We start from the raw sequence: 72,089 nt of genomic DNA on the forward strand, positions 1-72,089 counted from the left end.
TCGAATGAAGGCCACTCGTGTACCTTTTTCACAATAGAAGAAATAAAACACTCTGAAACGAGCTGCAAAATCTTTCGTTTACTCGACGCAGATGCGCCGTTACTGATTCCACTGTAAGCCGATTCCTATAGACAACGTAAAGAAATTTCCTGAATGTATCCGAGCACTTTTGAAATCACAAAGGTCTTTCAAAAGCCACAATGTAATTGCCATGAATAAACTCATATATCTCGATCTTAAGTAGCCGAAATTTTGCTGTATTTCGCCTAACAACACTGAAACTATACTCTGGTGCTATTCGTGATTTACTTCAGCTTCATTCTTTCTCGTCACTTTCGTAAAACACAAGTTTTCTATTCGTAAGAGGATGCTGGTATGCTTGAATAACAACAAGGTGAAAGTGCAGCTACAAAGCAGCAAGAACGATAAAATAATGTTCAAGGAGCCAATTTTTTAAGCTGCAAAATCATCATATGTAAGAATGGCAGTGTAAAGTATTCCGCAAAACAACCCTAGCTCTATGTACAGCAATTTTAGATCCCAGTATTCTTCACGAGACACATGTGCATGACTTCATAGCCGAATTTCACGTTGGTCTAGTTTTGTTGCTTAAAACAACCGCACCTTATTAACTACAAGCTTATTCAAGACCACATTCCTATGTAGATTTCAACTTTTCGCGAGGTCCACTACAGCACATACTAATATAGAATCTGGTCATCAAACAGCGTCTTCGTGCCGTTCATCAATGTTGGCAAGCTGAGGTTGAATTCTGTTCCTAACCGTCCTTACACATTGGTTTCGAATGGCTTAATATTTTAAGGCATATATGATTTAGATCAATACCGCATCACTTTAGTCAAGGAGATGTAAAAGAACAATTGTGATTTCGGGTCAACAATGGAAATTTTTTTGACATAAATGCATTTATGCGCTAGTTTTATGAAAATAAAAAAAGAACCGATTTGATCGATCAAGTTTCACCGTGAGAGTACAGTGCGGCATTCTTCTGACTTAGCTTGCGGATCAAGCTGTCCTTTTATTTCTTGTTCGCCAGTGCCATTATACTATACAGTTCGAAATATAGTAAGTTTCTAGCACAGACAGACCTCTTGCAGAGGCATCACCGCTTCATCGATTGCGGGTAGGCTTAAATCAAGTCCACATGCCTAAAGCAAAATGAGAGCGCAGCTTCGCCGCGTAGCTAGGTTGTCTAACTAGGCAAGATGGTGGAACTATGCGCTACTCTGTTCCCGTAGCGAGCATATAGAGCGACTCTACTTTGTTTTACTCGAAGGCTTTGGTGAAACTAACGCCTTTCAGATGTACTTTTTTCCATGAGGCAATGTTGAAGTAGAATTTTCTAACTAAATTTAGCCTTCTTTCTGTAAATTAGAGCGTCAATGTGTTGCGGTAGCGTCGTTTATCTTTCCATTTTTTTGTTTCCATTTCTTTATTATCATTTTCATCCTTCCATTTCTATTTGATTTGTTGTGTTATAGTGTGTTTTGTTTCTGGTTTCCTAATAGATTTGCATTTTATTTCAAGTGCTTATGTTTATATTTTTTGTCTTGTAGCTGTATTGGTCTGCAACATTTATTAAATTCATAATTAACGAAAATATTGCAAAAAAAGATATTCGCGTTACCATAGAGTTACAAGGTAGGATTAAAATAAACGTGTTAATGTGCACTAAACACTACTTGTGGGTCTACCGCACGGAAATAACACGCTTGTAGACACAAACACAATGCGAACATGTTCCTCGAATCCGGCCTGTGCCGTATTTTTCGTGCTATATTAACTTGTCTTTTATGCGGCTTGTTTTTTTTTTCTGTCCGTGCCTTACCCTCAAACCGGACTTATGGAAATGATAAGCAGCAGTCTTCGTTGGTCGCTGAGATATTTTTTAAGAATGACGCAGAAAGTTAGAAAACATGCTATTTGACGGTTGTTCTAAATAGTCACTGGTTCATTACATACGACGACCTGGAACAAAAGAACTAAAGCTGGCCTTTGGTTTAACAGTGTTTCATAATGATGGACGAATTTCACCACTTGACCTTAAGAGCTCGCTCTTGTTAGGTATGCTGGCGATGACGCTGTTCATTTGACTTGGGTTCTGAATATATGGCTTACGTGCATTCAGAACTTGGATCTGTGAAACAACGAAAAAACAGAATGACTACGCACGTCAGAGCTGAAGGGCTCCGCATGGTGTCCCGTAATCGAACTGGTATTCAATGTTGCTGAGCAATTCTTGCAGTGAGATGTGTCCTATTGCAGAATTTGAAAAGTCCAGATATTTCTCGTCGTGAGGAGTAGCCCAGGCAGAAAAGAATTGCCTTTACAGAAGTTTTCATTCAGACAGTAAACCTATCAAAAGCCTGCTTTGCTGGATTCTCTGAATACCCGAACTGTATTCATTTCGAAGCCCCCTCTGTCACCTAAGCGGGCTTCAATTTATCACAGTTATATTGTATTTAAATGAAGTTCATACACTTAAAAGATGACTACACATAGTGACAATTATCAGAGTTCACGTAATCTTCAATAATGACTGCATCGCGAGTGCCCACACTCCGAAGGCTCATTGTGAACGACTTTAGTTTATTGTAGCTGGTTCGCAATGGTTTCTTTTGTCAGCCGCATAGTGTTTTCGATTTATTACTCCCTAGAGTGCACCCATATTTGGGTGCGTGTGAAACCACAATAAATCCCAAAATATGAGCAAGGTCCAGAGGCCACAAATCAACTGCCAATTCTAGTAACAGTGATTTTATCTCTCAAATTAAATTAAATACTTCATTCGGTGTGTTCAGCCTGGATGGTGACACAGCCAAACCAAGAAAAAGCATCCGGATCTTTAGCGTGGTGCTCTATGAGGAACTGTTTTCACCCACCCTTTTCCTGGTTCAAGAATAGCGCGCTTTTGTCCGCCGTAATGATCATCCCTCAAGGGCGGAAGTGAGCAGGGTAACACTAACAGGGTATTTTTCGGCCTTTGCGAGTGCTCTAGAAAAGGTAGGTCGTGCAGAAATAAAACCAAAAAACGAACAAACGAAAAATTTAAATCAACAGTTTTACGCAGGCGCTTGCACATTGTCGTGCTTTTTTTACACAGCACGCCTGCAGTGTCCCCGTAGAATAATGAATCGCGCTCGAGCGCTTTGCTAAGCCTTCTAACACTGTGCAGCACGAAAATTGATTTCAAGCTTTAGAAGAGGGGAGCTGTAGCCTCTTGTGGCAGCTCGGATCGATCTAACCACCGGCGCTTTTTTTGCGAACGTTTTCTTCAGCTTGTGCTGTTGGAGCATGCGAACGTTCCTGCTTGCCTAGGCACGTGCTGTAGATCGCTGATGACGCTTGGATTGCGCTTCCTTCTAATAGTCGCCTCGTCATCGATGACTTAGATTTTTTTTCCCGAGAGCTGTTTGTCGCATAACGTCTACTTGGCACGAAGAAAAAGACCACGAAGTTGAACTAGGTGAGTCAAAAGTGCCGTTAAAGTGAACAGACGTGACTACGGCCCCACTTCCATCGATCGCCAAATGCTTCCGTCTTATCGACACCGGCTAGGGACAAAATTTTTGTCGCGTTGCCAATGGTGTTCGTGGGTCATTTTGTGTGACGAACGACTTGGCGACACGACAAGAGCGGGCCTTCTTAGTAATGACAAAGTATACACAAAGACATACTTATAAACACACACACGAAAACACAAGATATAAAAAATAAAGCATCACGAGTGATTTATGAACACAAGGAATCGCCGAAGTGAAAAAGGAATGTATTCTGACAACTTTTCGTTGAAATATTGCAATCGAAGGGGTGGTTCAAATCAGTGCGCGTCTGCTGCAGTGCACGATACATTTTGTGTCATTGTTTTTTTAAAATCTTCTTATATGATTTTTGGATACAGTTTTTTCAAGCTGTGCTTTCTTCAACGGCTGAACCACTAATGCGCTGATGCTTTTCTCGGTGTTTTAAGCATCGCAACCCAAATGTTTGAGAATTTTAAGAGTTACCCACATGATGTACTTCACGCCTTTGGTCTTAGAACACTTTCATAATGGTCTTTCAGTCTATTGCTTTCACCATTGTCAAGAAGTTGACCTGGACTGTCTTTCAGAGTAATCGGCAAGGCAATTTTACCTTCGAAAAGTGTCTAATGGTGAATACTTTTCCTCATGGGTGCACTCACGGGCTACCTAAGGGGACATGCTTCTGCTTGACTTTCTCTTCTACCCTCCCTTTCCTTCTCCGCCTCCTTCAACACGGCTGCATTAGGAATGGTAGGTTTCGATCAATAATATGTTTTCAGTAGCTTGTCTCAAATAAATTCTAGCAATAGTTGGCAGTAAACCACAAAAAAAAACGCAAGGCTTCATTCGTTTGCAAAGACACCGGGACCCTCCAAAAGAACGATCTCTGTCCGTTTCTATGTCGCAATAAAAATGAACTGATGACCACTAAATGTACAAAAACGATCTGCATGGCGTACGATAACATTCTTTTTCTAACGAACGAATAATGAGAATTGAGCGCGAATCTTATTAAACTGTAGATGGCGCAATATTTTAGTGAATCATTCAGCTGGGCGTCAAACTTGGGCCTGCTTCCTACTCCAAAAATAATGCTAATTTAAGTAAAAACAGATATATGCCTGTAGATATCCCACTACTATTGTATGCAGACATTAAGGAAATGAAAATGTGCAGGTTCTATAGACAGCAAGTTCTCGCATATTGCGCGTATACATCTATGTAGAACGTACCGAACATAAACAGATAATGAAGCAACAGAACGTTGAACACGTTAGTTGAGTCGGCTTGAGTTCAATACATTGATTATGATATAGGTGTAAAAAAACAGATAACTGATGATAAGGTTACTTGACGCCGGCTGTTATCTAACGGGTAATCTTCTTATATCACGCCCGATGCTCTACCAACTTAGTTGTCGTGGTCGTCCCTTTCTTGGCTTCACTAAAGATGTATCAGTAAAAAAACCTGGGAGTGTAAGTGTTTCTCGTAGCCCTGTGGTGTGTTTGGAAAGCTATTTCATTTGACATCCGGTTTCCCATTAGACGTGGTTACTTTCCTATGTGGAAAGATCATCGATAAGTCGTTGCACACTACATGATAACATCAAGCTAGCCGTAACTGTAGGCCATTCCCGCCGACGCATGTTTCTGCGCAACTAGGTCACTCAAAGTGTCACGTTAAAATGTGTTTAGTGCTTTCAAAGCGAGATTGCCGTTATCCCAAAAGACAGCGGTGATTACAAATATATGGGTTCATAAATACCACTTGCAGCAACGTTGGTCGCGCAAGTCAACAATCATCAATGCGTACAAAATGGCACTATGCACCGCACCTAGCTACTTGCTTCGAAAGGCAACCACTTTTTTTCCTTTCTTTAGGGCTGTGAATGTTAGCGTTCCTCTTCGAGTGCATTGTTTGGGGCGAAAACGTTTATGTGCTCACGCATCATCAGACTACAGGAGGTGCATAGAAAGATCCGACGTTTGTTCAGTAATTGTTTGCAATAAAAAGATTACAAAGTCATGAAATAATTATTCACAGGGGAAACAGCGCTAAAGGCCAAGAAATCAAATGCACGCATTCATCCAAACGTGAAACTTACGAGCAACTGCAGTTAATTGTGGCGAAGAACGTTAACTACTACAAAAATGTATGAGACATCCTCAAAGTAATCGAGAACAGATAGAGGAAGACTTTTAAAAAAAGACATCAAATGTTCAATAATGCAAAAGTCTTAGAGAGCTTCTCAGCAATGGCTAATAATATATTGCCACGCTGTGTTGGGGGCAGAAGACGAGAGCGAAGAAGTGAATGGCAGCTGTGGCTGAGTAAACAGTCCTCCACTTCGAGTTCCTGCCTATCGTTTCCTCTCGCGACAGACTGGTGGACGTGCGGGGTACTGTACTGCAACGTCTTATGCCTGCTGGTCCTGAACCAGAAGCAACCACCGCCAGTGCACCAGGATCTGCTGATATCTATCGAAGCAGCCGCCGCCTTCAAGGACTACCACCGCAGTACGGCCCCTTGGCAAGTTCCGTGAGGACAATGTTTGCCACATCCGCAACCCAAACCGAGCATGACCCACTCGCTAGCGTATCCTGTGTCATTAACACGCCTCGCACACCCAACCCATTCCACGGGGATGCCGGTGAGGATGTCGAAGACTGGCTTGACCATTTCGACCGGGTCGCTGCCATCAACGACTGGGACAATCGCCGTAAGTTGAAGAACGTGTATATCTCCCTCTTAGACGCAGCAAGAGTGTGGTATGAGAACCACGAAACCTCATTCACAAGTTGGCAGGAGTTCCATCGGCAGCTTCGCGAGGCGTTCAGTAACCCCGAACGGAAAGAGAGAGCGGAGCAGGCACTCTCTTCGCGATTTCAAAAGCCGAACGAGAGCGTCGCCATGTTTGTCGAAGAAATGTCGCGATTGTTTCGACGGGCTCACCCCCACATGTCAGAAGACAAGAAAGTGCGCCTGCTAATGCGAGGCATAAAGGAGCAACTTTTTGCGGGCCTTGTGCGCAACCCTCCTACGACCGTGTCCGAGGCCATACGTGAGGCCACAATTATGGAGCGCATGCTTCGGCAGCGGGTGTCGCAGTATGAGCGTCAGACGGCCATGTCCGCTGCGTGCTCGCTTATACCAGGAGGTGATAACAGGGAGGTCCTCACAGAACTCGTACGGCAAGTTGTACGAGAAGAACTTCGGAAATTTTATGCAGCGTCCCCTCCCAGTAGCGCTGCTCTTACGGACGTCGTTCGGAACGAAATCAGGCAGTTCGTTCACTCCGCACCACCATCCCAAGTCGAACCTCCCACGCTTTCCTACGCGGATGCCCTACGCGTCTCTACGCCACCGACGGCACATTTGGTTCATGCACCTACCGGGACCCCCAGACGCTTTCAAAGTCAAGCCCGTCGCCTGCCTTCTCAGACCGATTTTCGTCCTGGCCCGCGGAAGTCCACCGTCTGGCGTGCACCCGACAATCGTCCTTTGTGCTACCATTGTGGCGAAGTTGGACACATGTACCGCGACTGTTACTACCGACGAATAGGCCTACGACGATTCGACCCAGATGCTCGTTGTCCACGTTATGGTGAGCGCCCACAGGAAATCGCGGATTACTTGGAGGGTAATCATCACACCCCTGTCCCGCCGCGACGACAGTCACGGTCACCATCACCCCGTCCGTCCACATCAACGCACCGCGCCCGACCCGCCTTTGGGTCCCCTGGTGTCAGTGGCGCAAGCCCACGCCGGCGAAACTGAAAACGGCGACCTCCGGAGGTGAGGCCGCTGTCACGCGAACCGACAAATACCCTCCGCCGCTGCCTTCGACGTGCCGTTAAAGCCTGTTTGTGAAACCGCCAACAGAACGTCCGCTGCCATTACTGTTTCCGTCGACTGTTATCCGGTGACTGCGCTTGTCGACACGGGAGCTGATTACTCGGTGATGAGTGCTTCATTGGCCACCCGTCTACACAAGGTGCTGACAACGTGGGACGGCCCTCAACTAATCACCGCTGGAGGACACCTCGTATCCCCAATAGGAAGGTGCACCGCCAGGCTTGAGATTTGTGCGTCGGCTTTTGTAGCATCATTCCTTGTACTGCCCAATTGTTCTCGGCCGGTCATTTTGGGAATGGATTTTCTACAAGAGTATGCAGCGATAATTATTCTGCGTGATTTGTTCGTCAGTTTTGTTAACTGTGTTTCTCCAGATTCCGACATCGAGAATGAACATCGTGGCGTGGCCTTACGCGTAGTCGATGATTGCGTCACGTTGCCACCTCAAAGTAGTATCTTCGTGCTTGTGGAGTGTCCACGGAAGCAGTCAATTACGGGCATTGCCAAAAGTAACCTGACGTTATTGCTTGATAGGGAAGTGGCAATTGCTCGAAGCCTCATTCAACTGCAAAATGGCCAGACTATGGTTTTAGTTACGAACTTCAGTGGAGAACACGGGCATTTTGCGAAACGCACAACCAGAGCTTACTTGGAGGCATTAAATGATTTGGACGCCTTCCCTTTGATTACGACGATCTCGACTGAGAACAGCTGCGATACTGACGTGACTAGTCGCCTCAACGTCAATCGCCAGTTGGAAGAACCTAAGAGGGCAAGGCTCCTCAGTCTCCTCTCATCCTTTAGTGACTGTTTTGCCACTACTTCGAAAGTCTGGCAGACTCCTTTAATCAAGCACAGAATTATCACTGAGCCCAACGTGCAACCCGTGCGCCAACATGCTTAGCGCGTGTCGCAGAAGGAGCAAGATGCTATACGTCATCAAGTAAAACAAATGCTCGACGATGACGTAATTCAACCATCGACTAGTCCTTGGGCGTCACCAGTTGTTCTGGTTAAAAAGAAAGATGGTTCATTACGATTCTGCGTCGACTACCGCAAACTGAACAAGATAACGAAAAAAGACGTATATCTTCTTCCTCGTATTGATGACTCCTTGGATCGCCTGCGACACGCCCGTTACTTCTCTTCCATGGATCTCTGTAGCGGATATTGGCAGACTGAAGTAGATGAACGGGACCGAGAAAAAACAGCGTTTATTACACCGGACGGTCTCTATGAATTTAAAGTACTCTCTTTTGGCCTGTGCTCCGCTCCAGCTACGTTCCAACGAATGATGGACACAGTTTTATGTGGCTTGAAGTGGTAATCTTGTTTAGTGTATTTAGACGACGTAGTCGTTTTTTCTACAACTTTTGAACAGCACATTGAGCGGCTTGAGGCGGTTCTTCTGGCTATTCGCACTGCCGGCCTCTCTCTGAAACCGGAAAAATGTTGTTTTGGATATGAGGAACTGAAATTCCTTGGCCACATTGTCAGCAGCAGTGGTGTTCGCCCCGATCTTGACAAGGCTATGGCAGTTGCTTTGTTCCCGATACCGAAAACAAAGCATGATGTACGCCGCTTTCTGGGACTTTGTGCTTATTACCGCCGCTTCGTGCCGAACTTTTCGAAAATCGCCGACCCTCTACAACAACTCGTCAATGACGACGTCGCCTTCGTCTGGGGCCTCAAACAATCCGGCGCTTTCCGCGACCTTCAACAACGCCTACAAACGCCACCGAACCTAGGTCACTTCGACACCGAAGCAGACACAGAAGTCCGCACTGACGCGAGCAATCTCGGCCTCGGAGCTATTCTCGTGCAATATCAAGATGGCGTGGAACGCGTCATCGCCTACACTAGCTGCACGTTGTCATCTGCGGAAAAGAACTACTCGACGACTGAAAAAGAATGTCTGGCGGTTGTATGGGCCATAACAAAATTCAGGCCCTACTTGTACGGACGCCCCTTCCGAATCGTCAGTGACCACCACTCTCTCTGCTGGCTAGCGAATCTGGAAGATCCTTCGGGCCGTCTCGCAAGATAGAGCCTTCGGTTACAAGAATTCGATATAATGATGGTTTATAAGTCTGGTCAGAAACACACCGACGCTGACTGTTTTTCCCGTGCACCCGTCGAGGTCACTGAAGAAGACAATGATGAAGACTTCAGCAGCCTTGCTGTTCTCGCAACATTAAACGTGGCTGAGCAGCAACGCGAAGACTTAGAATTACAACCACTGATCGAATACCTTGAAGGACGTCTCCCGCAACCCCCACGTCAGTTCGTGCGTGATTTGTCATCTTTCTGTCTACGCCAAGGCATCCTCTACAAGCGTAACTTTCATTCAACGAAAACAGTTTACCTCTTTGTCGTTCCTTCTGCTCTCCGCGACGATATTTTGCGTGCTTGTCACGACGAGCCATCGTCTGGGCAACTTGGCTTCGCGCGTACTCTGGCGCAGATCAAAGACAAATACCACTGGCGGAAACTTATGAAAACCGTCCGGCAGTACGTCAAGACATGCACAGCCTGTCAGCGCCGCAAAACTCCAATGACGAAACCAGCCGGTCTTCTTCGGCATTTGCGACCCCCTCATGCACCTTTTGAAAAGGTCGGGATGGATCTACTCGGCCCATTTCCGAAGTCTACGGCTGGTAACCGCTGGATTGTGGTTGCCACCGACTACTTGACCAGATACTGCGAAACACAAGCCGCCCAGCGAGCAACAGCTTCCGAGGTGGCTGACTTTTTCATCAAGAACATCGTTCTCCGCCACGGTGCTCCCGCTGTCGTCATCACAGATCGTGGTACTGCTTTTACGGCACAGTTGCTGCGAAAGATCTTGTTGCTGAGTGGCACGACGCACCGAAGAGCAACTGCGTACCACCCGCAGACTAACGGGTTAACCGAACGCCTTAACAAAACGATTGCAGATATGCTTTCGATGTATGTCGCCAAGGATCAGAAGAATAGGGATGAAATCCTCCCGTATATAACATTTGCCTACAATACGGCTTTGCAGGAAACCACCGGCTTTGCTCCTTTTCGTCTGGTTTACGGCCGCGACGTAACCACAATGCTTGACACCATGCTGCAACCAACTCTGCCGGACACGATTACCCCGGACGCAGATGTATTTGTTCAGCGTGCCGAAGACGCCCGACAGCTGGCGCGCTTTCGCATTTTATCGCGGCAAGATCAAGATGCTCGCCGGTACAACACCCACCACAGAGCAGTAATTTACGAACCCGGTGACCTAGTCTGGGTTTGGACTCCTATACGTCAACGGCGACGCTCAGAAAAATTGTTATGTCGGTACTTCGGACCCTACCGAGTTCTTCATCGCCTCGGCGAAGTGAACTACGAAGTTATCCTCGTCGACACGTCACACCGTTCTCGCAGACCACGCTCTTCGGATGTGGTTCACGTTTCCAGGATAAAGCCGTACTATTCGCGTTGACTGCAAATCAAGAAATTTGTGATGTGGCAATAGCCTTCAAGACAGTTGTGCATTACTTTCTTGCTTCTTTATTTTTCATCCCGTCTTTTTTTCTTTTCAAAGGACACCGACATTTCTGTCTACCTTTCGTTGTTTTTCGCAGCCGTGGCATTCATGCGATGCTTCTTCTTCTTTTTTTTCTCTTTGGGGAGAGGGTAATGCCACGCTGTGTTGGCATTACCCATGGTAATGCCAACACAATGGCAGCTGTGGCTGAGTAAACAGTCCTCCACTTCGAGTTCCTGCCTATCGTTTCCTCTCGCGACAATATGCTAGCAGAATGGTACACAATTTTCTGGCAGTTAATAAAGCAGAGGAACTGCTTCCACATCTACCTTTCAACGCGGCATTGTAATTTTAACACGGCCTTGAATATTTCACGTGCCAGTTCATGACAATTTTAGCTAACCCTTCACAATAGTTGAATTCGGGTTCGCAGCAGCACTGTTCACCACGCCGTGGTAGTCTAGTGGCTAAGGTACTCGGCTGCTGACCCACAGGTTGCGGGATTGAATCCCGGCTGCGGCAGCTACATTTCCAATGCAGGCGGAAACGCTGTATGCCCGTGTGCTCAGCTTTGGGTGCATGTTAAAGAACCCCAGATGGTTGATATTTCTGGAGCCCTCCACTACGGCGTCTCCCATAATCATATGGTGGTTTTGAGATGTTAAACCCCCCATATCTATCTCAGTAGCACTGTTCCTAGTGAATTTCAAGATGGCCACTGATAGCCCTTGTCAGGCTATACTAGTGTTACCAAAGCATCTCATTCAAACAGCGGACAGTCTGGCCCACAGACGCTTCTCCACATATCTACGGGGTTTTGCATACAAAATTTGCAGCACATTTAACAAACTGTGACTTACGTTTTTATTGCATTTATCATCGTCATTCCTGTGGATGTTTAGCTGATTACATAAGCTGTAAATCTTGTTAGGTGCAGTTAAAATCAATATTACTTCACACGTTGACTTATTCGCTTCAAATTATGAAGTACTTTGTATACGACATGGCCTTCTATACGCCGAGGAGGTGTGTGTATATACGGGTACAAGTGCTCACAGGAGGTGCTTGGGCCCAGCACGTCCTGTCGGCGCTTTGGATCTTTATTCTGGGTTCTGTCTTGCGATATGGCCTAGCTGGACTAAATATATTGCAATATATTCTGAGCAATGCACATAAATACATTTTGGGGATAACCTACCTTAATGAATCGTAGCATCTGCACTCGCAGCTATTCCTAATGTAATGATTGCGATACTTTTGGTGCGCATCGCATAGACACTATTTCGTTACTTTTCTCTTCACGAACTTCTAATGAACACCGTCATGAGATTAGATAAGTTTTCGACTGCACGGTTCATACTGCCAGCACAGGTCAGTAATATTTTAATGCATACATATGTCAAGAAGCCTCATTGACAATATCGCTAGGATATCCGCTATTTAACTCAAAGGGCTTGGCGCACGCGCGAAACATTTCCCACCCATGCTCGACAGATTCTTCAAAAGAAGCCCGTTCACAATCTTAGCAAATAAGTATATTGTCTCTCTTTGAGCCTTCGCTGTCACTGTGCTAAGTTGGTTGGTTGGTTGGGGACCAAAGAATAGCTCAACCCACTACGAGGGATCAGCCGTGAATCGCGTGGCAGTGGGATTTCGGGAAAGAAAAAGAAGGGCGATGTCTAAATAATTTTTATACCAACAAAAAGCTTAGTTGTGCGTGTTCCGCGCACACCCAACACGTTTTTTTATACACAGTTTCATAGTAACACTTACTGATCTTTAACGTCTCAAAACCATGACAAGAATATGAACGGCGCCACACTCGAGGACTCCGAAGACATCAATCAGTAGTGGTATTTTTTAACGTCCACCTAGACAATAGTGTACTCGCCTCAATTGTTTTCTCTAAATACTGCTAACGTGTCGTAGATTCGATCCCATAGCTTTTTGGTCTGACGTCCAGCGTCATAACCAATAGGACGCCATGCTGACTGCACTAAGATCGCACAAAATAAAGAATTAGGCGGACATCGCCATTTAGGGGATGCGTATTCAATCGTGACTTCAATGGGCAACATACTTAAAGTCCTTCCGAGCATACGCAGTATTGAAACCTTCAACTTTCAGCTGTAAGCGAGTTCGAATAATCGGAATGAACCTTCCAGACGTCAGAAACCTGTACTCTATCGGACCTACAACAACAGAAGCGTATAGCGACCTAAGCCCTCGCCGTAATATTATGTAGGAAGATGCTTATGCATGCATTAAGGATTCCGTCAGAATTCTCACATTTTAGTGTCTTTATTATATTACGTGTTTTCTTTCCAGCTTTCTCCGAATTCTTGGCCAGACTTTCATGCCTAGATCCTCCACCAGATAATTGTCACACTAATAAAGATAACACAGAAGCGATGTTCACGTGTACACACTACGTCGAAACAAACCGACCACCAGAAACACAACCTCGTCGTAGTTACTTTTCGCCCTCTCTGCTCCTTTCCAGCGCGTACAAGCGATTGCATAACGTGCTCTTGTTTTATTCACGTGGCATTCTATAAGCCTTTTTTCTTGCGTATATCTCTTAGCAGGAAAACGAAAAAAGAAAATGGAAAACGTCTACAACTTTAAATCGAGCACGTGATCGCGCTACTTTAGTGGATGAGTATTTTTAGCTTCTATAGACACATTATTTCTATTTCCTGCACGTCGCACTCAAAATGAAGCAGAGTAGAGGTGAGAGACCGTCGAAGCGTGCCTTGGAGGCAGAACCGGCTATATAGTATGAAATAAGAAGTCGGACGGGGTGTGTAGTAGCAATTCTTCACCACCTGATGACAACTGAGAAACAACAATAGTTTTATGTTTTTTCAGAGCATTATATATCGCTACGGAAAGTTTTATGGTGAAAGGTTGTTTCGTAATAGAAAACTAATTTGTACTCTTTACAGATTGAACAATGCCTTAAGAGGAAGTTTTTGTTCACTCAGTAGAGAAACGTGTTCGGTTTGTATGTCATAATAACGTGCGTGCACTATCTTATCCTTTACCAACAACGCCAGCGCGCTGACTATACGCTCATACTTTCTTTGCGCTCTTGCAATAATTTGAATAAAGGTGCCTGCGTAAGCTGGATAAGAATTTTTCAGCGTCAGAAACAGTTGTTAGGCGCAGTGCTGACACGTTATAGCAGACATATTTGTGTTCAAAAGCAAGCAACACTTTCCTTTGCACGTAATATATAATTCTTATAAAATTTTTTAGCTTAACTGTGAAGTCATGCGTGGGATTGGGGTACTTGGTCTTCTATTAATAAACTACTGTGCGTAAAACATTAAGCAACGCACGCAAAAAAGATGAAAACCAGCGCAGACCTAAGGGGTATTGCGACCTAAGGGGTAAAGGGCAGAATTGTTGCTTAAGTTCTTAATTTTTAATTATTGATATTGCAAAAACCAGGACGTCTTGTAGGAATATCAACAGTGCGAATATATTCAAGAGGTAAATATTTGTGCTTGGTGAATGGTATCATTCATTAAAACCGCAAGACAGTCTTTTATATGTGAAGAATTTATTTGTAAACTTCAGCGAATCTGAGCGTATCTATCTATCTATCTATCTATCTATCTATCTATCTATCTATCTATCTATCTATCTATCTATCTAAACTAATTTATGGCAACCAGAAAACATGGAATCATGTGAACTCCAGGACTCTCCTATTGCAATATTGTAAAGTCTACGTGCATGACTTCGAAGCTCCAGGTGATTTGTTAAAGTGCCTTCGTCGGTTTCGCGCTGGCATTTGACATTCTTCACTTTAAGCAAGCTTCAGGACGTGATAACGAATCGGATGTTTTTTTATGTTTTTCCATGTGCACTGTTTGAGAACATTTGTTGAAGGCTCGTCAGAAATCAAGATGACCACGTGTGTTAGAACTCTGGGAAACCACAACTGCAATCCATGTGTCTGGTACAGCGAACTTCTCATCTTTTGAAGTACACACATTCATGCCTTTAGCATCATCTCGTGACTTTAACGGCCTAATGTGAGATCTTTACAACCAAGTGGTACAGGGCATTGGTGTCAGTGAGTGAGGTGACCACAGGCATGGTTCAAGATGTCAAAGTGGTGCTGTTAACGCTCAATGAAAAATTAGGTTGGCTTTCTTCTGGGCTCTTACCTACTCAAAAGATGTATGGATACTTCGTAATTGGTATGAAATATAAACTTTTGTTCAACAGCATAAGATGGGCAGTAGCAGACATCCACTAAAACGGTAACCCACCAAAGTGGCTTTTTCAAAAAATATCTACATATGCAACAAAACAAGAAATGGGGGCTCTGGTTCCGAAACAGTAAAAAAAGTTCACAGGCATATAAAATAAAAAAGCAAGGAACGGACAAAGGACGAATCACAAAAAAAATTGCCCGCAGCTTCCCTCGGGGGAACACTCAGGAGGATGCGGACCATATAATTGGTTAACGGGGTGTTAAAGTGCGACTTACTTGGGTCCATGGCTAAATTGGTTAACGTGGTTGTGAAATGGGGTGTTAAATTGCGACTTACTTGGGTCGATGGCTAAATTGGTTAACGTGGTTGTAGGAGGGGGTGTTAAATGAGTGAACACGTACACACGTATGCGAAAGGGCGGCGCTGGTCGAAGGGACGTCGATCATTCTGTTTGTGGATTCGTTGGAATTCATTTCACCGCGACCTTGGACGTCGACGCGCCGTACAAACCAACCGACGAGCGGCAACTGAGCGAGCGAGCGCCGACCTTGAGTATATATACAGCACGACGGCGCATGCACTGTCAGCTGTTGAATGTTCTCGAAGCGCGACGCCACATGCGCGTCCACTGGAGAATCAGGAGAATTGTAGATGTCGAACGCGGTGTGTAGAGGAGAAAGGGTGCACAGATGGTGGAGGAGTGAAGCGCGCGCGGTGTGTAGAGGAGGAAGGGATGCACAGATGGTGGAAGAGTGGGCGACGGCGCGACGGGGCATGCGCGCGCGTCAGCTGTCGAATGTTCGAGAAGCGGTGCGGACGGCGCACTACAAGGCGCGAGTATAAGATGCTCCGCATCTAAAAGACATACTTCCGCAGTAAGCAATCAACAAGCATAAAGCTGTCGTAGAAGGAAAGGTGGAGCAAATAGTAAGCAAGGAGTGATACGTAACCACAGAACGTGTCAGTGTTCAGCTCTTTCTACTTCCCCGCATTCCGCAAATGACGTTTTATCGCTTTCTTGAGGAGCATCTCACGCCATCCAGTACAATGCAGAACAACATTGATACGGGTATTCGATGGCCTCAACAACGCTATGCCAGGCCCTCTAGTGCCAAACTTCTTCTGGTTGTATCTTTTTTTTTTGCTCCCTTTTTCTCTCTAAGAGACACAAATTGTGCTCGTCTCTTCACGCCTTCTTTAAGTCGCGTTCACATTACTTTCGCTTGGCTTCTGCAAGGATCGGAATCTTGCCCCGCCGCGGTGGTCTAGTGGCTAAGGTACTCGACTGCTGACCCGCAGGTCGCGGGTTCGAGTCCCGGCTGCGGCGCCTGCATTTCCTGTGGAGGAGGAAATGTTGTAGGCCCGTGTGCTCAGATTTGGGGGCCCGTTAAAGAACCCCAAGTGGTCTAAATTTCCGGAGCCCTCCACTAAAGCGTCTCTCATAATCATATGGTGGTTTTGGGACGTTATACCCCACATATAAATCAAGGATCGGAATCTTCATGAGGTGGTGCACCCAATAGAAATACGAGAAAAAAAACGACGTGATGGTAGAAGTGATGGCCTCTGAATAGAGAAGACGCGCCGCTTCGTCTCAACAAAGGCTTATGGTGTCATCAAGGTAATGCTTGGGCAACAAATAAAGACATGTTGTGTCCCGCCACATTTACAGACAGGCTGTAAAGTACCCTTTCATTGCCGTCGAGTGCGAGTACTTTAAGGCGTATACTGATATGAATGGTGCGTAATGTAGGATATAGACTTGAGAAGAACAGGACGTTCCTCTCAAGGAACTTCCTTGAGGGGAACCTTTCCCTCTCACTTCCTTTAGGACGTGGAAAGGACAGGTTCTTGCACGACTAGTCGTAAGGGGATTATAGACAATACGAGCTATTTACGAATGTTTATTCATTTGATCACATCTCGAGCTACAGCGTGAAGGCTAAGAGAAATACATGTGTTATACAACGGTGCTGGCAACGAATTGAACAGGGGTGTGAATACTCTGATCTACGAATAATTTAGTATTGGCGAAACGGTGCTTCTCACACGAGCGTGGACACCTGTAAATTGTCGTTTCTGATGCCATCCTACGCACAATGAGCTAAGAAGCTAGGCTGGGTTCTCTCATTCTAATCATGCCAGAGAACAGAACGCCAAGGAAGGAGGACATCACGGTATAGCAAGGATGTGAGAGAGATAAGCGTGGGTGAATGTAGAGTAAGGAGAATGGGGAAGAGAAACGATGCGTGGATGTGCAAAGTGTTGCACATCCACGCATCGTATAGCATAGCAACAGGGAAAGAGAGGTGAGTGATCTGAAGATGAGGAAGATGAATAACGGGAGGGAACATTAGGACAGCAACATATTTTTTCTTTATTCAAGAGTTACCCCACATCGCTCTTGGGCGTTACAGCAGGGGGGTTTACAACAGCAATAAAAATGGGTCTTTATTTAGAGAACATACTTGTTCTTCAGAGAGCTTGTTTCATTCGGCTACACACTTCGCAAAAAAAAAGAATTCGCAAACAATAACGTCCTGGGCTGGTATTCAACGATTTTGTGTTTGTGATTGTTATGCATACAAACACAAAACGGGGTGTTTAAATATTTATCTTTGTTTATGCCTACGTTGTTGTTATATATTAATAATAGTTTTAACCTTAACTTCCCTTTTCGTGAAGACGAGAACTCCCAATTCAATCCTTTCTTCATCATTGTGACACTGTTCGATCTACGCTACCTGCCCAGTACGTACCTGGCTGCTCTGTTTTGGATACCTTCTATTTGAGAAATGAGACTGCCGTCCGATGTTTGCATAGTTGGCAGGCGTACTCTAATATAGGTAGAACACATGCAGTAAATGCATTCCGTTTCAATTCAACTTCGTAACATTTTACCTTTCGTTGAACAAAGTTCCGCGCCCATCCAGCCTTACCAAATGTCTCACTGATGTGCGCAATCCATCAGCAGTCAGCAGAAAACACGACGCCTAGGTACATAGAGACATTAACTGTGGTAAGAAACTCCCTATTTGTAGAATAGTTATTTATTAGTGGATTTTTCTTTCTAGTAAAACACATATGGACGCACTTTTTCGCGTTTAAACACATGTCTCACTGTTTACACCAATCATATATTTTGTTCAAGTCTCCCTGTAATGCTGTCGCATCTTCGTCGTAAGATATACTTTGGTACGACACGCAGTCATCTGTGAACAGTCGCAAGAAGGCCGTAATACCTAAATTTATATCCTTTATGTATATCAGAAATAACATTGGTTCAAATGCAGAGAATGGACTATTGATGTGACGTTTGCGTAACTCGATTTTTTGTCATTAGTAACAACACACTGCCTGCGCTCCGATAAGAAATTTTCAATCCATTTGACAACATATCCTTGTATACCTATTTACCGAAGTTTAAAATAAAAAACGAATGCGTAACCGTGTGGAAAATTTTTCGAAAATCTGAAAACATACAATCTATATAGCCCTCAGCATCAACTTCACTCCCTAAATCAAGATGAAATTCTGCAAGTTGTGTAGTGCAGGACAAGCTCTGGCGGAAACCATGCAGTCCTTTAAATTGTTTATTGTTCTCGATGAAGTGACTCATGATGGCTGAGCAAATTATATGCTCCATTAACTTGCATAAGATACAAGTCAGGGAGACGGGCCTATTATTTGGACATCTTTCTTCGAACCCCTTTTATGATATGGCACAACGTGAGCTATATTTTTCAGTCGTAAGGTGATTGACTAGCACGCAGCGACTGCGTAAAGATAACGAAAAGATAAAGGGAGATGGTCGCAGCGCAGTGCCTTAACACGTGAGGGGAAATACCATCAGGGCCAGCTGCCTTGGTTGGTCCGATTGCTCCAATAACATTTTGTTACCAGACACACGAAGTTCCACCTGTGTCATAGGTGGCACAATTCTAGCAGCTGTCGTTATGGTGTCGGGTTTCACTGGAAAAAATACTGAATGAATGAAGTCATTTAGATATGTTTCCTTTGCTTCGTCATTTGTTACGATTTGTTATTCCAAATGATTTCTGGAATGCGAAGACCACTTGATCCGCAAATATTTAAATACTTCCAAAAAGCCTTAGGATTGGTTTCCAACCTTTGATTAAGTTCCTTGAAATAATTTTATTTTGCGATCTTAGTAGTGAGCTTGCAATCGAACGTTATTTGTGCCAATCTCTCACAATGAGCCTTGCTCTTCCTTTTCAGATACTTCGCAAAAATCTATTTTCATTTCTTTATAACTCGTATAATAGATGATGTTATCTAAAACTTTTTTCGTTTTTTTAAGCTTTGAGAAATGTACCTGTGGTATATGTACCTTCACAAGCTAACCCACATTCACCTTAATCGTATTCCACAGTTCATAAATGTTACAGTTGCCCGCTAAGCATTCAAACGTGGGTAGGTAGTGAAGGAGTTTTTGGTTGATACCTTGATAATTTTCTTTATCATAAAAAACATGTTTCTATTTTCACATAAGCTGAAACGGTGAATTTCGGTTTTGACGGTCGCAACAACAGCCGAATGGTCGCTAATTCCTGGCACGACAGTTATAGAGCTTACTACATTAGGTGCGCTTGAAAACAACAAATATACATCATTACCTCCACGTGTTGGTTCTTTTACGTAATGTACTAGACTATATGTGTCTAAAATATTTTTTCATCTACGAGTTTGCAGCCCAACGAGCAACAATGTCAAAATAATCATCCTTTCAACACAATTTCGGCAGAATAAATGACTACCGAACAATATCACTTCACAAGAAACTTCCGAGATAATCTCAGACAAGGCACAAACTGCGGTCGGATCAGAGTTTGGCGCACGGTACGCCGAGCGAAAAATCAAACTAGAGTTATTAGGCAACGCGATTTTGCACCAGAATGTTTCGATAGCTTCGAGAGCGCTAGACTGCAGTGTCATATGAACAAGTAGAAAAACGCCCCCTCCGATTCTCGGTCGATCTTTACGTTATACCACGTAGTCTTGTGGAAACACCTCACTATCTCTAACAGTTGGTTTGAGCCAAGATTCAGTGCCCATTACAATATCTGCTTCCACTGATTCTATCAATTCAGTAAGCTGGTCTACATTATTTGTTACACTTCTGCAAATAACTACCAGGACAACAATATTTTTGTGTTTTTTTATATATTGGTCATGTTCTCGAAAACGGGACAACCTCATCATTTTCTTTATTCCAGTGAAACGCCCTACCATTCACGATGAACTTATCAAAACTCAGTTTACCTTTATATATATATATATACATATAAAGCTATGGCAATATGCTAAAGTTAAGAAGGCCGTTATTTATATATATATATATATATATATATATATATATATATATATATATATATATATATATATATATATATATATATATATATATATATATATATATATAAACTTTTATCGGCCTTCTTAACTTTAGCATATTGCTATAGCTTTTTTTTCCTGATAGCACACGTTTCAAGTGAGTATTCTTCAGTGATACTGTACGCGGTCCCTTTAGGTTTTCTGGTGTTTGAGAGAATTAATTGTTGTTCCTTAAAATATGAAAGACGTACAATAAGTGACCGTTTTGCTTTGCTGGCACAACGTCCCAAGCGATGTTCTCTTTCAGCGAGTTTAAGCTCAATGGCCAGATAAGAATCACAAACATCATTAATCAGGTGCTCCATTTTGTCCCAAGTTTAAAAGTGATCATTATCCTCTACACCGCAGAATACAATGTTTCTTCTACAGCTTCAATTTTCGAAATCCACAACCTTCAGTTCTAATTTCTTTACTTCATCTAAGCGATAATTATTTACATCGGCTTGATCGGAGACCAATTTATTGAACTCTTACAATTGTCGATAAATGTCATTTAAGTTTTTGCTCATTTCTGTCATTAAAGTTTCATGTTTCATAAGTCTGGCATCGATGGAGTCTAGTTTACTCAATATGGCCCTGCCGCGGTGATCTCGTGGCTAAGGTACTCGGCTGCTAACCCGCAGGTCGCGGGATCGAATCCCGGCTGCGGTGGCTGCATTTTCGATGAAGGCGGAAATGTTGTAGGCCCGTTCGCTCAGATTTGGGTTCACGTTAAAGAACCCCAGGTGGTCAAAATTTCCGGAGTCATCCACTACGGCGTCTCTCATCATCATATGGTGGTTTTGGGACGTTAAACCCCACATATCAGCCAGTTTACTTAAACTGGCAGTTTCGCCATCCTGAATGTTCGTCAGCAAGTTATCTCTGTCATGAGGGCTAGGATTTCGCTCAACGTTACCTGATAGCAACAACAACGCAAGATACAGTATTCTGCTTAAGAAAAAACAACAACTTTTCCTACCCCTCCCATAGACCCGCCTGTAACAAGGCAACGTCACACTCGCCAGAGTGGGTAGAGCCGGCACAACAAGTAGAATTATACTAGTCGTAAACGGACAGTTTTGGCTAACTTGCACAAGCAGCAAAAAGCGTCAATTGCATCTCGTTGAAGGCGCCGGCTCCAAATCCTATGGTGGCAAAGCGTTGCTCGCTTAAGTAGCCTTCTTGGTCATTACGTGGTTCAACACGCGGTTCTCAGCCAGCAATACGCGGCGGTACGATGCTTCCGATGTCCTTTCGTCTGTCGATGTCTCCGACTACCGGCGAGAGCTAGGTGATATCCGATGCTGTGCACAGGCTGGTCCCGGAACACAACGTCACCCCTGCAACTTCATCGAAGGTAGATTCCAAGAACGAACACCAATAGAGTGCAGATACCTGCACAAGCAGCAAAAGCGTCAGTCGCATGTTGGCGAAGGTGGCGGCTCTTAATCCCACGGTGGCAAAATGTTGCTTTAAGTAGCCTTCGTGGTCATCACGTGGTTCATCACGCGGTTCCCAGCCAGCAAAACGTGGCGATACGATGCTTCCGATATCCTTTCGTCTGTTGTGCGTGGACAGTGGCTGTCCGTCGACGTCGCCGACTACAGGTGGGAGCCAGGTGATAACCCATGCTGCGTGCAGGCTGGTCCCGGAACACAGCGTCACCCCTACAACTTCTTCGAAGGTAGATTCCCAGAACGAACACCAAAACAGCGCAGACACCTGCACAAGCAGCAAAAGCGCCAGTCTCATGTCGGCGAACGTGCCGGCTTGTATAGCAAGGTTACAGATGTGAGGATGACGAGGAAAATGAGAAAAGTAAGTCACCGGGTTTCTCATTTCTCGCACCACTAGTTTGTGCTGCCGCAACTTTTTATAAAACCTGGGCATGGGCGATCGCCTTCACCACACCAGCTATGGCTCGTGGGCGTTGCGAATATTTACAAACAAGGAATCACTCAAGGAAATGTAATTACGGCCTTTACGAGCAATTGCTTTAATCATATTGATTGTGGCAACAGAGAGAAATATGTACTGTTCCTATGAATGTTTATGCGCATGTTCGTGCGCTTTGGGGTAATTTTCAGGTGGGCACAAATATCTACGAATTCTCTAGTTGTAATGATGCTGAATGTACTGATACGAGAAATATGTAACCCCTCTGTCTTGTCTTAACTCGTCAAAAATCAGGCCACCAAGACAAAGGAAGCAGTGGATGACAGAGTCGCCAGTGTTGTCGCCTGCTAACCCTCCTACAAAAGTTTCCCTTAACACCCGCCTAGTGGTCTGACAATATATGGACATTGCGAGTAAGCCACAAATGCGAGTAAACCATTATAATGTTAACTTTCTTTTCTAGTTTTGTATACGTCTCAAGTTTTTCAAAAGGGGCTGTAAGGTTCCATTCTACCTCCTTTAGAAGTCATATCAGCAAGTTTAAAGTTTAAGGCGCGAAGACGACATGGACAAGGTAAGGCATACACACATGGAGGCACTCCGTGCGTGTGTACCTTAACTTCGTACGTGTCGTTTTCGCGCCTTAAACTTCAAATATGCTAAACCAACAAGCCCAGTCGGCGATTCTTACAACATATCAGCGACAACTGGGAAAGAACAGCTGCAATGAAAATCGAAATTTTTGAGTGCATTACTCTTTTTGTAGTGAGCAAAGCATGCTTTTGATGTTATTAGACCAGAGTATATGCGACGCCTGCTGCCAGAAAATATATTCTATCAATCCTAAGGAAAATCTTGCGGAAGAGCTAAGGATTATAGTGCAACTGATGACGCAGAGTCTGGCACGGTCATTACGAGGCTACCGGGTGATCAAATTTGAGGTCGACAAGCTAGAGCTCGAACCTCTGAGACCTTGGAACCGCTGGACCAGTCTCTGCTTTAGCTTTGATGCCCCATTACCAAGTGGGTGAACGGGAGGCAATGACAAATTATGCTTACAACAGAAGTATGCGTGGACCAATATCATTCAGTAAAAAAAAACCTTGTACCCTAAATAAAAAAAATCTGTATGCTCCAGCTTGTCGCGCCGTTGTTGGCGGGCATAAACTAAAGGAGCTCAAATACAGAACTTCACTCGTAGTCAGCTCATGCAAAATTCCTGTCAGCGGAAATGCTGCTTTTATAGCAATCTTTCTTACGGTTCTAAAAATCATACATACCATCCAATGCATCCTCGCTGCCCCTTTCTATGCTGTCGTGGACAATGCCGTTGCATAATTCCAGATGTCTAGCTCCACAATAGGGCACGTCGTGATCACCTAAACGTTGAAACACGCCCCGCGGTGTTGTTCTAGTGACTGAGGTACTCGACTGCTGACCCGCAGGTCGCTGCAACAAATCCTGGATGCGGGGGCTGCGTTTTCGATGGAGTTTAAACTGATGTAGGCCCATGGGCTCAGATTTGGGTGCATGGTAAAGAACCATATGTAGTCGGAATTTCCGGAGCCCTCCACTACGGTGCCTCTCATAATCATAATGTGGTTTTGGAACGTTGAACCTTACATATCGAACAATCAATTGAAACGCTCAGTTTCTTTCCCTTCAACAAATACAAGATAATGAAGATAATCAATTGAAACGCTCAGTTTGTTTCACTTCAACAAATACAAGATAATGAAGAAGTCGCGCCACTTCATGGCGATGGCTTAAGGCGTCTCACAAAGTTGGAAAAATAAAATAACTTGGCGTGCCCGACAGTGCTCTAACTTCAAAAGAAACAACCTTTTTAAGAACGCAGTGCACACATTCGATTTAGTTCCCTTCATCCTCAAAGAAAAAGCTGGCGTCTTCAAAAAGCACGAGGCCTTCGGGTAAGGCGCAGCACAGTCACAGCTAAAGCTAAAAGACCGGCCTTCCAGAGACTTTTCTAAAAAATCATTGGGTAACAACTGCAAGCACCCTTACTTGATACTCACTACGGCATTAATAATAAAACTTTTCGGTAGTAGGCCCGCATTCGCTATCTTATTTTTTGTCGTTCTTCTGAGAAGTGGGGTATTCGCTAAACACTTGCAAGAAATTTTGTACTAATTGTTCATGCATTGGCTGACGACGATGAGGAAATATGCTTGAAGTGGGTATGCTCCACAGTTATTAGTTGAACAAGAACAAGCTTTCGTAATGTGTTGGAGCATTTGGCGAACCACTCACTCCGCTGTTCAGATTGTGCAGCGACTAGTTGTTCTTTCACTGCTTTAAAAGGCTTTATAAGTCATATTACCGTGATTACTTTCCCAACATTGAGCCCCGCCATGGTGGGCTAAGGTACTAGGCTGCTGACCCACAGGTCGCGGTATGGAATCCCGGCAGCGGCGGCTGCGTTTCCGATGGAGGCGGAATTGTTGTAGGCCCGTGTGCTCAGATTTGGGTGCACGTTAAAGAACCGCAGGTGGTCACCATTTCTGGTGCCCTCTACTACGGCGTCTTTCCTAATCATATGGTGGTTTTGGGACGTTAAACCTCACAATTCAATCATATTAGTCCCAACATCATGCCTGCCTAAGGCAAATTTACCAACAAGTAAAACACCGGTATTGCTCAAGAAAAAAAGAAGCCGCACTGATCGGCTGTGTTCGAAAATGCTCTCTGCCGGGAATAGCGTATCGGCCAATAGCCGAAGATCATCGACTCCGTTTCATGATGAATACTCAAGCTCTAAAGTCGTCCTGCGACGTCTTCCAACCGGTAACGACGTTTTGAAATCCGTTTTCCTTCATGCGGAATTCAGTGGCAGGCCGTACCGTGCCCCAGACTTCCATGACGCGCTGCCTAAACTGGTGAGCTCAGCGTACATCATAGGAGTTGGCCAGTATCAAATGAGTCATGTGTGAATGGTTACGTGTGCAAGCAGCATGGCGAAAAAGAAACTCGTCCCTTGTGGTGAGCTCCGTGTAAAAGGGTTGAAGTACATGGTGCTAGATCCAGAAACTAGAAATATTAGGCTCACACTTCTTTTGTTTCCACCTCATCTTGGATCGCGACGTGTTGAAAAGGCGTTCCAAGCATACAGTGTGGTGAAGTCTGTTTAGAGGGAGGCATGGAGGGGTGCACGAATGGAACAATGAATGACAACAAACAGAGACGTTGCCTTGGAGCTCAAGGACACCATCACTGCGAGCTCATTACCACACCTTATGTCTATCTATGGCCACCATTGCCTCGTACTTATTCCCGGTAGGCCTCCACTGTGTCTTTGGTGCAATCGAGTTGGACATGTCCGTCGACAGTTCAAAACACCGAGGTGCTTGCAGTGCCATTGATTTGGTCACCCGTCGGATGCCTGCGTGTCAACTTATGCCAACGAATTTCGTTCTGGCCAAGGCACTGAACAGCGCATCTGGGTCATCTAAAGGATGCCTCTGAGGTAGTTGATGCGACGGGAAGGAGCAGCGGCAGGAGTAGATGGTGGCTCAAAGGAAGCTGAGCACATGTCCATGGAGATCACCATTATCACTCAAAATAGCATCGCTAAAGTCTTCAGTGAAAACATAAGTGAAAGCAATGTTGCAGGAGAACACCACCTGGAAGGCCTTAAAGACAAGGCTTCGGACAATGAGGATCAAGAAGCAATGAATATCAGTCAGACAAAGAAGCGTCAGACACCAGTAACTAATGAAGCAACAACGAGTGTACCAGACACGACAAAGCAAGTGTCTTGATGTGGTCCACGTGTCACCTTCTTTGGGGACCGAGGGACGCGCCGCGTATGCCAGCGTCCTTAAAAAAGCGCTCCTAAAATGTCCAAAGGAGGTAAGTCCACAGGTTACCCTGTGGGTAAAGGTGACCTACAAAAAATTTAAGATAGCAAAACGGCTACCGTTCTAACGTTTCCCAAGTGTGTAGCGACATTTAACGTACGTGGCCTGAGGAATGTGAGGCGTCAAAGGCAGTTGCACCACGTGCTTGAGCAGTACGACATTGATGTAGTTGCAGTGCAAGATACTAAGATTTCAGCTGTTCGTAAAGCCGATCTTGCACTGGAAGTTTTCAGAGATTACAATAATACATCAGCCCAGCATGTGATGCATCCGCTGGATGATTTGTGTTAGAAAGCACTCTAATCATGCTTTGACGTCGCTACATGTTGATGGTGGAGGAAGCCTCATTTTTTGCGCCTTAACTTCTCATTCCTACATTTGGAGGTTTTTCTGTGTCTATGCTCCCTCCAAAGTGAATTACAGCAATGCTTTTTCCCCTCTTTAACTTCACTGCTAAACACTGGCAGAACTTTGATAGTTTTTGGAGATTTGGGCTGTGTTCCGATTCTTAGACAGCACGTAAACAGTCTACAAAGACTGCTTAGAAGACAGCATCGAGTCCATTCTGTCCGAGAACTTGAACACATTAGACGGCTTTCACGTGACGATGCGCCACCTCGCGTCGAGAAAAATATTGGCAGCATATCCATGGAGTGAATGATGGAGAGTGGGGCGAAGCATTCGTCCATCCTTTTGTTCTTGCTTCCGCCTGTCTATGCGTCCGTCTGTGTGACCATCCATGCGTCTATTCGCCCGTCCGTGCGTGCGTCTGTTCGTTCTTTCATAGCTGCGTTCGTCCATGCATCCGCCCCTGCATCCGTTCATGTGTTCATCCATGCATCTGTCTGTGTGTCCGTTCGTCCCTCTATTCAACACTCCAAGTACCACCATCTCGCACCTTTTCATCTTATATTCCCCATATAGAACCACCACCATCCAGCGGACATTTCAAGGATTAAACGAGAGGTGGCACACGCACACTTTCTTACGCCTTGCGCTTCGGGTCCACTTCCCACCTTTAACCACCTCGAGTTCATGGTATATACTAGTTCACTGTATTCATGGCACTGCGGCCGAACGCTCGCTAAACCTTTTGAAAAGCAAGGAGGTTACGCCCAGCGATTATAACGTAGCAACCTTTTCCTGTCAGATTGTGCTCAATGTAGCTGCCAATGGCTGCTAATTGGAAATGAGAGATAGGAGAATTCGGCTTTTACTTTCTTATGGCTTGCACTTCGTATCTACTTCCCACCTTTAACAACTTCGAGTTCATTCATACTGTATTCATGGTTCACTGTATTCATGGCATTGTGGCTCAACGCTCGCTAAACCTTTCTAAAACTAAGGAGGTTACTTCCGGCGAGTATAACGTAGCAACCTTTTCTTGTCAGATAGTGCTCAATGTACACGCCAATGGCTGCTAATAGATATCGCAGCGTGCGCTTTGACTGAAAGCCAAATGCTCCTGTCTCTCATTCCCCATCAGCCATTGGCACGTACATTGAGCACTATTTTTTATTGTAGAACAACGCACAGAAAAAATCTCTCGTCGCCACCACCTTGGAGGTCAGGATGTTATACTTGTTACATCAGGCTACGAGATGGTTACGAGGTAGCCCCTATAAGCTAAAATATTCAAACGTAACAGTAGTAATTTCTGGCTTATTTCGTGTTGAAATCAAAAAGATTTAAACGTTTCTCACATTGAGCGTCTAGGGAAGCGTCTGCTTGTGTGCAGTCGACCGTTCCGGCGAGATCCGATCTGAGCGATTCGCTGAACCGCCATCTTGTTGAGACAGCAAGTTAGCCTGCCTCGTATTTGTCTATGATGCGGTCTTCTCGAAGCTGTCTGTTTTGCCGGCTACGTGAGAATTGGAATAGGACTTAAGATGACCGCCGTACATTTAGCTGTCTATCTAGCCGTCTACGATGAGTATAGAAACACACCCTTTGATTGTGTTTGTAATGCAAGAGATCATTCATTTATAACAAATCGCTAAGATGCAAGTGCAACTTTACTGCAGAAATTATTGAATGACCACAATTTATTAGATGTGGGAGCACATGACCTTTCTCGCTGAGTTTCACGTACTTTCAAAGCATCTCTCATGCTCGGCTTGACCGTGTATATGTATCTCTAAGCCTATGGTCTCACATTCACAATTATGCTGTTAAGTCCATAATTTTTACAGACCATTGTTCGCACACTGTTTCTTGGGGCCCTGGAAATTTTCGTAAAATACCTCTAAACTGGGACCTATGGAAGCTCAACTTACAGTTGTTGTGCGAAGATTGTTTTGTTGAAACAGTGAGAGAATCAGCACAAGAGGTGACACAGTGTCAACAGCTGTCAATTTTCGCTCAATGGGAAAGGTTCATTGAAAGAGTTAATTATCAGGCAATTAGTAGTTCGTGTGAAATAGTGGAAAGAGAAAAAGCTAAAATACGCTGTCTTTAGGATTTACTTCATAAATTCCACACTTTTGAAAGTCAAAAGCCGGGATTGTACGTGGACGATATAAATGTGATTCGAGCACAGATACAAAAACATGATACAGATTTATACAGAGAAGCAAAGAGATTTCTTCCCGTGCTAGCGATTTCACTGAAGAGAAACCCACTGAAATTCTCTCGGTGATGAAAAGAGACATGCACTTTTTAAACAGATACTGTAAATTTATTCGCGGAGTTTTCTTTGCACATAAAAATGTGAAATAAGAGCCGCATGTGAAGATCATTGCAAAATTTTGTTCACCGCCACTGAGCTTCAGGAGAATTTTAAGGAACAAGCTGACCGCTTCAGTGCCCTTGTGCCTCAGTTACAAAATGATGATAGACTCACCGTATATGGGCCCATAACCAGAGAGGAAATTAGATTTGCAATGACAACGTTGAAGAAGATCAAAACTCCTGGCCCAGATGAACTTAGTGACCAATTTTACATAGCTTTTCAGGAACTTCTGATAACTTACCTTGAGCAACTCTTTAAGGAGGCTTATGAACGTGGTGAACTTTCTCCTCCTTTTCATCAGGGCCATACAACATTAATTCCAAAATGTGCTGATCCTGACGCATCAAAGAGAGTTAACGAATATAGGCCTATATCGTTATGTAAAACTGACTGCAAAATATTTGATAAATTGTTGAGAAGTCAGCTACAGACAGTAATTACTAAATGTTTAGGTGACCACCAAACATGTGGAATTCGCCGTCGTTCTACACAGACAAACATGCACGTTCAGTTTTTGAGTGTATTGATGGCAGCATGAATCAAGTATCCCTCCTTCAAATAGACCTTGCAAGCCCCGCCACGGGGGTCTAGTGGCTAAGGTACTCGGCTGCTGATCCGCAGGTAGCGGGATCAAATCCCGGCTGTGGCGGCTGCATTTCCGATGGAGGCGGAAATGTTGTAGGCCCGTGTACTAAAATTTGGGTGCACGTTAAAGAACCCCAGGTGGTCGAAATTTCCGGAGCCCTCCACTACGGCGTCTTTCATAATCATATGTTGGTTTTGGGACGTTAAACCCCACAAATCAATCAAATAGACCTTGCAAAAGCATTTGATAAGGTACAGCATGCTTTTTTTGTTTCAGCTCCTAAGACACCTGCAGTAAAGTGCTGTACTGTACATTAGTATTTCACTCTGTTATAAAAAGTGCACAACTAGACTCATTGTAAATCGCACACTTTCCAATATAATAGAGTTAAATACATCTGTACGTCAGGGATGTTTGCTCTCGTTTTTGCTTTTCGGAATTTATCTGGAGCCATTTGGTTTAGGTGTGCTTCTAAAGTCTAGCATAAGAGGCTACCGATATGATACTGAGGAAGTTAAAGTTCTAGCTTATGCAGATGACATTGCCTTCTTTTGCGCTGATAAACCCAGCGTTCAAGAAGCAGTCAACACAACTTTACGTTTCTGTGAAGTCGCTGGCGCCAGCACAAATTTTGATAAACGTAGTGGATTTTGACTAGGCATGTGGGCCCAAACTCCTTTCAATCTTCGCAAATATCTATTGAAATGCGACTCCTATGAAGTACCTTGGTGCGCCTCTTGATAACTATCGCAACAGTGGCCCACACTGGACCGCTGCGATAACAACAATCCGCCGAAAGGTGGCTATATGGCGCGGATGGGAGCTTTCCATTTTTTGCCAGAGCGAAACCGTGCAATATATTCCTTGCATCAAAGCTTATGTATAATATGCAGGTGTTCCACTGCTGTCGTGTGCCGATTCAAGCCTTTCATAGGATATTTGCCTGCTTTATTTGGAGCTTTTCCTGGGAGCCCATGAGAAAAATCAATCTTTTTCTTCCGCTTGGAAAGGGTGGCCTCGGCCTTGTGTTTTTTTTTTCGTGCGACAGTCGGTTTGTTTGCCTCAAGGATGTGTGCCACCCTTTTCTTTTAGCGGTTCTTCGTAACCGTCTATGTTACCACCTTCGTTTTATTCAAGTGAAAACAAGCGTTGCTAAGGAATTGGCGTTGCGGGGATTCCTAGAAGAAATCGTTGATACTGTCAATTTTATGAAAGCCAGGTTTAGCTTAGAGTATTTGTATACTATTGACGGAACAAATTTATTCGCTGCACTTGTGAGTAACCTTTTCCACGAACCTGTTTATCATAAGCCATATTCACTTTTGCCTCGTCACGATGTATTATTTCGTGTACGTAGAATGTGGATATCTCCTTCAGCGAGAACATTTTTCTTTAAACTGCACATTTGCACGCTGCCAGTGAAAACATGGCTGAAAGAAAAATCAGTATACGTACCCTAGACAGTGAGTTGTAGACTCTGCAATCGACGCGAGCACTGTTTAATTTATTGTCGTGACGCTTTTTATTTTTGGGACATCCTAAAAAAAACATTAGGAAAAGAACTTCTAATCACAACTCATGGTATTAGGTTCCTCCGATTCAAAAAGAGTCTGACTGATAATACCCCTTATGACCTGTTTATGCTGTTGGGACTTTCTTCACTATAGAAAAGTCACATGATTAATAGACACGCCTAGCCACCATGGTAGACGAGATCTGTCTTCCGAGAATAGGCTGCGCAAGTGTGCAGTGCTGTTGAGACTTTTTACCTCGTTCCGGAGTGGCTTCCCGTTCTTGACGCTTCTGCGTGTTTGCCCGACTTCTGATGAAGTATGGTGTGTGTACTTTATGGGTGATGATTTCACGCATGAAAGAAAAAAAATGGCTCCGTGGTAAAATACTGGGCTAACACCCAGTGGACCTCGGTTCGAGCCCCAATGTGTTATTAACGCTAGGTGTTTTCTTTTAATTTCGTGCGATGTGGTTACGGACAGCGGTGGCAGCGGTGCTGGCGGCGGACAACAACGGTGACGCGTGACCCGAGTTGGCTTCTCATAAGAGCTTTCGCTGTAAAATATGATGCACTTCGATTCTGATTCCGACTCCATCCTTAATTGTATATTTCTTCAAATAATTTCTCGAAAAGATGTCTTCACTGACACACTTTTGGTCAACAATAATGTATTCCTAATATTAAGTGAAATGTTTAAAGCTTTTACGCAGTTCAGCTGTCATGAGGTTATTTATTGAATATATTAGCACAGATATTATTAATATTAGAGCATTAGGAGATACAGCAGTAGCACAGCTTGGAACTCAGCAGAGTAACTTGCGTTCATTTACCGGCTCAGCTGAATACAGCTTGCCAAAATTCTACATCGAGCTACGTCAAGTCTTTGCCTAGCCCTCTCTTCTCTTTGCAAGTTTTAGCTTGGGTAAAAAAAATAAAGAGAACATCCCTACTTTTCTTCATCTGCACTTTTAACTTCAGCTCTTCGTAACTTGAACGCCCTGCTAAGTCAAGAACAATCCCACCATAACCACGAAAAAGACACGGAAGTCAATTGAATCGGATAACTCTTAAAGATGAGTGAATGGTAATTGGATTCGGAGTTGAAGCGAAGATAAATAGCAAACTTGTACAGGCTCAATAAATACTGTACATTGTGGTCAAAGTAATTTGTCTCTCGTGGATTCATTTCCGGTTTTGATAATCCTGATTAGGAGCATTTGTCCAGTAACGGCCGCCGGAAAGCCACTGAAGATACTGTTCCCTTGTCAGATGTTGGAAGTCGCCCTTCCTTTCTCTCCATTTCGTATCCGGTGCAAGCGGAGCCTGCATGTTTGTTCTCTTTTTTTTTATCCTGGAGTGACAAACTACTGCTGCAATAGGGAAGGAGGTTCGCTGTATATGACTGCATCGCAGCGGCTTCAAAGGAGCAAGAAAAAAAAAAGCACAAGCTTTCACACTTACCACACGAGACTATACAATGCGTCAGTTTGTTACCCTGGGAAGATTCGGCTATTTTAAAGGCGAAGGTTTTTAGGGTGTGGGTAGTCCGTCTCTTGTAATTAGCAGCCACCACTCGTTTTAGTCCTCGGATTGTTGACTAGATGGTGGTACTTGTATGTGATGAATATATGATAAAAAATGGCGGTACTTCGAGTGTTCACGATATAGATGGATGGACGAACGGACAGACAGACGAGCAGAGAAACATAGTGACAGGCGAACATGTGGACACACGGACAGACAGACGCGGTCAGCGGAGGATTCACGGTTTGCTGATAGAACCCTTCGAAGTTTTGACCCACTCATAGTTATTCACTCCATGAAAATGCGTGGAGTTATTTAGTTTTGTTCTCAACCGTTCCTGAAACGGCTGGCGTTGCATCTCAGTGCTCGGATTTGTTTGTTTGTTTGTTTGTTTCTTTCTTTCTTTCTTTCTCTCTTTCTTTCTTTCTTTCTTTCTTTCTTACTTCCACGTTAACTCTATTCGCGTGTTTACTTTGTTTATCTGCTTTAATTGCCCTCTCTTCAACTACAGAGGACTGTTGAGGTGACCTCCTCGACGAGATGTAGCTCCAATTCTGTTCTGTTCCGTTCTTTTCTACGCAATAATCTCCACTTTCCTTATAAAACTTTGCGCATAACACACCATTGATAGTGGTGCGTCCTCAAGCTCTCATTTCTGAGTACAATATTTTATTTGTAATTTTTATTGTATTCTAACACTTTCATCTCACAAAATAATGCTTTTTTACTAGCTCTGGCTGGGCCAGAAGCTGGTTTTACGTATTCGTTCTAAAAATATCTGTCTTGTGGTGGTTTTCTATGTGGGAAAAGTGTATTATACCACATGACGCTTCGGTGCCGTAGGAGACCTGTCAGAAAGGGGCCTCAGACAAAATGTATAAAACTATATTGAAAGCGCACCATGGAACATTCGTTCTTTTTTAAACCAGGCAATGCTTTTCCAAGTCAGTTCACAAATGAAACTTCAATGGCTGAACTTGTATAATTATTTGTGTCCTTTTTACTGTGAAGATTAAATTTATGAGCGCACCAATGGCGTCTACATGCCTCTTCTACGTTTATGAAGAGCACTCAGGTTTCTAGTCACTGTTCTGTTCTTGTCTGCAAGGAAAGAGATTTGCTTTGATTGAGGGAAGTTCAAGTCAAAACACATTGTTGAAACATAATCCTCACAAATTACCTTGTTTTTTTACAATTTATTCATAAATTAGCACATATATACCTTTGAACAAAAAATACATATACACCTTCGAGTACAAGAACACAACATAGTTAACACATTTAGAAATTTAACCTTCTAAAACGACCATGTGAATATGACAGGTGACGTTGTGGAGGGCTTGGGAAATTTCGACCACTTGGGATTCTTCAACTTGCACCGGAATCTGAGCATAAGAACCTCAAGCAGTTCACTGAAAACAAAGTGTGAACACATTACTGCAACACAATTTCAATTCTTCCTATGTCACATGTTGCTGGCATCTTTTAGCACACAGATTATGAACATTGTGTTCATTGTAGCTTTGTTAGTATATATCGCTCATTTTTGCTGTTGTTACTACTAAAAACACTTGAACGATAGAAGTTCTCTCATATGTTCGGCCCCCAATCATTTCCCACCGCAGGTAGGGTGCGTCAATACCAGAGATTGTGAAATTGGTAAAATTTCAGTTTCCAGTGCTGGGCGTTGTCAATCACCGGCAGGCAAGCGTAAATCTATTGAATTCTTCAATGGTGACATGCGAAAAGAATGAGACGACATTCTCTCGAAAACGTCACAGCTATTTTGAACGAAATGTAGATGACTCCTAAAGCCTGTATCAAAAGGTAACGTACAATTCAAATTAACTTTGAAATTTTGCCCATACTCAACTATATATTAGATCACTAAAGAAAGCACCTCTCAAGTTGCTCAGTTGTATAATAATTGTGACTTTTATTCATGTTACAGTACTTTCAGGCTATGTTTTATTACAGCGAAAGCTGTTTTGCGATCACTTTTCGCGTCACGCACAGTTGTCGTCCGCTGCCGCCGCCGTTGTACATAACTACATGGCGCGAAAAAAAGAACTTCCACCAATAACACAGTGGCGCTTGAACCCAGGTCTGCTAAGTGCCAGCCCAATCTTTTGTTCTCTCAATATTTTACCATTCAATTTTATCTGAAGTATGTCGTGAGCTCGAGCGTATGCCTTTTCATCTGATCAGGTTCGCTTTGTCGGGGCTTCACCCACGAGGAATCTCTCAGCTCTTGCGTGTCTAACTGCGCCTTTATACTTATCTTCTACAAAACATGCTTTTGCTTTTGACAACCTGCAGTTGATGTGTAAATAAGCCCAGGTTTTCTGCTTCAATTTTCACCAAATTATTTACCTCCGCCCGGAGCTCATGTTCCTGTTTTCTACACCAGTGCTTGTGACTTGTTGTCAAACTTGCCTTAGGCAGGCTTGATCTCTGGAAAGCGATCACGTTATTACGACTTATAAACCGTCTTACAACAGTGAAAGAACAACCAGTCATCGCACAATGCGAATAGCGTAACGAGTGGGCCGTCCAATGATCCAAACCATCAAAAAAGGTTGTTCTTGTTTCCCGATTAACGGTGGCGCATACCCACTTCAGCCATCATTCCTCATTGTCGTCAGCCACTGCATGAACAATTGGCAGAAAATTCCTTGCAAGTGTTTAGCGGATACCACGCTTCTCAGACGAATAACAAGAAATAGAACAGCGAATGCCAGCCTACTACCCAAAAGTTTATTATTAATGCCCTAGTGCGTACTAAGCAAGTGTGCTAGCCGTAGTTACTCAGTAAGAAATCTAGACAAGCTGCCACATAATGACAGTTGAAACTGTTCGAATGTAACATGTAATATGTAAATTCTACTAAACAGAATGGAGCTTCACATGTTCATCTGCTGTCTTGAAGTTAAGCTCACTTATCCCAACAATTTTACTCAAACGCCTCTGAACGATATGGCTGGCGAATCGTATGAATTGGCTGGTCTATCGTCAACAAATTAGAACATGATTCGGAGGTTTCCACACGGTTCCACACGATGAAGCGGCAGCTTCCACATGATTATCGTATGCTAAACAGCTTAACGTAAACTGTTTTTGTCACCCTTCAACCTTGCCTGCTCTTTGCGATATCCATCAAGTCATAGCCAGCATCCAGATAATATACAAAGCTTCGTTTCTTGAATTGGGCGATTAAAAAGGCGTTAACATTAACACCGCTTGTGGCCAGCCAATATCAAATTGATTGACCTAAAATTCAAAGCCCTCAAAGATTATCAAATTGGCAGGATAGTATGCACGCAGCATCATTACTAACCCTGACGTCATGAAATCAGAGCACAATCTTAGAGTGTAATTGTAATTTTCATTCCCTGCTTGTGAATATGTGGAAGATTGAAGCGGTAGAGATGGGTTTCTTTCTTAAGGTGAAGCACGAAGGTAGGACGACAACGGAAAAAAAAGTAAAACCCAAAAACATTAAGAAAGAAAAGGTCCAGACAAGTAAACAGAATAAAGGTGGCTGCGAAAGAATACAATGCGGCCACGTTATGGTGGGCGCAACGATACATCACACTGTGACACTTTAGCACCAGCTCACGTAGGAGACTTGAATGATTAACTTGAGTTGCTGCTCCGGGAATTTACAGATGACGATAAATCAAATTTCGCATATACTTTTGAATCCTAGTATCACCGCTTTGCTTCTTCTTTGTTGTTTGAACTTCACTGCACGAAGCTTTCTTTCCCAGAGATAACGCTGCTGTAGCTCAATATTGGCGTTCTTTTCAGGGACAATAATCGTGTTGTAGCTTCTTCTTGCTTTATGTGTCAACGCCCTTGACTTCCCAGCTCTGTGATTATGAACAATATTAAAGAAATGCCATTAGCGAGGCAACAGTTCTCTCTGAGCAATATAAAGTTGCCACTTTGAATGGTTTCCTAGAAAAGGTACAGCTCGTCGTTGCGAAGACATAGAAGTTTTTCTTACTACCGCGTAGCTAGTAATTTGTGTGATTTATGCATACTATTTTTATTACTTCTCCTGGCATCACCAACGCAGAGAAGGCTGCAAAAACAATCACGATTCTGTTCCTTCTCTTTTGAACGTGAAGCATTTCTTAGCGAACTTTGGCGACTTTGAGCGTATCTATCTATTTATCTAGTGGTCTATGACTTTTAGCTCTCCTAGCCGTTTCAATTATGGTATCAATACCAAACTTGTTAAGGCATAACATGACTGTAGAAAGAACGTAGTTGACTAGTTATAACATGAAAATCATGACATGTTTGTAATGATTGTCATGACTTACATTTAATGGTCCTGTAGCTCTTGCAGTGGTTTTGTTCACATGGCATTTTGCAAAACTGGTATGTTTTTTTTTCGCAATGCTTCTTTAAAGAAGACTGCATCCAGGAGTATGTATGAGTGAACCTCCTGTGACTTCGCCCTCCCCCCCGAAAAATGAAGCTGCCCACCAGTCACCTATACTTATCGTCTTTTGATCGTTTTGCAACTTTGCAAATTACGTTATTTTTTTGTTTTTTGTATTGCAGTAACTGTGGACCTACAACACTTTATAGCTACTTCATCAACAATATTTTGATGAATATTTACCAGCAGATTGCAAGATTGCATATCATGTGATCTTTTATTGCTTGTAAAATAGGAGGTGCCAAAGAAAAAAAATGTACTTCATTTTTCAATGCGATATTTTGTCATCATTGTGATGGAGCTTAACAGAGAGAGGAAAGAGTGGCTTCAGTATATTATGCGGTGTTTTAGACTGGTTCTTTTTCTTCTGAATTCAAGATTACACACCTATCTTTATTGCAGAATTTTTAGCTATAGTATTACAACTTCAAAAACTGACAAAAGCAGTTAATTCCATTTAAATAGTACCGGACTCCTGGTCGGTCTGCAGTGCGCTCACGGCATCCGGTGATTCAAAAGCATTTAGCGAATTCAACTCCCTAGTACTTAACCTAGGTGCTATTAGTACGGGTGCCGGGGCATAGAGGCGTAACTCTAATTGGAACAGCTGTTGCACTATCGAAAACAGCTCCAGACGGACTAGCTATCAATATTACCCATACAACATCCTATATACTAGCTTCAACACTTCGGAGGCAAACGTTGATGCGAAAATTCTCTTCATCACCTTAAAAAACTTTTCTGGATTTTAAATATCTAATGACACCCTGGCAAACTTTCTCGTGTAATAATTGACACCTGTAAGTTTTAGTCACTCGATTACGCTGTCGTATTCCTCCATTAAAGTTTTATTTGTTTAGAGCATGCAGGCTTGACTCCCTCTCCACGTTGTTCTTTTTGTCGAGAAGAAGAAACTGTGGAGCACTTTTTCATCTTTTGTGGGAAGTTTTCAACATCAAGAATTGTATCGCTAGCAATGCTGTTACGAATCCTTGGCTTAGCTTTGACAATGTCAACTTTGCTATCCCTAGGTGCACATAACCTAGAGCACAGCAACGTGAAACTGTACGTGGCCGTGCAAGATTTCATTGCACAGTCTAAGAGATTTGCTTAATAGGACATAATCTTAGACCGAAACTATTTTACTCAGTCTATAACAAAAAATAGGCATTCATCTTTCAAAATATGTAAAACCAGCGCATTTTCAATCCTCTCGTCATGACCACAAATTTAAAGTATGGTCATACAACCCCAGAACGAATCTCTTTAAGCATTCTTTTTCCTGCAAGCCATTGTCGAATGGAATATGTTACCAGCTGATTTAGTTGGCCGCAAGACTGCGGACTCATTCTATGAGGCACTGGGCTTCTCGAAATAATGCCTAAGATGGCGCTGTGGGTAATGTTCCAAATAAATAAAAACTCAATACCAAGAGGTTTGCGGTAACGAACGTAGGCTATAAAAGTTTTCTTTTATATCAATCATTTATTGCTCATTCAGTAGGAACTAATTCATCAAACTTTTTCTCAAGGATAATTTACAAGAAAATAAATATTTCAGCTAAATTTTTCGCCAGTATTTAAATATATACATCTCTTTTTTGTTAAGCTACTCGATTCTTGACAGATTCCCCAGCCAGGGTAGGTGTGAGCCACAACTTTGGGATTTACATCTGCATCTACAATACCACATGTTTTGGCAGTTAGATTCAGTAGATTTCAACAGACACAATGATCGAGCACCCTGGGTCCTAATGTTGGTTTTAAAAAACTCGACGATGGACTTCACGGAAGAGACTGATCATTTTTATTGAAGCAGACGCATCGTAAATGAACTGCAAGATCTTGGGGACAATTATTTTATTGATAGTACATTGGACGTCTGTAATAACTGAAATGCAATAATTTCCGTATGCACACAGATAACTTGACGGGTTTTTTTGGGGCCAACAAAGTTTTCATGACGACAAAATCTTGAGGAAACCTTCTCTACAACGTGACCGTAATTAATGCTCGATGTGATGCAGTTGTTGACTCCTTATTGAATCCTTTATCTATGCTGCTTTAATATTCGATTTAATACTCATGTCATCGGTGAATATTTTGACCATTATTACTCTTCTTTGCCTGAGCTGTTGTTTTTTCTAAATTGTCTGTATGGAGCTCCTGCTTTCTTTCAGCAAGCTGTGATTACTGCACCCACCAACTCTAAATCAGCATCAAGTAGTGCAGTGTCTTGTCAAGTATACATGGTACTCACACTTATTTTCAGAAAGCTGTTTCGACAACTGGCACAGGACTAAAATATTCAACGCAGTTCGACTAAAGCTCTTCTCCTTCCTGCTTTATGGTGATGAAAATTTCTCAGTGCGGCTCATTTCCCGGTGATTTTGAGCCGGTTCTTGTGGGATTCTCTAATGGAAACATGAATCTTTAACACGGGTAGGTTATTTTGTTCTACGCAAACACTGTGTCACGGCACAGGCCTACATTACGCAGCATTGTTGCAAGAAATCGGATCTGTACTTCTTTCACAGTGGATTGTTATTTATTGGCCAGCTGATCTGATTAACTTATGCTGTGTGGTCACCATGTCTTTAGGTGAACAAGCGGTGCTAGAGCAGGTCTATAAAGCACGGCGTTGAAAAAATGGACAACATGTGCCATGTAACGGACACTCTTGTATAGCCAGGGTTAGTGGCAATGACAACAACAGGAAGCAATACGCCTTTAAACACAAAATACAGTCATTGCATTAGATGAACTGCTAATAACAGTAGGTGACAGAATAACAACATCACACCCGACACAATCTCGAACAATCTCCCATCTAGGTGTATGCTCAATCCTTTAAAAATAATGCTGGTACACTTTCAACGCTGACATTTCATTGGAATATATATATTGGCCGACCAGTGCGCCTGAAGCGGGGAAATTTACCAAAAGTTAGCACGTCCACTGAAATTGTTATGAGTGTGTTCATTCGCTCATATTCACTTCATTGTCAACTAGCCTTCCAAAACTACTTTCTTAGTGCTGATCGAGATTGGGGTACATTTGATTTCTGAAGACTTCATACTAAAAAAATTTGAATTAATCCCAAAGGCTTCCGACACCTTGAATTACCATGGAACACGAGCAAACGTCTTTCTTGACTTGTCGACATAACACCTGGTACTTCGCACCACAATGTTGACGTTGAAAGTTTGTGCTTACAATTATTGTTTCCGCTTGGTGAACTGTGTACCTCTAGGAAACTTGAATTTTGTTGTGTTTCGCTTAGATTTTCCTTCAATGTGTGGCACGAACCCACTCTGGGGGATGGGCCGAAAGTGCGACGTTGAAAATTTGGAATGTTATTTGAAAACTTTTAGGTAGTTTAATAATAAATAATGAAATGGCAATAATGTGTAACGCATCAGGTGAAGACTACAAGTATTATGCTATCGAGGTTGTAGTCCAGACTGGCGCATTAACCTGGTGTGAACAATTTTAAGAGATTAGATGAATTTTACTTTACTTCAATAATGAATATCTTTATATACAAGAATAAAATGCTACTCGATTACTAGCTCTAATGGAATCACACGCTGCATCAAAGACATCCTTGTTATAATATGCCGAACCTGACGCACTGACGCCTAAAACAGCTTCTTCATTGGAGGGTAAGCCTATTTTTGAAAGCAGAGTAGTGTGAAGTCGTCTTGTAGTATTACAATATCTGCGACCTGACAGAAAGTGAAACCTAAAAAACAAGTGATCATTTTCTGCTTCTGGGGTACCGCTCCTATACATCTTCGAAAGCTTCCATTAAGTGCGTAACATGTTATAGAGTTGGTCTGTCATATGCGTTATGCGTTGCTTGGCGCATAACGCAGATAATGCCGCGTATAGCATAGACAGATGTAGCATTGTAAGTGTGCACCTAATAAACCTGCCCTCTTTTTCGCTCTTCGAGCACCTTGATAATATTAACTTGATAATATTAACTAAAAATCAACCAGGGACTTCGTAGCCAAATGTAGCGTTCTGAGCAGACACTCGTACCGACGAAAAGTAGGCGTTTTGTGCTTCGAGCGCCTTGATGATGAGCACTGATGACATTAAGGAGGGAAATTACTACTATGGCTGGGGAAAGATAGCCACACACACTCTGCGTAGCCTTAAAATTGAATAGAAAAAGCAAGCGAGAAAGAAAAAGAGTTGACGAAGACAAAAAATAAATTAATTAAAGTAAGAGCAGGGTGCAATAAACATACAGATTAAACAAGAAAAAAACAAAAAAGAAACTATTGAAAGAAAACGAAAACCAATAAGAAAAATAAGGCTGTCCAGCAGTGCACTTCTTTCAGACTTAGGTGCCATTAAAGCCAAGCTGCCATAATTTTTTTTTCTTGCGAGGACTATTGATCTCGGGCAAGACTTGCAGAAATGAAACACTTTGCCTTTTTTTAACCGTAATTCAGGGTTGAACCCCAGTGTTATTTTAACCAATCTGCATAGACTCACTGAAGCATCCTTAATATTGCACTTTCGTGTCAACATCTGTAGACTGCTTTCCCTTTAAAGTTTTATCCGTGTCTACTTTTTACATATTATCGAAGTTCGCACTGGTTTGTTTCGATGTTCATCTTTTTTTTGTTGATTGTTCATCTTGCTTTATCATTTGCTTATGCATGTGTTTAGAAGCAAATTTGTGGTAAATGTCGTTTCTGAGTTTCAGATATAAAGAGTGAAGCAACACGAAGAATAGACAAAAGAGCTCCGAATAAAGCGAAACATAAAGTAGAAAAAAGTGAACTAGGTTAAGGAAGCAACATAGTAGACTTGCAGTGAGCAACAAAGGCTGAAGTCATACGACGTAAAGGCATCCTAATGCATCGTGTTGTTGACGGCGTCCATCGTTGCTCAGCTGAAACCTCATCAACTCCTCCTGAAAGACCCTGGACTGCCTCACCAAATAAGAAAGAATGGTCCGCCGCTACTCGACAGAGATCGTAAAACTACGCACCAATGCGTTTTAGGCGTCCTCTGGTTGTGCATCGCACAGCGCCTCGGTAGTTCTTGTCTCGTAAATACACTGCTGTTCGTTCTGTCGCGATTGTTCTTTTCGTGCATTACTTGTGGTTTCCACACACGCAATGCATAACTGCCCCCAGAGATTGTGAGAATGAAGAAAAGAGGTATCAATGCTGGTAGACGAAATTGCATACAGACAGTTTCAGCGCATGCTTAGAGAGCACGCAGATCGATTTTATCGAAGGGCGATAGTATCATGAATGTGTCATTGGTAAAGTGGCTAAGGAATGCTTCATTTCCCTCTGTATTTGCGAAAGCAATGAAGCACTCGTAAAAGAGCGGCCTATACGAGATTGTCCGTGTGCGTCATTTCGGCAACAAAGGCATCCTGTTCAACATTATGTACGTAAGTTCGGTAGATTGTGGGACTCATGATTTTTCACTGCTTTGTACCACGCTACATTTATCGCGGATTGTTCTTCTGTGAATTATGCCTATTCCAGGGACCAAGATTCACTTAGAATGCGTATCTTCGAATGCATGTAGACATATATTTTACTTCAATTTTGCGCTATATTTCTATCTAGCTAAATATGCTTACTGATGTTCTTTGATCTGGCAGTTCATGGCAATTTCTTGTACACCGCTATTTCTTTCCAAGCATGAAGGGAAAAAAAATTTGAACAAGCGCTCGTTCGTAAATTTTGCGTTTTCGTCCGTCGTATTTGTTTCATGCTGCATTATAATGCGGGACTGAACAATGCTTGAAGCACTGGTTTCATGCTTCAATATAATTGTGCGAAACTCTAAAGGGACATGAATAAACACATACGAACACTTAGGGCGTGCATATGTTTGTGTGTCTTCTTCATAGTGTCCCTTTTAATTTTCGCATCACTATTTTCTTGGAGCAAGATGTCTGCCCCCGTCTCCCTTCAAGGTGATTACTGGAGATACCAGGTTTTATATTAACACTGGCTGTTTGTTTCTCTCGCCACGAGATGACGCGAAAAGAGGCTGTCGCTGCTCTCACTTTCGCTTGAACGCAGAGTTATTCAATCATGCGAGTTGCGAAACTCCCCATAGGCTCCATGTATCAAAATCCTAATACGGCATCAGCGGAAATTGTGGAAGTCAGTAGATTGCAGCGCCAATTCTTGACAACAGAACTGACTAGAAAACGGAATATTTTGTGTTTTGCGTTTAGCAAGATTGTGAGCGCCGCCGAAGTCTGCCAAACACCATGGCAGCGCCTAGAATTTGTTCTTAGGGAAGTTGGTGCCTACATGTGCTGAACATGTTACTTTTTCGCAGTGGTGGAGACGTGATAAAGGACAGAGGAGCTGCTTGTTCTCTTGATGTTGTGCCATTTTCACGTTTTCCGCATTGCGATAGAAGTAACGTGGTTGTAAGCGGCATGTTCTCATGCGGTACACAGCTAGCACAGCGTAAAGGACGCTGCAGCGAAGTCGGCAGTGGATCACAATAATGCGGTGAGCCCACGATGTTTACATTTCGACAAAACAGCGAGCGGCAAGGCGTGATGCAAGCGGGATGCAGCGTTGATCCGGGTGGATCCAACCTGTGAGTCTGTCGACGGCAGCAGACGACGTTGTCCGAACAGCAAACGCTGGTGCCGTTGGAAAAACTCCACGAACATAGCACCTGAAGAGAAAAAACGCTTGCAGTGCTAGTTGCAAGTAAATAGTAATGTTCAAGTTCCCACTTTCTTGTGATCGGGCTTTCCCAATTATAGGGTATCCCAGCCGCTGTCTCATTGATTTAGCGATTAGTGGAATTTTACTACTGCGTGCAAGGCAAAGCGGCCGATTCGCGGGAAGTACTGATCGGTACTGTTTTGCTTTGGTTTGCACTCTACCGTATCTGTGTCTTGTTTGTGCGGCCATCACTCCCGTCGTGTTAGTGAGACACATCGTGAACCGCAGAGCGGAATAGTTAAAAGGATTCTTCAAATTTCTCGTGAGCGATCGATCTCAAGCGCACATTTTCAAACGAGCAAGTGAGGAGTGGCAGAAATAATTGGGGCGTAGCGTTAAAACCATGATGGCACGAAATTGTAAGCACCACCTTCGATGAAATAAACTTTGGCGCTTTAACCCGGCTTTGATTACTCCTTAGCTGACAGTGGCAGCGGGCGCCGTGCAAGCTAAGGCCATTTATTGAGGCGACAGCGCCAGTGTTGCGTGCGGCGTTGAGCTGCAAAAAAAAAAAAAAAATCCGGCGCACAAGTGGCAATGCAGTGTTTTGTATTGTCGCGCCCAGATGGCGCGACGATCGGCTCACCCCACTAGGTCGGCCAATGGCGTATCCGGGTTTCGGAACGCAGTTTCGCAACTCATGTGATTGAATAACTCTGGCTTGAACGCACCGCACGGAGTGCCAAGGCCACGCGCTCGCGTGTTCCCTTCCATAAAAGTGACAGCTGTAGAGGTTCCCGTGATATTGTCGATTCAATCATTTTTGATGGTCTATTGTTTGCCGCTCGCACATGGTGTCTGCACTGTTGACGGTGCATATGTGGCTTCAACATGCGCAACAGTCTACGTCACAATGTCAATGCTATCGACATTAAGTATGTGGCATGCTTCCGCTCGAGGAAGCGCAAAAAACAAATCTGAAAAGAACATTTACTACATGCACTAGACATACAATTACTTTATTGTTGGCTCAAGGGCAGTAGTTTGAGTTTTCCAGTGCGTACGCATAAAGTGTGCGTATACATAAAGTGTTGCATTTCTTACTGATGAGAATAATGGGATTTGAAAGGGAGGTGAGATCCCGGAGCAATAGAAGTAGGCCAAGGTAATCCTCATTCCCAAGTCCAGTAAAGCACCAAGTTTGGATAATCTGCGCTCCATCTCTCACGTCATGCGTGGGAAAGGTGGCGGAACACGTTATCCGGAACCGAATGGTGGATTACATGGGTCACAATAATCTTTTTCTTCATTGCATAATTGGCTTTAGGCCAGATCTTTCTACCCAGAATGGTATGGAAAACATGAAGGCTCAAAGTTAGGTAATTATACCAGAGCCACCAGGGCAATTCTAGGCTTTGATATAAAAAAGCGTTTGATAATGTCCGTCATGATTTTGTTTTAGAGGCGATCTCTATTCTCGACCTAGGTTCTTCATTTTATGCGTTTGTGACATTCTTCCTGAGTGGTCGAAAAGCCGTACTTAAAGTTGGAGATCTAGAATGGGATGTGCAAGTGCTGGGAAAGGGGGGCATCTTGCAAGGATCTGTTCTATCACCTTCACTTTTTAACGTCGTCATAGCTGGTCCCTCGAGGCAGCTTTCTAGAATCCAAGTTGATCGTAACACAATATATGCTGATGATATCTTCATTTGGCGTAGAGGAGGAAGTAATGGCACTGCATAGGCTGCACTGCAAGAGGCGATCGACACTACCGAGAGTTTTATCGAGGACATAGACCTTTTATGCTCTCCGGAAAAGTCTGAGTTTCTTATCCCTGACCCTGTCAGGAAGGGTTGTTGATCGCGAGGACGGGTGCCACAACTGTAGGCAGACATCTACCTACGTACCAAAAGCGGACAATCAATCTCCAAAGTCGCTTCCATTCGGATCTTAGGTATGAAGCAAGAAGCAGCGGGCCCCAATAACATCACGATTCAAAGGTAAGCAAAAAAGGCAGATAGTGTTATCAGGCTCCCATCCCCATCACGTTTACTGGGCTACCTACGCCGCAATTTGAGAAATTCCCCTACTAATATTCGAAAACTAGCCTTTCTTACCTTTATTCTGCCAATATTAGAATTCGCCTCAGCAATTTGGTCTCCTCATCAAAACTACTTGATTATTATGGTAGAAAGGATTCAAAATAGAGGTGCCCGCTTCATATCACGAAACTACGACATCACGTCAAACATAACGCAAATTAAATCAGGCCTTCAGCTGCCGTCACTGGATAGCCGCCGCAGTATTGCTCTTCTCTGTCTGTTCCAGAAATATATTACCTCTAATAAACGAACGCGGCTTCAGCTTCAAACACCTCACTCTTTTTCACGCAGATTGCATAATCAGTTCAGCTTCATGCGCATATACGGGTCAACTAATGCATTAAATTCTTCACCACTGCCTCGAGCCGCTCGTCTTTGGAATGACCTCCCTGATTGCATAGCCTCCATATTATTATTAGCCTCCCGAACAATTATTGGAAGGAGGAGAAAGCGCGCCCACACCCTTCTTCACCAAGTTGCGGATCTGGATGTGGGTGCCTGTTTCGTAGACGCGGCGTAATATGATGACCACAAAGACACACTTACAATAGAGGCCAGCCATCCACCACAAAAGGGTTACAATTAATGCGGCGCCGGTATGCGCCAAAACTGACAATGCAGCCGAGCAGGCTGCCATTGCCATGGATCTTTTTGATCACCATGATGATCATATATTTAGCAATTCTAGAGCTGCCATTCGTACCCTCAGTGTTGGAGCTGTGTGCAAAGAGACCAAAAACATACTTAGTGAAAAGTCACTTACAACCCATACTGTTACATGGTTCCCAGTGATATGAGAAACATAGACTGAGGAATTATCAATCTCAATAAGTTGGCCCAGTCCAGTGTGCGAGGGTTAGCTCTCCGTGGCCATGAAGGACCTTTGGGTTGACATGGAGATTTCGTAAACTGGGATCTCCCAACTACATACAATAAAATTACTCAATATTTCGCTATGGATAAAAAAAAGCTTTCGACCTCTAGATAGGAAGCTAAATAGAGTGCAGGCGCTTACATTGGGATTACTTCAAACAGAAACGTACCCAAACCTTGCCTTTCTCCAGAAGCTTTATCCTGAGGTTTATTTAACTAACTCGTGTACAAAGTGTGGTGGTTTAGCCACCTTACACCACATGTTCTAGGAGTGCACTTCTGTACGCGGCACCAATACAGCATCGTCCAGCAAGTGGACTCCGCTATGTCGAGTCCGACATAACATCACAACGTTGCGCTGTTCACAGAGCCCGCAATGCGGCGGTAGGTCTCGGCCTTATGGTCCTTTCGTGGGAGCGGCCCGCTATGTGTTACGGCGCACGCTTTATTACTATCACAATGAAGTATTCCCAAATCAAACCAACTTCGAAAGCGCATGTTGTTCAAGCTGGTATTCTTCCCTCGTGCCTATTTCATGTTTTCGTGTTTTGCCTACGTATGCTCAGATGCTCGGCGCTATAAGGGGGTCAAATAGGTTACTGTGGAAGCTGTGCGGGTAGTTCTAGCATATTACATTTCTGATATTATCGTAGACTACCTCGAAGCGCGCTGGTCTTTTGGGCGCTCGCACACTCATGTTTTATCTGGGTATTCGAAAATGGGTTATGTTTGTTCAATAAGTGGTCAGCAGCAGGTCAAAGCGTGCCCCTTGACGCCGGAGGATGCGTTTAGGTGTCAGAAAGTGTGATCACAAAGCCCGGCTCATTCTGAAAGCAAGTTTTTAGGCGATTTTTTAGAAAAGAAGTGCTTTCATTCCTATAGAGTCGCGCCTACTGTGAAGTGAGGTTCCCTTCTTTCTTTACAATAAGCCTTGTTTTCACACAATATAAATGTGGAATAGTTTACCAAGTGTTCCTGTACAAGATGCAACATCAGCCGATTTCGAAGATGCATTAGACTGTTCTCTCTGTAGTGATGCTATCTAATTCCCCGCACGAGCATTCATTAGTTAATTTTTGCCTGCCCAATGACTGTAGTTTGTTTCGTATTTTCTGATGCTGGTAATTCCTGTTATTGCTATGTGCTATAGAACGCTTTTTTTTCTCTTCTTTCTTGTTTGAATGATATGTATCTTGGGACACTTTCTCTGTAAAGACCCAAAGCACGGGGTTTACAGCATCAAATAAATAAATAAATAAAGCTTATTTTTGTTGCAAAAGTAGTTTCTACGAAATAATTATGTCACCTGTCTGTACAATAACGGTGCCATGCAGAGGAGTGGTTTTAAATACAAAGAATCAGACTGTGCGTGATGGCTATTTCCAGAATTTGGAATGATTTTTCTTGCCGCTTTCCTACCAGTTGTCAGTCACACTCGGAGAACCGAAGGTGCCGCTGTGGTCCTGTGCCAAACAATATGTCATGAATGTCATCTGCGCGTTTCCTCTGTCAACGACCGATTCTGTCGTACATCTCCTTTGGTTGAGAAAGATGAAGCAGGAAAAGAGACAAGCAGCGGCCGCTCAAACAGACATACCAATTTCGTCTGTTGTTTAAAAAAGACTCGATCTCCTCGTACTGCAATTTTCAAGGCTATATGTTACAAACGCTACTATTATTAGCGATGCCCGTGAGGTTGTTTCACTACCAAATGTAATCAGGTTGCGAAGAAGAGGTGGTGCTGGGGGAGCATCATTCACTCGCCTAGCGAGGTTGCACTACCGTCTATTGCTCGCCGCCGGAGTCAGCTCGTATTGACAAACCAACCTTATCCTACTCTTATAATAAATACAATAATCTCTCTTGGGGAGCTTCGACGGAAAAATTTTGGTCTGTCTGTCTGTCTGTCTGTCTGTCTGTCTGTCTGTCTGTCTGTCTGTCTGCCTGTCTGTAGTTTTGTCTGTTTGTCCACCCTTGAACGTACCCTTAACGACATCAAATTGACAAAGCGATACTCCAAACGGCCGATTTCATCCGCCGCGCCCACCAATATTGCTCAAAGTTCAGTGTTCATACTTGTGCGATTGTCAATAAAAAAACAATTATGGCGCATATCTGAGGCACCATAAAAACACGTCATTGTTATGTATGTGTATCGTTTACTAGAAAAGGCATACACAAGTAATTTTCGCCCCGCCGTGGTGGTCTAGTGGCTAAGGTTCTCCGCTGCTGACCCGCAGGTCGCGGGATCAAATCCCGGCTGCGGCGGCTGCATTTCCAATGCAGGCGGAAATGTTGTAAGCCCGTGTGCTCAGATTTGGGTGCACGTTAAAAAAACCCCAGGTGGTCAAAAATTCCGGAGCCCTCCAATACGGCGTCTCTCACAATCATATGGTGGTTTTGGGACGCTAAACCCATATATCAATCAATCAATAACTAATTTCTTTATATTTGTCCACACTCTACATATGGTATAGGGACGCAAAAACGGTAACAGGCTAAAATATAAATACAAAGTTGGTGTGGGAATACCAGCCTATTCGTTCACCAAACCAAAGCAAGGAAAAAAAAACACGCAAACATCGATAAGGAAAGCCTGAGATATGATAATGTCGGTTTGTCAAAACAGACCTCAGAAATATTTGAACTATTTTAGGTTGACACAATTACTGTTTTGGACGACTTTGACTCGTGCGCTTGAATTATCACCTCCCCGGGGGCGTTTCAAAGAAAACTGACTTGTTTCCAAGCTAGTTTGCGTGTAGTTTTACAAAGAGTACCGTTTGCTTGGTATTTTTAGAGCATTTTCCGTTTCTTTTGCGGCTTGAATGAATAAAAGGTTGTACAGCAAAGGCTATACGCGTACGTTGCTCATGTATCATTGCATAAAAGAAGCCTCTCGTCAACGTACAGCTCTTCAGGAGGCAATTAACCAACCGAAGTTCACATCGACAACTTGACGCCTTATGTCAGCAAGTTCCTCTTCAAGCACATTATCACAATATGTTAAAAGCACTAAAAATTCAAGGCACAATAAACCGCTTTTTGCTAATTTTATGAGAATGTGCGTCGTGGAAGCAGTTGATTCTATGTATAAATTTTGAAAAAAATCTTGATCTTTAGAAAGAAAATGCGTAATTTTTTTTTATGTAGTATGTTCTTTCGATTGCTTCTTCACTGTTTCTTGGGTAGAATATTTTAGACCTTGTTCCTTTACCTTAACCTGAATTTTAGCAATGTTCGGCTTGTTATGCTCTATATTGAGCGCTATTAGTTAAGCGTGATCACGCCACGGTAGGTGAATGTAGGGCGAACCGAGCCCCAAACTGCACCGCAATAAAAGGATTGATTGCAATAGTGGCTTTGCGAATCTTTTCTTATGCAATAAAAGAGCATCAATATGGCATTAGTGGTTGCATATTGCCTGACTTTTAAGATTCGGGTGGATGTACCAGTAACATAAAACTTGAAACAACAATGGCAGGAAATGCAAAACGAGCGCAACGCCGTTCTCGCCAAAGAGGACTCAGCCTCAATGGGTATGGTAGACAGCACGGGTAATTGAAGAGTGCACAGCACCAGTTCTGTTAGGCCCAATGACCACAAAGCCACGACAGCTGCTCTTCAACTGGAATGACAAGCGTAAACGCGCAGCCTTGGAGGGAATACATCCAGTGGCTAACGACCACCTTGTCTTCTCCCGAACGTTTCGTTCAGAAAGAAGCTACATTCATACAAAACGAAAGAATGTGATGAGAGACTATTCAGGCCTAGAGACGGTACTAAGCAAGCTCAATTCACGCCACACTAGAGATCGCTTAGAAAGAAACAATAACAGAGGTGAACAAGCAAAGAAATTATAGTGAATCGTTTCACAAGGCACATAGGGAAGCTGCTTGTCTTCTCCCCGCTGTGGCTGCGACAAAATACAGTGCAAGGCTTCACGGTGCCAAGTGCCAGCTCGTTTCGTTAACGGCAGCTGTCTGGTCATGTTTCGGTGTTCACTTCTCAGAGGACGGCTGCGTGTGCTGCCACTCTCGGCCCCGTCATTTAACTTTCTTCCTCGTTTGTTTGTTTGTTCCGGAAAGAGAAAGCGCCGCCACCATCCAACAAGTGCCCTGCAAAACGGCGCGACACTTAGGAAAAGAAAGCTGCCTCGAAAGTTAAGGCAATCTACACAGTGTGTTAAACGTTGGTATATATCCCATTTCATGATATTTATTAGCTGTACAGATTCATACACTAAGCTGCGTCGCTTCACCAGCCGGGAGAACGATAAGTACGTCAATACTTTTCATTTCGTACGTTTCAACTTGAGGCGTCAGAAGCTTGTATCTCGAACGACTCCTCAGTGTCAACTTTTCCTTCAAGCGTTCGGATCTATGCGTCTCATTGTCACGTCAGAGAATGCTCGCATCACATTGTTTCATGTACTTCCGGTAAGTCGAAGCTATCGCAGTGGTAACCGGCTGTGCTTGGAAAGTACCATTCTTTTGCGCGAGATATTGAGAATAAAAAACCTCTGTGTAAGCATAGTTCGAATTCCATACTGACATGTTTGTTAAATACGAGACATTTCTTTGCGTACTGCAACCACTTTATGCGTATCCATCTATCTAGCCGCTTACATCTGGTATCTCTCGTGATTAACCCCTTAACTTGGGGTAAACCAAAATTAGTACGGGAGGATAAAATGGTTTGATGAAGGTGACGTGCTGCTCAGGACATGAATATTATCACAAACATGTCACATACGGCACCTAACGATTTAGGCCAAACAGCGGAATATACCCGGAGGCGGTAATGTGCCATTGGTATGTAGGTACGTGCCACAGGTGATTGGTGGTTTCTATCTACCCAGGAATGACGAGAACGCAAATGGGTAGTTGTACCACGTGAGTATCAACGAAACCTGGACATCGGCAGCGTTGGCAAGACGAATTAAAAAAAATTACTGTCAAGGTCCCAGCAGGAATCAAACCCCAGCATTCTGCGTGGCAATCAAGGATTCTACTGCAGAGAAACGCCTGGTCTCGCAACTACCTTTAGAATATACTCTAATGTTCGCGAAACGTCGATTGTTGTTGCAGTGGTGGCTATTCAAATTTAATAGTATTTGTTAAGGTGGAACGTTCCGAAACTACCATATGATTATGACAGACGCCGTAGTTGAGGGTTAAGAGAATTCTGACCACCTGAGCCTCTCTACCGTGCCCCTAAGTCTAAGCAAACAGGCTTCCACAATTTCCGATTGAAAGTACGGTCACTGCAGCCAGGATTCGATCCCGCTACCTGCGGGTGCACATCCGGGTGCCTTATCTACTACACAACATAAGCATATCTGCTGGCTATCCAATTTGATAAATATGTACTCCTACGATGCAGTAGTCAGCTCGGGTTAACGTCACTTGTAGTTAGGTGTCATGCACTAAGCTTGATGTTTGTAGCAGTGTCCGCGGCAACTATCTTTGCGAGCCCCAGCGATTCATATCAGCTGCCGTATTGCTTCTGGCGTTGCTAGTGCTTATGTTTCTGATGGCATCATTCCACAAGAGCAAACAACTAAATAAATAAACGTGTAAAACTACTCAACGTGTATCTGTTAGTGCAACATTCGTACACAAATTTAGCGTGATGTCATATGGTGTCTCAATAAAGACATTGCAACACCATCACCTTCCCTCCTCATGCTTTGCACGACGCTGATTCTTCAAATACGTGTGGCGTGCTGTATTTTAAAGATAAACAGCGAAAAGGTTACCGACAAAATAAAGATACAGATAGAAAGACAATAAGGCAACCGAGATGGGTGATTATTTTCAATCACAACTAAATAAAGCCAACACGCATGTAGGTAAGCATAAAGATTGTTCTATTGAACTCGGGAGGAATGTAAAAGCTCAGAAAGGATACAAAGATGGGTGAAAGAAACAACTGGGATACAGGCTATGGACCCTGTGACTCTAAGCACCGGTCAGCTTGTTATCGCCTCTATTGCACTATTTTTTAGGGGCGAAGCTCTTTGAGCCATCGTTCGCGCGCCCATGGTGTATGTAGTAGTAGTAGTAGTAGTAGTAGTAGTAGTAGTAGTAGTAGTAGTGGTAGTAGTAGTATTAGTTTGGTTTTTTGAATGTCCGCTGTATGGCGGTACTTCTATTTGATGAATATATGATGAGAAAATGCGAGATGACGGTACTTGGAGTGTTCACTAGATGGACGGATGGGTGGACGCACGCGCGGATGGAGCGACAGACAAGCAGAAGGATGGATTGACAGACACGTGGATGTACGGATGGACACACACAGATGCACGGATGGACAGACGCACAGACGGACGTATGGACGGACGGATGGACGGGCGCTGAGACGGTTGCAAGAATGGATGGACGGAAACAAGAATGAAGGGATGGACTGCCCGGTGGATGGCGGTACTTCTATATGATGAAGATATGACAAAAAGTTTTGATGTGACGGTGCTTCAGTGTTCGCTAGATGGACGAATGAACGGACGCACAGACTGACAGACAGACAAGAAGACGAACGGATGGGCGGATGCGCGGACAAAAGACAGATGCACGGAGGGACGGACGCGCGGATGGACACAAGGACAGATGCACGAACGGATACACGGACGCCGGGACGGACGCACGCACGGATGAACGGACAGACAGACGCACGAACGGATGCATAAAATAACGGACGGACGGACGCATGGATGGTTGCACGGGCGGAAGCAAGAACGAACTGACGGACGGAAGCCTGGACGGACTGATAACGCTTCACCATACATAGCGGGAATATGCTATGATTTTTTTCATTTGGCATATTGTGCGAATTAGAAGCGAAGTTCCTCACGCCAATCCCCACCGTGAGCGTCACCCACCAAGAGACTTTACACCCGCCACCGTCGCAGCTCCCCGCCACATCACTACGCGCAACCCTCTTCCTTCTGTATCCCTCTCTCTTCCAACCAGCGAAATCGCGATACCATCGCTCCACCCTTGCGTCACCCTAGGTGGTATCGTAGGCTGGCGCGTGCGGCGCCGCTTACATTCTCGATAACGGTTCCTCGATAAGCGCGCCCCCTTAGAGGCCAAGGGGGGCGCGTGCATCAAGGAATCCTATAATTGCTAAGTTGATCCCGCCACCGAGCGCAACGAACATACACTCTCGCTACCTGCTTCCCACGCTACCGCCTTAAGGAAAGCAAGCAGCGAGACCAGGTGCATAGTCGTTTGCGTCCCATTTCGAAGCAGCTTTGCTTATCGGTAATATTCGTACAAGAAGCAACTCCTAATTCTCTGCAATACTTTTCGCTTAAATAAAAACTCATAATGCTGTTACGGGGAGGAAAGACGTCCCAGGGTATATTTACAAGGTGTGTCTAAACACGTAACGCTAGGCATTGAAGATAAAAAAAACAGCGCATAAACAGCAGGAAAGAAAGGAAAAGGCAGGACTGAGCGCCGACTTACAACTAATCTTCATTTAGAAATGCGAACACATATATATCATGGCAGGCAAACAACACGTGTCCACCACAATATGACAAATGTCGCACGAACTTCCCCATCACCGTGTCGCCACTCTGTCTCACTGCAAACGTGTTCATCTCAAGATGAACAATCAATCTCTTTTTGATAAAGAGTTACAGACACCCTACTCACTCGCCGGCTCGCCCAAGCTTTCACCTTAGCAGACATACAAGGCAGAACCATGTCCACGAGGATATCAACGAGCGTTGTCACCTTTGCTTTCTTCCTCTTAATCTCTGACAGCGCTTCGTAGCATCACCCCAGCGGCGAAGGCATCGACCCGGTGTTCGGCTGGTCGGAGTGGAAGGGCTTTGGTCGCGTGACGTGAACGATGTCAGATGATCGCGCTGTGGTGGTCTCCATAGGATCGATTTCGTACGTGACGCCGGTGGCTTCTCGCAAGACTCGGTACGGACCAGTATAAGGTAAGTCAACTTCTCGCAAAGACCAAGTCCTTATGACGGTGTCCAAAGAAGGACCATGTCACCAGGATTGAAGTGAACATCCCCGTGGCGAACGTCGTAGATTAGACGTTGTTTTTCTTGCGAAGTGTTAAGCCGAAAGCGGGCATCTTTGAAGTTGAAGTTTATTTCCGGCAAAAGCAAAAAAAAGAAAAAAAAACACAATTTGCCGAGGGGACCGGCGAAAAGGCATAAAAGCCTGACAAAGCGCCTGCCCCCTGTAAACCCAAAACCCACCAAAATAACACAGTGCTCAGTGTAAAGACTTCACGTTCCTCCTCAGCTGCATAGCGATTGCATCACGAGCGTATTCTGATGTCATATCATGAACGGGGGGAAGGAGCGCGTCTAAAGGCGGCGTGGGTTCTCGTCCGAACAATAGAAAGAATGGAGAGAAACCTGTGGACTCATGCCGAGATGTATTGTACGCAAATGCTACGAACGCCAAAGCTTCGTCCCCGCCACGATGATCCGGCTAAACATACATGGTGAGCTTGTTCGTAAGGGTTCTGTTGAACCGCTCCGTTAGGCCGTTGGTCTGCGGGTGATACGCAGTGGTGAACCTATGGTTTGTAGGGCAAGTGTGCAGAGTGTCTTGGTCTACCTTTCATAGAAAATATCGACCTCGATCTGTAATGAACTTTCGAGGAGTGCCATGGCGAAGTATGACGTCCTCGGGGATAAAGTCGGCGACGTCGGTTGCACAACTGGTAAGGACAGCCTGTGTGATCGCATACCGTGTCGTGTAGTCGGTGGCGACAGCTATCTACTTGTTTCCTCCCATGGATAGAGGAAAAGGGCCGAGGAGGACAGGACCAACTAAGCAAATTGGTAGAGATGGTATTTCTATGGGTTGAAGGCGTCCTGCTAGAAGGGTGGCCGGTGTTTTTCGTTGCTGACACTATTTGCACAAAGCAACGTAACGACGAACAGAGCGGTAAATATCGGGCCAAAAGAAGTGGCGTCGAACACGGCCGTAAGTCCTTGAGACGCCAAAGTGACCAGCAGTAGGAATGTCATGCAACTGTGCAAGAGAAGTCTGACGCATATGTGTAGGTATGACCAGCAGCAAGTCAGGACATCAGCATGCATGTTGTAACGGTATATAACACCATCATGGAGCACAAACATATTGTTACGGGGAAGATTTATTCACCGAGAGCTGGTCTTGCTAACGGCTTAAAGAGCGCACAGTCATGCAGGCCAACGGGAGAAGCTCGAGAGTCCAACCCACTACAACCACGTTGTCGTCTTCTTCATTTGGGTGCCAATTCAGCTGTGTCGGGGCGACAGTTTCATACACGTATCATCACCCCGGCCCGTAAGGCACCGTCTCAGTGCCTGTTAAATGAGTGAGTCGGCGTTGTAGGGCTTGAGACGAGAAACGTGGACTACTTCCGTTCTGGGTGCAGCAGCTGATGAGTTTGTGGTAGCGGCAATCTCGTAGGTCACAGGTGTGACCTGACGAATGACTCGGTAGGGCCCAGCATATCGCGATAGTAGTTTCTCGCAGAGGCCAACACGTCGAGATGGGAGCCACAAGAGAACAAGAGATCCCGCAGAAAAAACGGCATCTCTATGTCGATGATCATAAAGAGACTTCTGTGTTGTCTGCGACGACGATAACCGAGCACGCGCTCTCGCGCGTGCTGTGGGGGCACGGGTGATCGCATCCTGAGCGTACGAAGTGGAGAATGGATGGTCTGATAAAAGCAGTGTGTCGAAGGGCAGTAAGAGATGACGTCCGAAGAGTAGATAAAAAGGGGAGTAGCCCGCTGTTTCATGACGCGACGAGTTATAGGCGAAGGTTACGAACGGAAGAGCTATGTCCCAATCAGTGTGGTCGGTAGATACGTACATGGAAAGCATGTCCGTCAATGTGCGGTTCAGGCGCTCCGTAAGGCCGTTAGTCTGAGGGTGGTAAGACGTGGTGAAGTTGTGACGGGTAGCACAAGACGGGAGTAGATCATCAACCACACGAGATCAAGATAAAAAGTAGCGACCACGGTCTGTGAGCAGGTGAGTCGGAGCACCATGCTGGAGAATAATTTCGTACAGCAGGAAGTCGGCAACGTCGGTTGCGCAGCTGGTTGGTAGCGCTCGAGTGATTGCATACCGAGTGGCATAGTCTGTGGCCATTGCAATCCATTTATTTCTAGTTGTAGAAGTAGGAAAGGGGCCTAGCAAGTCCAACCCCACTCGATAAAATGGCTCGGCTGGAACTTCAATAGGTTGAAGAAGACCGGCAGGGGGAGTCGTAGGCTTTTTTCGGCGCTGGCAGAGGTCGCAAGATGTGACGTAATGGCGAACAGAGTGGTACAGACCCTTCCAGAATACTCGTCGTCGAATGCGGTCGTAAGTTCTGGAGACTCCTAGATGTCCAGAAGTTGGAGTGTCGTGAAATTGTCGCAGAACATCCTTTCGCAGGTGATGCGGTACGACGAGTAAAAGTTCCGCGCCATCGGGGTGTAAGTTGCGGTGGTAGAAAACGTTGTCTCGAAGCAGGTATCTGCTAAGAGAAGGGTCAGCATAAAGCGATTGATGGCAGTCAATGATCGTTAGCAGCGATGGATCTCGGCGCTGTTCGTCAGCCACATTCAAAAAAATTGCCCGCAGCTTCCCTCGGGGGAACACTGAGGAGGATGCGGAGCATATTATTGGTTAACGGGGTGTTAAAGTGCGACTTACTTGGGTCGATGGCTAAATTGGTTAACGTGGTTGTGAAATGGAGTGTTGAATTGCGACTTACTTGGGTCGATGGCTAAATTGGTTAACGTGGTTGTAGGAGGGGGTGTTAAATGAGTGAACACGTACACACGTATGCGAAAGGGCGGCGCTGGTCGAAGGGACGTCGATCATTGTGTTTGTGGACTCGTTGGAATTCATTTCACCGCGACCTTGGACGTCGACGCGCCGTACAAACCAACCGACGAGCGGCAACTGAGCGAGCGAGCGCCGACCTTGAGTATATATACAGCGCGACGGCGCATGCACTGTCAGCTGTTGAATGTTCTCGAAGCGCGACGCCACATGCGCGTCCACTGGAGAATCAGGAGAATTGTAGAGGTCGAACGCGGTGTGTAGAGGAGGAAGGGTGCACAGATGGTGGAGGAGTGAAGCGCGCGCGGTGTGTAGAGGAGGAAGGGATGCACAGATGGTGGAAGTGTGGGCGACGGCGCGACGGCGCATGCGCGCGCGTCAGCTGTCGAATGTTCGAGAAGCGTTGCGGACGGCGCGGACGGCGCACTACAAGGCGCGAGTATAAGATGCTTCCGCATCTAAAAGTCAGTGATGGCTAAAACGCAGGCATCGGATTCCAAATCTTTGGAACTAGGTGGATCAACGCGGTGCCGGGATAAGCAGTCAGCATCGCTGTGCAGCTTTCCAGATTTCTAAACAACCGAGAACGTGTACTCCTGTAATCGAAGTGCCCATCGGCCGAGTCTTCCTGTAGGGTCCTCAAGCGTCGACTGCCAGCAAAGCGCATGAAGGTCCGTGATGACTGCGAACGGACGTCCGTATAAGTACGGACGGAATTTCGCAATAGCCCAAACGAGGGCAAAGCATTCCCGCTCAGTGATAGAATAATTTTGTTCCGCTTGCGACAAAAGGCGGCTAGAGTAGGATATCACACGGTTGGTGCCATTCTGTATCTGAGCGAGTATAGCACCAATGCCATGGCCGCTTGCATCGGTGCGAAGCTCTGTTCGAGCCGTTGGATCAAAATGAGCCAACACAGGTGGAGATGTGAGGGCGGTAATTAGCGACGCGAAGGAATGTTCTTGGTCCCTTCCCCAAGAAAAGGCCACATTCTTTTTGAGGAGATCCGTGAGTGGCTTAGCAATATCCGCGAAGTTAAAGACAAAGCGACGGAAGTATAAGCAGAGCCCAATAAAACTGCGAACTTCTTGTGTGGAGCGCGGAACCGGGAATTCTCGCACTGCACGGACTTTTTCAGGGTCGGGTTGAACACCAGTGGCGTCAACAAGGTGGCCGAGTAGTTTAATCTGCCGACTTTCCAAATGAGCATTTCGACGAATTCAGTTGGAGACCAGCGCAACGAAAAACGTCAAGAATTGCCGAGAGACGAGACAGGTGGCTTTCGAAGGAGGGCGAGAAAACTATTACATCATCCAGATAGCAAAGGCAGGTCGACCATTTGAAACCGCGAAGAGAGTCCATCATACGTTCAAAAGTAGCCGGGGCATTGCACAACCCAAAAGGCATGACCTTGAATTGGTAAAGGCCATCGGGTGTGATGAATGCTGTCTTCTCGCGGTCGCGGTCGTCGACCGAAATTTTCCAGTATCCGGATCGAAGGTCAAGGGTCGAGAAATAGTTGGCGCCGTGGAGGCAGTCAAGCGCATCATCAATTCGGGGTAAAGGATAAACGTCCTTCTTGGTGATCCGATTCAGGTGGCGATAGTCGACGCAAAAGCGCCAGGTGTTGTCCCTTCTTTTTAACTAAGACCACAGGGGAGGCCCAAGGACTCGATGAAGGCTCAATGACGTCTTTACTCAGCATTTTCTCGACCTCCGTCTGTATAACTTGGCGCTCAGCATGTGACGCGCGATAAGGGCGTTTGTAGAGGGGACTGGCGTTGCCGGTGTCGATGCGGTGGGTTACGGCACTTGTGCGGCCCAGGGGGCGGTCGTCGACGTCAAAGATATCTAGGTAAGAAAACAGAACACCCCGGAGCGCCGCAACTTGGGAAGGTAAGAAGTTGCTGGATATCATTTTTTCGAGGAACGCATTATTTTGCGACGTAATGACAGGTTTCGCCATGGTCTTAGCGTCAGTTGTAAAAGAGCAAATCGAACAGTCATCAAGGGTGGAAAGATCGGCTGAAGTGATGCCTTGGGGAAGAACTTGGGTCGACGTAGAGAAGTTCAGAACTGGAAGTAACACCGTGTTGTTAGCAACAACCACTATAGTATGCGGTAGTGCGATGTGGTGCGTAAGGGTCAAATCAATGAGGGGAGCTACCAGATAGTCTCCATCAGGAACGGACGGGAAGGGCGACAGAGGAACGTACATAGTAGCCTGGGGCGGTAGCCGTAGAGACTCCACGGATCGTAGCCGAGCGCGACTTGGAGGAGTGAAATCGGAGCACAAAGGCAATTCGAGCTGTAAGATACCGGTAGAACAATCGATGAGGGCGGAGTGGGCGGTTAAGAAGTCAATTCCAAGGATGACGTCGTGTGGGCAAGCATCGAGGACTGCGAAGAGAACGGAAGTGTGGTGGCCAGCAACAGTAACGCGGGCAGTGCACATACCAAGCACTGATGTTCGACTTCCGTTGGCAACTTGAACAGTAGAGAACATAGCTGATGTGAGAACTTTTTTCAGGTGAGATCGAAGTGTAGAACTCATAACAGATACTTGGGCACCAGTGTCAATTAGAGCAGTAACGGCGTGGCGTTCAACGAACACCCGAAGGTAATTGCGTCTTGAATTTGTAGCCGGTTGAGAGTTTTCGTTCCGAGTCGTCAACGCAGCACCACCTCCAGCAGCTGCACTCGTCAGTTTCCCGGGGAATGGCTAGAATAAGCCGGTGACGGAGAGCGGCAGCGTTGAGGGGAGCGTTACGGCCAATCCTGAGGTGACAGCGAGCGGCTAGACCAGTTTCTTTGGGCGACGACGTCAGCGTAGGACGGTTCGGAGCGTGGAGATGAATGGCGAGCTGAAGGGTCCTGAATAAGGTCATCCGGAAAACCGGGTTGCGAATAGTGTCCACGGTCCTGACGGCGGTCGACATTACGAAAGCTTGGCCGGAAATACCACCTGTTGCGGCAATGGCGGGAGATGTGCCCAACTCGAGAGCAAGAAAAGCAGATGGGTCGATCATCGTGCGTGCGCCACTCAGATGGATTTCGGTAGCGCGGTGGAAACCGAGGAGTCGAAGCTGCCGCAGCGACAAGTGGAGCAGAGTGGTGGTCAGCGTTGTGGACAGGAGTGCTCATAGGCTGCGGCATAAGTCTGGCGGGCTGGGGAACCTGGACGCCCAGGTTAGCAAACTCCTGGCGTACGACGGCTTGAATAAGCGAGACTGTTGCCCAGTTGTCTTGCGCAGGGGGCTGATAGGAAGCAGGTGCCATGGCTTCCAGCTCCTAGCGAACAATCCTTGCGATATTGGCAGGAGGCGCAAGTGAACGGGACGCTGCAGAATCCTAGCAAGACGAAGTCGCAGCAGTGTTTGGTAGTCTCGCGATGTGGTGGGTGATTCGCCTGCTTTTAGCTTGTTCGAATCGTCGGCATTCAGATATGATGGAGTCGACAGTGGTGCAGTTCTTGCACATTAGTATGTTGAAAGCATCATCAGCAATGCCTTTCAACACGTTGCTGATCTTGTCCGCCTCATACATGTTTTTGTCAGTCTTCCGGCACAGTGCCAGTACATCTTGGATGTACTTGACGTACGACTCCGTCGATGATTGAACACGCGACGCGAGTTCCTGCCTGGCTGCCATCTGACGAGCAACGGACCGACCGAACAAATCGCGAAGCTTTTGCTTGCATGTGTCTTAGCTGGTTAATTCTTCTTCATGCGTCTCATACCAGGCGCGCGCCCTACCCCGTAGGTAGAATAGAATATTTGCCAGCATAAGCGTTTTGTTCCACCTGTAGTGCTTGCTGATGCGCTCGAATAATGCGAGCCATTCTTCGACGTCCGTGCTGTCCGTCCCGGAAAACGTGCCAGGGTCGAGAAGATGGGGAGGGGGGGGAAATCACAGGTGATGGAGCCGGCGCGGATGGCGAGGCCTGAGTGCCAGTTTCAGGCATCGGGGCTGGACAAAGCTGGCGTCCACTGCGGAGTTCCAGAGCCGGGTTGTATGAAGACCCAGCACCTTCAACCAAAAGATGTTACGGGAAAGATTTATTCACCGAGAGCTGGTCTTGCTAACGGCTTAAAGAGCGCACAGTCATGCAGGCTAACGGGAGAAGCTCGAGAGTCCAACCCACTACAACCACGTTGTCGTCTTCTTCATTTGGGTGCCAATTCAGCTGTGTCGGGGCGACAGTTCCATACACGTATTAATATGAAGCGATGAAGGCGTAGTGGTGTCGCTCAGTTGGTTTATTATCTCTCTTAAGTGAGGGTCACGTCAGTGCTCCTCTCTGGTGCTTGCTAATGCGGAACGCGCCAAGACGCACGTGGACTCGTCACTTTCAGGAAAGTCTCGTGGATCTACTGTTTGACGAGACAAACAATCAGCGTCCTCGTATTGTCTGCCCATTTTATAGACGGCGGTAAATGAGTACTCTTGTAGCCGCAACGCCCACCGTCCCATCCGTCCGGTAGGGTCTTTCATTGATGACAGCCAGCATAAGGCGTGGTGGTCCGTGACAACGGTGAACGACCGGCCATACAAATATGGGTGAAATTTGCCTACGGCCTTAATGAGCACACGGCGTTCGCGTTCGGTGATAGAATAATTGCGCTTCGCTAGTGATAAAAGGCGGCTAGCGTATGCTATGACGTGGTCCCTACCATGCTATTGCTGTGCCAGCACAGCGCCAATGCAATAGACGCAAGCATCGGTTCGCACTTCTGTTGGAGCGGATATTTCGTAGTGGCCAAGAATTGGTGGCGGCATGAGGTTTATGGTCAGTTCAGCAAATGCAGTGACTTGTTCAGTCACTGCAAACCACAACCTTCATCACTAGGTCTGGTAGAGGGCGTGCAATGTCAGCGAAATCGCGCACAAATCTTCGAAATTAAGAGCAGAGGCCTACAAATGTTCGAACGTCATTCGCACACGTCAGCACAGGAAAACCTTTGAATGCGCGCACCTAGTCGGGATCCGGACGAACACCTGAAAAATCTAAGAGATGTCCGGGGACAGTAATCTGGTGACGGCCGAAGTGACACTTAGACGAACTGAGCTGAAGGCTTGCCTTTCTGAAAACGGAAAAAATTGTCGAGAGGCGCCCGAGATGTGTCGCAAAAGTCGGTGAAAAGACAATGACGTCATCAAGGTAGCATAGCATATTGACCACCTGAAACCGTGTGGTAGGCCCCACCGCGGTGGTCTAGTGGCTCAGGTACTCGGCTGCTCACCCACAGGTCGCGGGATCAAATCCCGGCTGCAGCGGCTTCATTTCCGATGGAGGCGGAAATGTTGTAGGCCCGTGTGCTCAGATTTCGGTGCACGTTAAAGAATCCCAGGTGGTCTAAATATCTGGAGCCCTCCACTACGGCGTCTTTCATAATCGTTTGGTGTTTGTGGGACGTTAAACCCTGAATGTCAATCAATCAACCGTGTGGTAGAGCGTCCATCATTCATTCGAACGTAGCTTTGGCGTTTCATAACCCGAATGGCATCACATCAAACTGATAAAGGTCAGCACATGTACTAAATGTGGTCTTTTCATGGTCCATTTTATCAACTGCAATATGCCAGTACCCCAAACGAAGATCTATCGAAGAAAAACATTTCGCACCGCTGAGACAGTCAAGGGCGTCATTTATGCGTGGTAAAGGGTACATGTCTTTTTTTTTATTACCTACTTGAGTTTTCGGTAATCGACACAAAACGCCAGCTGGTGTCCTTATTTGATCGGAGACGTTTCCGATGCACCCTCGTTTTCCTCGTGAGCAGACATAGCAGAGGCCGCCAATGAGTGTCCGCTACAAGGAATCGTCATGATGGTGAAAGGGAGGACCCACACTCTTCACCAAAATGTTACGGTGAGAAAAGGCGTCGTAGAGTATATTTAAAAGGCGTGTCTAAACGCGGAACGCCAGACATACGGGGCAGAGCCAAGTCCACGCGTATATAAGCGAGCGTTGTCCTTATATTTGCTGTCTTCTTCATCTAAGAGAGTGCTTCGTAGCATCATATATTGCAATATTAGCTTCGCATCTGAGCTACTGTCACCTGGTTTAGTCAAACAGTAATAAAATATCGTTAGATCATCTAGGCACACCGCAGAAATGAGCATTCCGGGTTATTGATAATGTACCTACAAATAACGCGCACGTTATCTGTTTCTTGTGTTCAAAATTATGCGAAGTGACCACCTATATCAGTATCAGCTTATGTTTTTTTTAAATGTGAAACGACTAAGGGTACTAATAATTTAAGCAACATCGTGAGCTTGTCAAACAACCAATAATCTCGACTGAATCGACACACCGATTACTCAAAAGTTTCCCTACTCTCTTCCCTCAACACCAAACAAATAGAAATTATGCAAGGAATGCCTTCGTTGTATTTCTGAAAACACAATGCTTCAAATTTTGTTATACTATAACCTTGCTGCTATGCTTTTATTGTGTGTTTTTTTGCTTATTCGTTAAATTGTTTTGCATGTATCTATCCTAATATTGAAAGAAGCAGTTCTTGTCATGCATGCTCTCATTGTATCAGTCAAGTTGCGTATAGACCATTCACAAGGAGGCTACAATTTTTGCCGCCGCAGTGCTCTCTAGCACCTGCGATGCTTCGCTGCCGAGACGGTGTGTTGGGATCTCTGCCGGTGTACGCAGCACGTTGAAAAGGAAAAGAAACAACTTTTTTAACACAGCCTGTGCACTCAGTGCGCTGGTTATCGCTTTTATTCGCAGTACACCATTTAAAACAAAGCCACGCTACGCGAGTGTAACGACAGTAAGTAATCGCTAAACCGTCAGCTTTAAAATAGCCGAAACTGAAAGCAGGGGCTACCTACGAGACGTTACTGCAGTGGTGTCAACGATAGACAGGAGCCTCCTGTCTATCTAGGTTAGTAATATTTCAATGCATTCCTTAAGCAGCACCTGTAAGTAGGTTATTGGTGAAAATGCTTTGTTATACTTGGCCTTCTGGAGTTCTGGTATTCTGCCACATGGCCGTGCCGACAGACGATGGTCGCGTCTGGCGGCAGAATGTAGATTGTTCGTGTTTTGCTAGCTTAGCGTCGCTGCGCCCAGCGTGCGAGCGTCAACGTTATACGTCGCGGTATATTGGGCTCTTCATGATGCTCTCCCCTTCGATTCGCTAGCTCACATATACCGAGTTTGGTATTATGAGACGGGAATGGACGACCAAGGTATGTTACTGGTGCAAACATGATAATTATGAGATGCGTGTCCTGTAACGACACCACCTCATGCCAAGCTCATGATGAGCTCGTGGTCGTTTCTCTAGCTTCACGTATACCAAATGAGGCATAGCATGACGTCAATAGACGACAAAGTTAAGTGACACGTCCAAACATGATAATCATGATGTTTGTGTCATGTAAAACATGACTACATGCTACGCGTTTCACTAGTTCCCCATATACCAACTTTGGTATTACGTAACGTGAATGAATGACGAATGTAAAGGACACATCCAAGCATGATAATCATGACATGCGCGTCATTTAAAGATGGCCTACATGCTACGCTCATAGCACGCTCATGGCCATTTTACTAGCTCACATATACCAAATTTGGTATCAGGTGGCGTGAATGAATGATGAAGGTAAATGACAGGTACGAACATAATAATTAAGACATGGAAGTCATATATAACATAACTTACTTCCGCCGCGTAACGTTGTGCTGATTTTAAAGTGACACATCAACATTTCTCATTCGTGCTTCGCATATCATTGATTCCCATTGTTCGTGGGAGCTGCCTTTTTTTTCATCACGACAAGCGCCCGCATTGACGTAAAAACGTCGATTTAACAATTTTGGGTTGATTATTCATAACACTCAGGCTTCCAAAAAAGAAAAAAAAACTCGTGGTCGTCATAAAACTGTCTTAACTTTAGTCACAAAATCGATAAGTAGAGAAATGACGCGCCGTCGAGAAATCGCTTGAGGCACGTTCACGACTGTTCAAGATTGATTTTATGCGGGCCTGTCTGCAATATCAATAGAATAGTGCTCAATCCATAATTTAAAAATCTTACGCGCTTACAATTCAGTAGCCGCAGACAGTGTAACTCATGTGCAGTTGCATAGAAATGGGGGATATTAACGTTACAACCGAAGAGTTTTGAGCGAGACATATTCTGTATTAACCGTCAGCTGCGACATTGCTTCTCTTTGCTGCAAGTGAAGATGCGTACCATCGTGTCACCAGAACCACGAACTTGTGGATTGAAGAAAGAACCACGAGGACAGACGCCACAAACATATAATAAAACACTCGTCGGAGAAGAAGGCTTGTCGCATAAATAAAGTTAATTCGAAGGAACGTGCACTTTGCATGTATCGGCTGCCAGCTTTTTGAGCTTTCGTCACAGCCAAACACAGCGCCGTGGTGGCTGGTCAGTTTGTTCTTCTCTGATATTTCTCTTTTAGGTAGCACAACTGCCTTAGCGCTATAAAAAAGCAAACAAAAGGTAACACGCTGACCTCACAATCCGCGCATTCCATACATGGTAGTGCCCACACACCAGCGGCGGTAGCTACAGCAGCCAGTGTAGAGAGGGAGTGACGAAAATATACTGTTTTTAGGGCTATACTCCTGCTTTCCGTGAAAACGCTCTATACGCAGCTTTTATCCCCCCATCCTTGTTTTTATGTATGCTTTGTATCTATGTGGCAAAAAAATTTGTATTGGATTAGCAATGTGTTTGAAAAAGTGTTTTTCAAGATGCACCAACATGGATGTATTTTTCACTTCAGTATTTTTTATGTAAGTATTCCTAATTTCGTGAACGTTCTTTAGGTCATTTGTCGTGGCACTGATCATGGGCAGTAGAAGTAAGTCCATTTCTAGTTCCATCTACGAAAAAAAATCATTTTTAGAAAATATCTGAAAGAATTCATTCATATTAGGAGGCGACGCACACTGGTTTGTCTGAAAAACAGCAGCAACCCCATAAACTAAGAAAGAAAACAAAGTGACTTTGATTTCAAGGCTTCCTGACTTCTTTAATCGAAAAAGAACAATTATGAGCGCTTACAGCAGGCATAAAGAAAGAAAACATGGCAAAGCACCGTTTGACGTGACCAGTGTGGAAAATATACCAGGTGCCTACATGTGATAATCTTCGTACGTGTACTGCGCTTCAAGAAGAGAGTACTTGTTTGAAGCCATGTGCATCACCCTAGACACCCACGTTCAACATTTACTTGTTACCCTTGCACAGAAACAATGCGAGGTAATGGTAACAGAACAATACCCACCTGCAGCAGTACATAACATGTTTATGGCGGCGCAGTGTAAAAAAAAAGACAATTTCAGTACGTTAAACGGTGCCTATAGGTCAATAGAAAGAGACCACAGCATTAGCACTGCTCAGAAGATTGATAAACTCACAAACTTCAATAGCTTTGCCTCTTACATCTGCTCATTATGTTCTTTTTTTGCACATCATTCGTAACATATGCTGCCTCTTTTGGCAGTCATCGTAAAGTAATGACGCTCTCCACAAGTCTCCCATTGTAATCTTGATCAAGTGACTGCGCTCAATGTAGGGCTCGTGCCTATGACGTATTGGTGCACTCCAGTAATTTCAATACGTCCTACTGCAACAGTATTTTTGCAAACTTCTTAATCTCACTTTCTCAGCCAAACTTCTACGTAGGTGCCTCCCTTCTTTTGCATTCTAGTATGTCTCTTCTAATAGCACGTACCTATCTTCGATCTCGCTACATATCACGTCCATCGCAATTTCTCCTCAATTTCGACTCTAAACGTCATTAAAACGTGTTTTATTCTTGACATGCTCTGCTCCTCTCTTGTCCGTTACCATTCCCCATGAAATTTTTTTAGGGGCGAAGCTCCTTAAAGCGGCACCCGTTCGTCCCTCGTAGTAGTCGTAATCATAGTGTGTAACCAGTTCTACGTGTTAACCTGCAAGGTGGTGCGGTGGGAGATTTCTCCTGTGTGTTGTTGAACAATAAAAAAATCGCAGCGTGCGCGTTACCCAAAAGCCGAATTCTCCTGTCTCTCATTCCCTATGAGGAGCCATTGGCATGTACATTGGGCACTATCTGACAAGAAAGGGTTGCTACGTTATACTCGCTGGGCGTAATCTCCTTGGTTTTAGAAAGGTTTAGTGAGCGTTGAGCCGCAGTGCCATGAATACAGTGAACTAGTATATACCATGAACTCGAGGTGGTGGAAGGTGGAAGTAGACACGAAGCACAAGCCATAAGAAAGTGTGCGTGTGCCACCTCCACTTTAGTCCTTGGAATTTCCACTGGATGGTGGTGCTTCTATATGAATAATATATAATGAAAGTATGCGAGATGGTGGTACTTGTAGTGTTGAATAGATGGATGAATGGACACACAGACAGAGGCATGGACGGACGCACGGATAGCTGCACGGACGGTTGGACACATGGATGGACGCAGGGGCGGATGCATGGAAGAACGCTGGGATGGATGCACAGATGAACGTGCGGACGCATGGACAGGCTGATGGACGCAAGGACAGTCGCACGGACGGACGCATGGACGGACGAAAGCAAGAACGAATGGACGGATGGATGCTTTGCCCCACTCTCCATCATTCGCTCCATGGATATGCTGTCACTTTTTTCGAATGACTGTCTTCGTCGTCTTCAATTCATACTGAAACATTTGCCTAAGCCTTCAGATTCAGAGTCTCATAGGCAATAGGGAGATTCTGCTGTTATAACCATTTTTCTTCAGGCCTATTGATTACCGGCTATTCACTACATGACAATGTATGCCAAGTGTGCTCCACACCCTTCTAATTCTCCTCCTAACTTCAGTTTCATAGTTCTGGTCTACAGCCACTACCTGTCTCTGATGCACGAGCTCTATTACCACTTCCTGTGCCTGCCCGCCTATTGCGAATGGGTGTTTTCTATTTAGTCTGAATGACATTATTTCAATTACCTGCATGTTGTTTTAACCCCCCTTCTATTCGTTTTTACCTGTCACCAATAAAATATTGCCATCGACAATTTTGTACATTCGCAACTCTTCAGCAGAAATTCTTGTACAAATATTCTTTTCAGGTGTCTGTAAGTACCTGACTGGTGCAACAGCAAAAATTTGTTTAGCATGCCTTGTCACAGCAAGTTTTCACTATAGTATCGAAGTTCTCAACGCTCATGAGCAAGTGCATTCAACCTAACACTATACAGCTAGTCGTGGTGGCGATACGCGGAAACTAACCAACTGCGAATTCATATAATAAACAAAAAGTTGTTTTTGTATTCACAGAAATTATTTGCTCCAGTGGAACTTTGCATGTTTGCTTGCGAGCAGGAAATGTATATAGGTTATTACCACAGATTTATTATGGTAATTACTATACCAGTCAATTGTGACGGCCGCATTGGGAGGCCCGGCCATGCTGTCTTATCAGGACAAAAGTAACGTCGAGCGTCTTTCTGTTATCGTCGGCGTTGTTTCTTAAAAACCGCGTGCGTGTTTTGACTAGCACAATCCACGTGTTTTTCATCTGAAGCTGGCAGTAACAGATTGATATAGGCGAGTGAGCTTTCCGAATCACCTCCATCGGATATAAGCTGCCTGAAGCTGGTGGCGTGTGTCGCTGAATGAAGCAACTACATAAATTATAGTACACCAAAACACCTCAGTTAGATGGCATTTCTGACATAGTGGACAATATCGCCATTCCATGGAGACATCTGTAGAGAAATCTGTAGAGAAATCATGTAGACCTTTTGTTCACCGCACTGTCAGCGTCCCCAAAAGAATCCATTGTAATCTCATTCAAAGCTCGTCGATTGTCCTGTCAATGACCTCAGAGTACGACCCATGACTGATGTTGTGGTCCCTAGAGAATTAAGAAAAGGCGCAAGTGATTAAGTGATTGTGTACAAAAAAATGGCCCCGTATCTGCATGTAACCTGAAAATATCGTCGAAAGACGATAGTCTTGCATGTGGAGAGAGTAAACAAGACATTTAATTGATGTTCTGCGGAATAAAATCGGTTAATGGTATTCTGGAAGCGCTGCGTTAGAGTGCCTCAAGCGTGCAGCGGAGGCGAACGAGCGCATCAAGTCAGGTCACACATGAGACATAACCGCCATCTGGCAGTTGTCTTAGAAAACAAAGCGCGTGGCTTCGAGACGGGTGTGCGCGCCCATCTCAGAGGTGATAAGGTGTAGAACGCAAGGCGACGTCTGGGTGCCACCACCGTTTTGTTTTAGCAAAGCGTTGGAAACACTCGCCTTTCCGTGGAAGCTTTGCATGTTCATAGCAGAGTGATAAGCGCTACGGTTCTTAAAATTACTTATGTATGCCTTTTCAAGTAGGAGACGCGCATGCAGAATATATACGTGTTGTTATGGTGCCGCAGACATGCGCAATAATTACTTTTAGGGGCGAAGCTCCTTTTAGCGGCACCCATTCGTCCCGCGTAGGAAGTAACCAGTCTTACGCTTTGACCTGCAAACATTTTGACCTCCAAGGTGGTGCCGGCGAGAGATTCCTTCTGTGCGTTGTTGAAGAACAAAAAATAGTGCTTAATGTACATGCCAAATGCTGATAATGGGGTATGAGAGACAGGAGCATTCGGCTTTTAGTTAACATGCACGCTGCGATCCTCATTAGCAGCCATTGCATGTACATTGAGCACTATCTGAAGGGAAAGGGTTGCTACGTTATACCCGCTGGGTGTTACCACCTTAGTTTTAGAAAGGTTTAGTGCCATGAATACAGTGAACTAGTATATACCATGAATGAACTCGAGGTGGTTAAAAACGAGAAATAGATACGAAGCGCGAGCCGTAAGAAAGTAAAAGCCGAATTCTCCGCCTCTCATTTCCAATTAGCAGCCATTGGCATGTACTTTGAGCACTATCTGAGTGAAAAAGTTTGCTACGTCATACTCGCTGGGCGTGAGCTCCTCTGTTTTAAAAAGATTTAGCGAGTGTTGGGCCGCAGTGCCAAAATACAGTGAACTAGCATATACCATGAACTCGAGGTGGTTAAAGGTGGGAAGTAGACCCGAAGCGCAAGCTGTTAGAAAGTGTGCGTGTGCCACCTCTCGTTTAGTCCTTGGAATGTCCGCTGGATGGCGGTGTTTCTATATAGGGAATATATGATGAAAAGATGCGAGATGGTGGTACTTGGAGTGTTGAATAGATGGACGAACGGACACACAGACAGATGCATGAATGGACGCATGAACGGATGCAGGGGCGGATGCATGGACGAACGCAGGAACGGACGCACGCACGGACGGGCGGATGGACGCATGGACGGTCGCACAGACGGAAGGAAGCAAGAACGACGTGACGGAAGAATGCTTCGCCCCACTCTCCATCATTCACTCCTTGGATATGCTGCCAATTTTTTCAATTGACAATTGCAGAAGCATGAACGCTCAACCTTGAGCAACATAGGTGGGCGCTGCGGATGGGGTCGGCCGTTTTAAGTATCCGACGCCGTTGAGAATAGACAAACATACAAATGTACAGACAGACAGACGGACAAACAGCCAGAAAGACAGACCAAAATTTTTTTGTCGAAGGTCCCGAGAAAAACTGTAGTCTTTAAAAGGGCATGCCTAGTAACATTGTTACGCTATCGCCATGCGCTGTTTGTTCTTGAACGTTTCGCCTTTTTATGTGTACGTAATACCAAAAGTGGCGTGCGCTCAAAGACAGTCTTGATAAATATATTGCTGGCTAGTTTTTTCCAAACTAACCTGTATATCAAGCATCCACTAAAAAAAGTCGCATTTTTCATGGATACCATTGTTCGATTACATGGTATACGTCTGCAGATGTGTTTTTGCTATTTAATGGAAACGTTTGCGTATCGCCTTCTTGTGGCAATGCATCTACATATGTTGCACGTATTTTCACAAAGACGTATGAATTTATAAGCTGATTAGTGAGAAGTGGCGAACTTCTATTCATTTGCCATTCGCGAAGTTATGCGATCACTGAGTAGAGTGAAAAAACCTTTGGTATGTTGTCATGTTTTTTTCGCTCATGTGCTTCACTTAGCGTCGCATAACAGTACTACAATAACTCTTAGTGTATAAAAATTCGAGTCTTTCAGCGTGTGGAAGGCCTTTCATTGGTGCGCCGTTGTTGCAGCTCGTAATTCCACGCTCTTCTTTCTCGGAATCGTGAATAGCCCAATGCACTAAAATGAGCTACTTTTTTTTTTCTCTTTGACTTCCTCCTCCTCTTTACGACGTTCTATTATTGAATAGTAAACGTAGAAGGCTTCAATGAGAGTACCTATAAGTCGTTTTTACACACAGCTCCCCTTCTTGAAGCAACTTTCCGAGCTTCCAATGGGAAGAAGTTTTTATATGGGCAGGAGTTGAAACCAGTGCCATGGACGCTGGTTCTAACTTCACAAGCGTGCTGGGAATTCAAAATGCAGAGCGGAGCCACTTGCGTTGCAGGTGAAATCATCGGAGCCAG

The sequence above is a fragment of the Rhipicephalus microplus genome, chromosome 5 (genome assembly GCF_043290135.1).
Source record: "Rhipicephalus microplus isolate Deutch F79 chromosome 5, USDA_Rmic, whole genome shotgun sequence".
Lineage (NCBI taxonomy): Eukaryota > Metazoa > Arthropoda > Arachnida > Ixodida > Ixodidae > Rhipicephalus > Rhipicephalus microplus.